At 38.6% G+C, this 71846-nt stretch overlaps 4 protein-coding genes and 1 non-coding gene across 9 annotated transcripts; 1 reads left to right on the forward strand and 4 right to left on the reverse strand.

Annotated features, from left to right (window-relative positions):
• The first annotated feature begins 1297 nt into the window (after positions 1 to 1297).
• On the forward strand, positions 1298 to 14708 carry LOC122669209 (glucan endo-1,3-beta-glucosidase 13-like). 4 transcript variants are annotated; one of them, XM_043865907.1, is made up of 4 exons: positions 1299 to 1490; positions 11877 to 13148; positions 14145 to 14175; positions 14281 to 14708. In XM_043865907.1, the coding sequence occupies exons 1-4, from the start codon at positions 1382 to 1384 to the stop codon at positions 14408 to 14410; spliced, it is 1542 nt and encodes a 513-aa protein (XP_043721842.1). In that variant the 5' UTR covers positions 1299 to 1381; the 3' UTR covers positions 14411 to 14708. The 4 variants fall into 4 exon arrangements, with proteins under 4 accessions (XP_043721845.1, XP_043721842.1, XP_043721843.1 ...); XM_043865908.1 differs by having other exon boundaries at positions 1300 to 1490; positions 14284 to 14708; XM_043865909.1 differs by having other exon boundaries at positions 1300 to 1490; positions 14287 to 14708.
• A 7300-nt stretch (positions 14709 to 22008) lies between these two features.
• Positions 22009 to 25278, reverse strand: LOC122669213 (profilin). The gene is made up of 4 exons (XM_043865914.1): positions 25002 to 25278; positions 23642 to 23779; positions 22413 to 22555; positions 22009 to 22326 (listed from the first exon to the last, which is right to left on the reverse strand). The coding sequence occupies exons 1-3, from the start codon at positions 25128 to 25130 to the stop codon at positions 22421 to 22423; spliced, it is 402 nt and encodes a 133-aa protein (XP_043721849.1). The 5' UTR covers positions 25131 to 25278; the 3' UTR covers positions 22009 to 22326; positions 22413 to 22420.
• A 7668-nt stretch (positions 25279 to 32946) lies between these two features.
• On the reverse strand, positions 32947 to 36536 carry LOC122669211 (profilin-2-like). The gene is made up of 3 exons (XM_043865913.1): positions 36309 to 36536; positions 35257 to 35394; positions 32947 to 33302 (listed from the first exon to the last, which is right to left on the reverse strand). Exons 1-3 carry the CDS (start codon positions 36438 to 36440, stop codon positions 33168 to 33170), a joined length of 405 nt encoding a protein of 134 aa, XP_043721848.1. The 5' UTR covers positions 36441 to 36536; the 3' UTR covers positions 32947 to 33167.
• Positions 36537 to 37996: 1460 nt separating this feature from the next.
• Positions 37997 to 38089, reverse strand: LOC122670203. The gene has a single exon (XR_006334177.1). It is a non-coding gene; the product is annotated as a small nucleolar RNA Z103 (small nucleolar RNA).
• A 7439-nt stretch (positions 38090 to 45528) lies between these two features.
• Positions 45529 to 68771, reverse strand: LOC122669210 (derlin-1). Of its 2 annotated transcripts, none has more exons than XM_043865911.1 (7): positions 68738 to 68771; positions 50191 to 50326; positions 48387 to 48460; positions 48147 to 48240; positions 47845 to 47973; positions 47584 to 47744; positions 45529 to 45953 (listed from the first exon to the last, which is right to left on the reverse strand). In XM_043865911.1, exons 1-7 carry the CDS (start codon positions 68752 to 68754, stop codon positions 45845 to 45847), a joined length of 720 nt encoding a protein of 239 aa, XP_043721846.1. In that variant the 5' UTR covers positions 68755 to 68771; the 3' UTR covers positions 45529 to 45844. The 2 variants fall into 2 exon arrangements, with proteins under 2 accessions (XP_043721846.1, XP_043721847.1); XM_043865912.1 differs by lacking the exon at positions 45529 to 45953 and adding an exon at positions 47166 to 47395 and having other exon boundaries at positions 47529 to 47744.
• Between the last annotated feature and the right edge of the window lie 3075 nt (positions 68772 to 71846).

Here is a 71846-nt window from a genome sequence, read left to right on the forward strand (position 1 = left end):
GCTTGATTTATATATTATTATTATTTTTGGACAAAAATGCCCTTCCATTTGCCAAAACCTAGAAGGGAATCCAATTTATTTTTGATGACCTAAATACCCTATTGATGTGGCAAAATGATCTTGGTCCCTTAAACAAACCATATGACTTCATTACCAAAAAAAAAAAAACAAACCATATGATTTGGAAATGACCTATGTGCCCTTTAGGGTGTTTGAAATCAAAATCATACTACTTAGAAATGATGTATGTGCCCAGTAGGGTGTTTGGAATCAAAGCCCATTCATCCCTGATATGTTGGGACTGATGTGAAAGGACCTAATTACCTCTAGGATGAGCTAAAAATGCGATAACTGTGCATGAGGGAGGGTAGCAAAATGGGGGAATCTACGACTGGTACCGTACCAAATTGTATTCGGTATGGAATGATACGGTTAATTTGGTATGGTACCAGTTCAGTAAATGGTTTTAGTATGGAATTCGAAACAAGCGAAGTTTAAGTTAGACAAAATTGATCCACCCTCCTTCAAGTGATGAAATTAATTACATAAAAGATAAGTCTTTTATAATCTTTTGGTATTTCATATTACTATACCGGCATTACAACAATGTGTACATCATTTTCCCATTAAGGATTCTACAAAAAAAAATAAAATTTCCTATTAAGGATATAAAATAATATATATATATTTTGGAACGCTGTTCTCTGTGCCGCAGTGCAGGCTGCGCCCAGGCACATGGGGGTGAGCGCAATGATCACCCTACCCCTCTGCACAGGCTGCTCATATGCCTGGATGCAGGCTGCGCTACGGCAGAGAGAACATTCTCCCATGTATATTTTTCTCATATAAATGGAGCAGAGACCAGATTGGGTTGGGCCGTTGGGGACCTTGGGGGATTGAGCCTAGTGGGTCTAGAGTGGAGCCAAACATATTAAACAAAGAATATGTTAAATTTAAGGGATTGACATGAGCCGTCATTGTCATTTTAGAGATCTTTCATTTAATTTCTTGACCGTTGTTGTGTAGGTATGGGGTGTAATGGAATGTATTGAACACACCCTGAGTTGAACAGAATTCAGAACAAAACAGAGAACAGACATTGTTGAGCTGCGGAATCGAGGCGCACTCCTCTTAACCCAATTTCATAACTCAATCTTACGTCCGATTCCAATGCTTACGAGTACGACACAACACAGTCCTCTCCTTCGTCCCTTTCTTTGTTCCCTTTCCTCACTCCTCACTCCTCCCTACTACAGACAACACTGTGACTCGGAGGTAATCAATGAAAAGGCCAAGAAAATAACGTTACAATCATAACCCACGTAAGCAAGAAGGTTAAAAAGAAAAAGTGTGAACCAGTAAAAGGTCGAGAAGAAGCTCAATGAGTGAAGGACTGAAAGTGTGGAGGGGAGGAACAATGGCGAGGAGTCCTGACTTTATCTCTGCGATTAATCTCCTGCTACTACTACTACTTCTCCCTTTATTCGCAGGTCAGTGTTGCATTTCAGATCGTCTAAACTCACTTTCTCTCAGTGCATTTCCTTTTAATCTACATTTTCTCTTATCCACCCTCACCCCCATCTCCACCCTCTAAGGAAGAAAAACCCAGATTTTTTGGGTATTTTTTGTTTTTTGGAGCTTCGGTAGTTATTTCGAAGTGGGTTTACCTTCCATATGCCATTTGATATCTTTCTTGGTTTAAATAGCTCATTTCCATTTCAAAAGGGGAAAGGATGTCTCTTTCAGTGACTGTCTTGGAGCTTCTTGGGCTAATTGCGTCTTTTCATTTTTCGTCTCTAACTTGCTTGTCCCTGACGCTTGATTTTTGTGTTTCTGAAAACTACATTTCTGCTGTTCTCTCTCCTATTTAGGTTTTACCTGTCATCTTCTGTGTTCAAAAGTTCTCTTATGCCACACTGCTATTGAAGTTGAAGGATGGATGTCTAGTCTTGGCTGCATTTTGAAAATGTAAAAAGAAAAGTTGGTCTGATTATTCTTAGGTTATTCATCTTTTTTTTTAAAGTCAGTTAAAAGTGTTTTGGCAGAACATGCTTTGGATGCTGAAATTTGTAGGTTTTGTGCATTACTTCTTAAGTTTATAGCTGTAGTGTGTAATGCTAAGAACTCTGCTGGGTGTGACTTTGCATTGGTGCCATCAAATTACTCATTATTTTTGTGTGGGCTTGTTTGTTTTCAGTATTGGAATCATCAGATTGAGTGGTAAGAAACTTGGAATCATACATCTTCGTGCAGGCAGTATTCTTTTTGTTGTCATCACAGTTCTGTATATTTTCTTCTGGTATCTTTGTTGATATGTGTTGGAAAATGTTTTATTAAAAGAAGTTTCAAAATACTTTTGATGGTTTTGAAAATTTTGGTTGTGTGTTTTTCCTCCCACTTGTTTTTGGATTTTGGTGTTGCTTTTGAGAGAAGCTCTTTTTTTGTGAGAAGTTTAGTTTTGGAAGTGGGAGAGGATGTCAAGTGGTTAATAAGTAAGAATGGGAATCTAAGGGTATGGTTCCTTGAAGAGAGGTAACTCTCCTCGACTCCTCCTTCATGTTTGGGGTTGGTCTGGGTTGCTTTTCACAAACACGTGAATGTGTGTGCTAGGCCGGGCCGGGTTGAGGCAGGGCTTTGATATATAAAATATAATTTTTTGCTCTAAGCCAAATTTAAATCCGTTTCTCTTTGACCGATGTCGGATAAGTCATTACTGAGTTCAACAACACTCATACTGGCATCGTTTGGGTTCTACCTGATGTTGACAAGTGGTTGTTTAGTGCCGGACAAAACACACCACATGTCGGTGTGTTTCAAAGACTAAACCGACATGACTTGCTCTCTGTCCGGCGCATAGGCCTTTCTGGCCGAAGTTGGCAGGGAGGTAACCAGCGTCATTTGGTTGTTGACGTTGGCCACACGTGAAGCGGTGTCGGCCAGCTTGCATGTGGTGTCGATAACAGCCATATTTTCTGAAAGTTACCTCTTTTTGTAGAGGTACTTTCAAAGGATTTCTTTTCTTTATAAATAGAAGTCGTCCCTGGGTTTGTGGGTGATATTCTGAAGTGATAAGTTCTCACTACATTCTCTCTCTATTTGTATGAGTTCTCATACATCTACACCTCCATTTTCTCGTTAAACACTTTCTTATGTATTCTCGTTTTACGAGTCTGAGCACAACCCTATAGAACTCGAAGGGGTTTGTAGTAAGGGAGTGCACCACTACTGCTGGAAGCCATTAGGCTGTTGTATCTTGGAGATCAATTTGCATACATCCAGTTGCATTAATTGCGAGTGTCTATGGTCTTAAGGAAAGTGCCCGTTGGTACGCCTCAGTCTTAGTCATCCCAGTTTGATTCATTTGGATATTCTGGAGCAAAGCGCTTTCCTTTAACAGATAAGTTTCATCAATCTCAATAGTCTTCATTAGCATCTTTTAACAACAATATGCTTAAACTTAGTTCATCTAATCTCACCTGACTGCTGCGCTGTGACCGTCCAGACTCCTGGGGTCAGTCCATGCTGAGTGTTATATCCTATTACTTGATTGTTTTGGAGCTGGTGTCTCAAGTCATGTTCAGAATCATACTGCTCATGTTTATTAGTTCAGAATCATAATGCATTTAGCATGTCTAGTTTGTGCCTTAATCTGTCTGCCAATCAACCATAAAGAAAACAGCACAAAACACATGGAAATCAGTATAAAACAGTGTAGAAATACAAGGACCATGTGGCAATTGAGATCTCAAAAAAGATATTGTGTTCATAGAACCTATGTACTCTAAGGCATCTAGTACAATTTGAATGATGGTAAAGCATGATGCTTAAGAACTCACCATAATGTTTGCAGAGATCATTGTTCTGCCAAAATAATATGAGGTACTATTGTTCTACCAAACTGATCATGATCTCTAAAATGTTGACACATATGTTGAATGTCCAAACCTCAGATGAATTGGTGAGAGATCATATGAGGCACAATTAGCCCAAGAAGAATGGGTGATGGGAATAGAATATGTGACTACAATTCCATGCCTTCATCTTATTATTGTATTTTTCTACCCTCAAGGCTCTGTTTGATTTGATTGAAATGCTTGCAAGTAAAATAAAGCAAGGGAAATATTTTACTTCCCATAATCTACTTTACATTTTTAGCACAAAATAGTGGGTATTTCTTTGTTTTATTGTCTTGTTGTGCAAGAGAGAAATGAGATTCGGGATATTTGAGTTAGGGTTTTCTGGGGACAGTTCTTGCTTCAACTTTTGGTGTTCTTGAAATATCTCCGCTTTTACTTTTTCTTCCATTGCATAGTGAATCATCTTCAGCTTTGCCCATGGATGTAGCACATCACATTGGTGTGTGAACCACTTCAAATCTCTGTGTCATCTTTGCATGAATCTGTTTTGTTTCTTCGTGTTTTTTGGTGTTTGCGTTAACATTACCATATCCTAGTTTTATTTGATGGTCAAAATGAAGATTGACCTGTTTTATTTTTCTGGAATTCAAGATGAGGAGAAAAACATCGCTTTTGAAAAACCTTGGATCTATGAGCTTACTTTGTATTGAAAACCTTGGTCTATCCTTTTTTCCTTTTGGGGGCTGGATTCTGAAATATGTACGAGTCAAATCCATATCTTCTTTCCAGTAAAGATATCAAGACACAATTAATTCATTCTATAGTGCCACTTGGGAAGGAAGGGGAATTGGAGAGTATGGAGGATGCAGAACCACGTACTTCTCTTGGTAGAATGTGCACCATGCAAATGCACAAGTTTCTGTTGAGCACAATTGTTGTGCCAAAAATCCTTCAGCTAGCGAGGGGTGGCCAGAATGAGAATAAGACACCCTATTGCCTTGCAGCGACCTAGAGTTCTACTTGCGCCCCGGTATTCTGAGGACTTCTCAAAGATAACAAAACAGAGTGACTTGAAAATGGACTGTAATTGCACTTCAAATCACTCGTAGTGAACAATTTACAGTGCAAATCATAAGGGTGGATAAAGCAAAATAGAAGAAACCTTAGGTTCACACCATCATTGAAAAGGAAAGAAAAACAATAAAGGAAAGTAAAGATAGGTAAATGCAGGTTTTGATATGTGTTTGATTGATCCCTCTTTCTTGCTCTTCCTGCTTATTTTATACGGTAAGGGTAACCATAAGAAACGGTCTCCTTATTCATCGGCCACCATCCCCGCCATGTTCGGGTTAGCACATCATCCAAGTCTTAACTGCTAAAAACTGTCATTGATGCTAACCGTTTGGTCGAGACCCCAACCTTGACCGGAAGGTGCCATGGTGCCTTGGTTAATCCACTTGGTCGAGTCACCCCATGGCCAAGTGCCTCCATTTGGCAGTGAAGGAGTGGAGCGAAATTTGGGTGTAAACAATGCTCCTTACGAGTTGGGAGGTTGATTGAGGGAGCCCTCGGAACTCGTGCCTGCTCCAGTTTTGCTCAAAAATATCTTCTGACGCGCCGCGCCGTAAACTGATGTGATTGAAACTCCTGTAAAAACTCTGGCCTGGACATGCGGCCCAATCGTGATCAGGCGCTCGCGCCCTTTGGGATAGCCTCACCGTTTCCCAAAGCAGTCATCATTCCTTCTTTTGAGTTTCAAAAAGAAACCCTTCTTAAACCCCTCAACGTCTCCAGTTGCGCAACAACCTCTCATCTTCTCCTCTGCCCTTTCGTCTTCTTCTTTGGATCATCACGACTTACGCTCCGATTCTTTGCAACTTGAAGGAAAAGATGAGCCCAAAGGAAGATGCCGGTGGTTCCCAAACTATAGCCGACTGTCTCCAGGAGAGGCGCTGGTTTGTATCCTGCCGTGAATTTGGAGGTACTTATTCCTCGTTCCGGCCACTTTGTTTTAGGTCCAATCTTCGAAGACCTCTCAGCCACTCAATCCATCAGAGACTTCCCATCTCACCTAGCCGACCGTCCTTTGTTTCGACGGGGCATTCCTACCACCTTGAAGTATGAGCCTGCTGTTGTAAAACGACATTGGGCTGGCAGGTACACTGAGTGGAATGACTGGGTGAAAAGGATGTCATCCGTTAAAGAAAAGTCCTGGAGGGAGCTTGGCATTTATGATGCCATTCACATGTCAACCGTCCACTATCCCTACGACGCTGATGTTCTTCACGCCGCTCTCCATTTTTGGTCCCGTTCGACCAACTCCTTTCATTTTAGTTGTGGGATGATGAGCCCTACTTAAGGGTGTCAATTTGGGACCGGAACCAGGAACCGTCCCAATAGTAAATGGGACGGTACTGGTTTCTGATTTTGGTACCAAATGATAAATGGGACGGGATGGTTCTGGGACGGGATTCCCAACGGTACCAGTACCGAAATACCAATTAGGTACCGGATGGTACCGAAACTACTAGTACCGTATAAAAAGAAAGGGTATATAAGATATTTTTTAAAGAAAAAAAAAGGGTATAAGAATTACGACTCATTAGGGTTTCACTAATTGCCTTTTGAATACGAAGAGGAACAACAGGTCAATAGCCGTAGCTTGAACTCTCTCCTCACAGAATTTGCTACAGTGCTACTCCCTCCTCCCTCCTCCCTCCTCCGTCGACCAACTACATCTACCAGGTTCTTCCTTTTTGCACTTCGTACTTTGTACCATACTACCATGTGACATGTGTGATGAATAGAGTTTTGTTTGGGAAAATCAAAGAGGAAACGCAACGGGATTCTTCCATTTTGTAGGACTTCTCTAGATTTAAAAAAATGAGAAGCTTATTACATGTGATCTTAGGGAGTTTAAAGAAGTAAAACTATGATTTCATAATTTAAGTTGCTTTACAAAAAGCAGTAGACAACTTAGATTTCATGATAGTGAAAAAATTCCACAACACTAGTAAACCTGCCTTGTTAGAAAAAATTAAACTTCTTCTCCCTTTTTCTACAGTGCCTAGAACTGTTTAAGACCTGGTACTGTCTCATCCCGTTAGTAATCGGGACTGGGATCTAGGTTTGGTCCCGTTAACTAAATGGGACGGTACTGGGATTGGCACTTTTGGTACCGGTACCGGTACCATCCCTTCCCAAATACCGGGAACTGTCCCAATTGACACCCTCAGCCCTACTCTTCTTGACGTGGGAGCCCTCCTGGGTCTTAAGGCCGCAGGGGAGGAGATCAACGGCAGCTCCGACTGCTCTCGGGTAGACTAGGATTTGAACCTTACCAAAAATGCCAGCTACACCTCTTATCTTTCCCAATATCGGAAACAAAGTGGTTCAGTGAACAAGCAAGAGTATATAGCCTTCTTTCTTGGATCTGTTGTTGCCTTATCTGTACTCGGGCCGACAAGATCACCAAAGCTTACCTCGGTCTTGCGAATACCCTAGCTGCTGATCGACCTGTTAATTTTGCTGCTTTTGTACTTTCTTCCCTGTATCGAGGTTGTAATGACCTTGTAGAGTCTGGTTTTGCTCATGGCGGAGGCCCTTTCTGGGTTCTGCAATTGTGGTTGAGCGCTTACTTTCTTGAGATCAGTCCTTCTCCACTGACTAATGATTTCCCCGCCGTTGGCTTTAAATTGCTTCGCCCACCGGTGGCGCAATCCCTCATAGATTGTTTCACTTTTTTCTTTAATCTCAAGGATATTCATCCTTCAGCTTCTTTTACTCCATTTCACTCTTCCAAAAGTTTACCTGACTGGCTAGGTGAAGGTATTGCTGACCCACTCGAGCATGGAGATCTTTGGGGTCCTTCCTTACATGCCGAGACCTCCACTACTGGGTGTTTCTCTGTAGCACCGAGCCTTACAATCCTCAATTCCTGGCTCGCCAGTTTGGTCTGGTGCAAGCCATTCCAGTCCCTTGCTATTTTTCGATTTCTGATGGTGGACCTGACCGGCACCTCCTAAAAGATTATGACAGTATCGGAGATCTGTCCCTTATGAGTGGCATGGCCCTTTCTGCCTTCCGGCCATGTTACTTTTCTCCTCTGCCTGCCACCACTGAGAGTTTCGATTCCCACCATCCTGTCGAGGGATTGGCTCTGTCCTTGGTGGTGGCAACGCCCTCCTGCTGCGGGACGTCACCCGCTGCCTCAGATAGTCTCAAAAGAGTCTTTGGTCCTGGAGGATCTGTCGCTATAAGTCATTGATCTGACCTACAGTTGCTGGCGTGTTCAGGTCAGGTACTGCCTCCACGGCTTCTTCATTATTGAGATTGACTATGTCGATGTGCTCGTTCTCCGGGTTCTCCATCTCTTGGAATTCATGATTATTGGCTCTCCGGTGGTGGTGTCCCATTGCTCTCCCTTGCAGCATTGGTAGAGGACGCGGCCTTCTTACCCCGTGGTGCCATTCAATACTTGAGGAAGCAAGCTAGTAGATATGTTGGCTAGCGTCGTTCCCACAGACGGCGCCAATCTGTTGCGTCAAGAAATCGCCGGGTGGTTCGTCGGGTGCCGCAACTTGCAAAAGGACATCAGGGACAAGGGAGAACTGGTGTGGTTCTGGCCTGGCACTCTTCGTTGCCTAAGTTAGATCTCTCTCAACAACAAATGAATTACTGGAATTCAAGATCGGTCAATGGGGTAGAATATCTGGGTATTTATAGCTGAATATGACGGTGTGGAGAGTCCAGGAAGTTGGTGGTAGGCTTCCTTGGTAGGAGAGTCCATCACGTAGTAGATCTCCTCTTCTTGGGAGGTAGAGTCCGGGTAGGGAAGGAGTTCCCTTGCAGATAGACATGCGTGCTCCTCAAGTGTTGGACAAGATCCATGAGAGTCATGCATAGATAAGGTGCATTCCTTTGGGATAAGATCCCTTTACCGGTAGGATGATGTAAATCCGGGTGGTGATGCCATTGCCAACTCGTGTAGTGTCCTTGGTCCTTGAGTGACCTACTGGGTCTCTTCCTCTTAAGTCTAGCGGATGAGTCTTGATGTAGCCGAGTCCAGGTTGTCCTCTCTTCATGCCATGCCACGTGGCGGATCGGGATTGGCCCCAAGTATTTATGTTTTATCATCATGTTTACAGTGGCTGTTCAGTGTCTTTTTCTTTTTGTTGGAGTGAAAGGGAGGGATAAGCTTTCTGGCTCAAAACCTCAAATAGATAATTTGTTTTGACCTCCTTTTTAATGTCTCAAAGTCATTCAAAGTCAAATCAATCTGCTGGTGGGCTGAGCATGATTGACTTGACTTTTGTTTATGAGGGGCAGGCTTTCCTCTGTCGAGTTCATCATATGATCCATTTCTTTTGCTATGAACACATATTATTCTTCAATGCAAGCTTACTGAGTGGGGAGTTTTTTTGCAGCAATATCCATCTGAAAATATGTTAACTATGATTCATTTTGTCTTGTTTTTCTCATAGTTTGCTAAACCAGAAATGAGAAAAAGGTCAAGATTTTGATTTTGACTGGGAATTTGACCCTTGTCGAAACTGAAATATACCATCGAAATGGCCAAAAATGGCACCAAAATGTGTACCACCAAATGGTTGAAATGGCGCTGAAATATGATCCATTTCGGTGAGAACCAATACATTAAAGAATCCCTCAATTTGCATGTGATTTCGAAACAGAAATATACCATGATGCGAATATAGCCCATTGTTTCCTACATAAGATGGTCCATCGGATGCAATGCAAACTCATCCGTCAGAAGTAGGTCTGTAAGTGAAACCCGTCTTACCCACCTTATCTGACCCTCATTTGGAGGGTAAAAGCAAGGATTTTATACCATCTTGCGTTAGGGGGGGGGGGAGGGTAAGGGTAGGGAGGGTATGAGTAAGAGGTATCCGACCTTGTATGCTATGCATAATACTTATATGGACAAGGGTTCTCTGAACAGCCAGGGTATCCTACACCTCCTCACAGAATAATTTAAATAATTTTTTTTGAGGAAAGATGAACAAATAAAAAAATTATCTGTGGGGGGGGGGGGGCAGGGGGCATGGGCCCCGGCGGCTCAGAGATATTTTTCCCTACATATATTATACATATGTTTTGTTTAGCTCAGCCTGCATTCTTTTTGGGCAACCCACCCTCAACCCGTTCCTATACCCAACGACTATAGCCATTAGATAAACTGAACACAAAACATTGGCCTACAAGTGATTAGTTGGTGTATTTGGTTGTCATATGGTTGTTTATTAGATTTTGTGCAGGTTATAATCTAATATTTTGTATATATTGGTAGGAAATTAGGTGAATTAGTATTGAATACCTGCCTGACATGTTTCCCATTGAGTAATGGCATTTCTCACCCGTACCATAAAGGGTAAGGGCATGGTTTAAAGTATCGACCGATACAATACGATACGTACCGATACGTCTCCTTTTTTAAAAAAAAAATAAACTGTCTCGAATTGTATCGAAATGTATCAACCGATAAGAGCCAATACGATACGATACGACCGATACGTATCGATACCATCGATAAGCCCAGTAAAGGGTTCTGTGGGTGGTTTAATACGTATCGATATGTATCGATACGTATCGGCCGATATGGCTCGATAATACCGATATGTACCAATACCATCAATACATTCCATAAAAAACCATTTTCACTCACATACTCGATACAACTCCTAATCTAACGAAAAAATGAAGGAAAACTCTCAACCAAGAGGCTAAAATCTTGCATTTAATCTTGGTTTTCACACTTTTAAACTAAAAAACAAATCAAGGAGTGCTAAAACATAATCCTTTGCATTATCCAATACTCTTCATGGCTATAGACGATTACAACATGTAAGAAACCTCATCTTTTATAACAATTTCAATTTAATGCATTTGTTTGGTTATACATTATTCACCATTTTAGTGTTTATGCATGACATCTATTATATATTGCTTATTTATATTGTTTTTTGTTCCAAAAGTGTATTTCCATGTGTATCTTGACCATTTCTACGTGTATTTGTATTGTTCGATATGTATCTCCAAAACGATACGATACGATACGTCTCTTAAAATCACCCGACCGATACGATACCCGATATCGATACTTTAAACCTTGGGTAAAGGTAAAAGGAATTTCTGACCTGCCCATAGGGCATGGGTAAAAGGTCTCTACCGGCTAAGAGGATAAGGGTAAGCTTAAGGCCAATATCTGATCCTACTCTCCCTGTCTGCAGCCCTAGTGAGAAGAGAAACAGAACCAGGACAGAGCTTGAAAGTAGGTATAGATCAGAACAGTATTGACTTCAAAGCATTTTGAAGAAGTGGGCTGTAGAAGCTTCCATTGCATTGGAAAGCAAATGTAGTAAAAGATATATTGCATTCTCTGATGAGGGGTTCTGATACTGAGAAGATCAACTTGTCATCCATCCTGGGTCTAAAAGGTACTACACATGGCAGAATAGGAGGGGAAACCAATGTTGGCCAAGCTGCTAGTAGTCTTTCAATGGATTGGGATAGTAATACATTTTTCCTTCGAAATGAGCATGAGTGAGTAATATTTTTGGCATAGGAGCAAAGCATAGAATTATGTCCACTTGCTAACATGCTTGAATGAGCTCCTAGAGTTGCAATGATGAGTGTTTGAATAATATGTAACATTTTTCTAGTTCCACTTGCTAACATGCTTGAATAAGCTCCTAGAGTTGCAATGGTGAGTGTTTGAATAATATGTAACATTTTTCTAATTTCTCAATTTTGTTGTTGGATGCTAGAACTATTGAAAAAGGGGAGCAAAGAGCTACATTCTTTGTTGTATCTACGATTATTGTTCCTATACCAGAAATTGATCTATCATATCCTCCCCCCACACCCCCCCCCCAAAAAAAAAAGAAAAAGAAAAAGAAAAAAGGAACAGGAAACAAATGAAGATTCCCTGTTTAGTGTAGGGATTTTATGTTTCTTCAATCTTACAAATGACTCTGAACTAGTTGGTTTCTGTGACAGTACTCTGCAGGGGAAGCACAATAGGAATCTGCTATGGGAGAAATGCTGATGACCTACCCACCCCTGATAAAGTGGCCCAACTTGTTCAACTACACAATATTAAATATTTAAGGACCTATGATTCAAATATTCAAGTTCTCAAGGCCTTTGCCAACACTGGAGTGGAGCTCATGATTGGAGTTTCAAATTTAGACTTATTGCCATTCTCCCAGTTCCAATCCAATGTAGATACATGGTTAAAGAACAGCATCATCCCTTATTACCCTGCCACGAAGATTACATACATAACTGTAGGTGCTGAAGTCACTGAAAGCCCTACAAATATTTCTGCCCTTGTTGTACCTGCTATGCACAATGTCCTTGCCGCTCTCAGAAAAGCTGGTCTGCATAAGAAGATTAAAGTTTCCAGTACTCATTCACTTGGGGTCTTATCTAGATCATTCCCTCCATCAGCTGGGGCTTTTAATAGCAGCCTTGCCTTCTTCCTGAAACCTATGCTGGAATTTCTTGCTGAGAATCAGTCCCCATTCATGGTTGACATTTATCCTTACTATGCTTATAGGGACTCTCCAAATAATGTTTCTCTGGATTATGCTCTGTTTGAGTCATCATCAGAAGTTATTGATCCAGACACTGGTTTGATTTACACAAACATGTTTGATGCTCAGATAGATGCTCTCTATTTTGCACTGATGGCACTAAATTTCAAAACGATAAAAATCATGGTTACTGAGACAGGGTGGCCTTCAAAAGGATCAGCTCAGGAGAAAGCTGCAACTCCCGATAATGCCCAGAAATATAACAACAATCTTATTCGCCATGCTATCAATAATACGGGAACTCCAGCAAAGCCTGGAGAGGAGCTTGATGTCTATATATTTTCATTGTTCAATGAGAATAGAAAACCTGGATTGGAATCTGAGAGGAACTGGGGCTTATTTTACCCTGACCAGACAAGCATCTATAACCTGGATTTTACTGGAAGAGGGGCTGTAGACATGACTACGGAGGCAAACATTACAAGCTCTAATGGAACCTGGTGTATTGCTTCATCTACTGCTTCAGAGCTGGACTTGCAGAGTGCTTTAGATTGGGCTTGTGGTGCTGGGAATGTGGATTGCTCGGCTATACAGCCTAGCCAGCCGTGTTATCAGCCTGATACATTACTTTCCCATGCGTCATATGCCTTCAACAGTTATTACCAGCAAAATGGAGCTACTGACATTTCTTGCAGTTTTGGAGGTACAGGGGTGAAAACTAATAAGAACCCAAGTAAGTTTGGTGCAGATCCAACATTTCTTTTGTTACACATATAGTCAAACTAGCCAATTAAGTGCAGATTTTCATTGATATCTTTGATCGGTGTATTTCGCCACAGAGCTATTTTGGCGTGATTAAGACTTGAGGATGCATAACATTGTGTGGAGTGTCTTCCAGCTCCTATTAGTTCATGTAAAGAAAGGACTAGTTACTCGGTTAGCTAGAAGTTGTCCTAATGCTTTGCACAAACTAGCCTCTCTAGAAAACTTCATTAACACTAACTACAATTAGTGATTGATGTCCATCATTCATGAGCAAACCGTACGGTCTGATTCTGAGCCACTCTCTTGTTTTCATTCATGGAAGCTGATCAAATATACTTGATCATGGTAGCAGTATCAGTTTTTTACTGGACTACCTCCTGGCCCTCGGATTTATATGGGCCAAGTCAATCTATTGTCTGACCTTGGGATTCTCACCCTCTGGTGCGTCCTTTTTCTTGTTTGACATTCTTAACTGGAGTCTACTGTTTCTATAGTGTTTTCTTACTGGAAAACGAAATCGTTTTACATGTGGTTGAAATATAGTCTACATTACTCATTCATTGATTGTCAAACCTGGTACAGATTGAAGCTCAATCGATGTGATTTTGAACCTTTTATTGTTTGACATTTTACTGGCTTCTTATGATGTTGTTAACTGTATCTTACTCTTAAGAGGATTATCATATAGCATAAAAGTTGAAAGGAAAGCCATCTATTTTGCATTATTTTTCCTCTAATTATCTTGTAAAATGTTTAGTTCTTTCTTCATCATTTAATTGAACATATTAGGTCTTTGATACCATTGATTCCAGTTGGAGAGGTTTAATGGTGGCCTTGTGCATGTTTGTCTTGTCAAACATTATTATAATTTATTTTACTTGATTGCGTATACAGAACTCCACTTTAATTGGAAACCCTGCCTTGTGTAAGAATCAGCTAACTTGATTTATATGTTTGTGTGCAGGCTATGATAACTGTGTGTACATGACATCTGGGTACGTTACTTGAGATTACTCTGTAATTGTGTTTCTGATGTCACATGCAAGTCTGCTTTCTTTGATTCTTCTGTTCGTAAATGCAATATGGGTTCTGCATTTTTTATGCAGGAAGAATACTAGTGCTGCAAGTAATATGACAGCATCAACCACTTCAGTTTCATCCTCAATTGTGCACAGAGTTTCTGCACGGTTACCTGGTTGCTTGCTTGTAATTATACTCCTGTTTCTATGATTCCTAGAATTGCCTTGAGTGCCTGGGTCTCAGGAATTTGCCGAGGTGCTGCAGACACGCGTGATAGGTATATTTGTATATCTCTGTTGTATTTGTCGATTGTGATCCCTGCCCCCCAATTTTGTAGTACAGAGAACTATCATAGCATGGCATGCATGGTTTTCCATTATTGGGGGATGGGGTTGTTTGTAGATCTGTATGAGCATGCACAGATACTTGTATATGCCACTGCAAACAGCATTTAATGGGCTAAACTTTGGTTATTAACTAGTGTTGTTACAGTGAGCTCTTTGTAACACTTTTGTATTCAGCTGTCTATTTGGAGTATATATTGCATTAAGCGATGTATGCAATGCAATTGAGAATGGTTCTGAGTTATGTTTGCAATACATATTTCCATGGGTAGAGTCAAGGCCTTTGAAATTTTGAACCCTATACCGCCGAAAACCACCCCTTGGAGGGCAAACCTTGTAGCCATAAAGTACTCATTCCCCAATAAAAAAAACACTTTAGTTACGTGTATAGATAGAGAACTCATTAAGATTTGTTCATATCTCCAAATATGCGACCTATTTCAATCATATGACCTATCATTTATTGAACATTTTCACTTCCATATTTAGTCATCAAGAGAGAGAGAGGAGGATGTTAAAATCTCAGAGTCATAGGAAAACCAGAGAGAGATATAAGAGAAGAAAGACCTGTATTTTCGCTCTCGGATTTTTGGAGAGGAGCTGTTAAATTCTTAGTCAGTATTTCATTCTAACTTTCCTCTTCCCCCTACTTTTATTTTGGCTGATTGGTCGGTACAAAGGTCTAACAAACTCATTTCTACCATGCAAATTTAAGAAAACTCTCTTCAGAAAAACATATTGGTCACGCCAATACATGCAACCATGATGAAGGCAAAGTGACTTAGGTGCATGAGATTGGAGATTTGGATGGACAGAAGAATACCAAAATTCAATGGTTTTCAAGAATTTTTCATGGAGGAGATTTTCCATTTTGTTTAATATTCAAACATCAATGGGACTTGGGAGTTCTGTCCCAGTTTGGTTCAGATTTGTGCAGACAGGTATAGTATAAATACCTCATTTGTTAGTGAGGAATGCATGTAGTAGTAGTAGTAGGGATACTAGTAGTTTGGTAGAGGTTGTAACTTTGTCTAATTAAGTGAAGGAGAGAAAGAATACATCCATATGGACCTAGCTCCTGTCAAGCCTTGGCGGGAGCTGGACGGTCCAGCGCTTAAAACCACCCCAAAAACAGGGGGGGGGGGTTGGTCATTTCACGTGTGGGGCCCAGGTGGGATGGTCCAGCGCTTGGTAAGGAGTTGATGATTAAACCCTTCAATTCATTTTACAATGCATTCAACCATTTATTCTTAATGAGTTGAACCAATCTCTTTGTAGCTTGCTCAACTTGGAAGAAATCTGAGGTGCCTTATTTGCCATGAGTCCTTTAAAGTCCCCGGTTCCGAAGGCTCCCCCTCCCCCCCCCCCCCCCCCCTGGGCGTCTTTTTTCCAATACTTCTGGGACATTGTTAATAGGAATTGACAGCTTTTGTTACTGCTTTTTTTTTTTTTTTTCTTCCATACTTGAATCTTCCCTCCATCGGCTAATAAATTTTTACTTTGCCTCATTCTCAAAGTAGATAATCTTGAGATAGCAGAGCTGCTTAGCCCCATTAGCCTATGCAGTGTTTCATCTAAAGTAAATCACAAAACTCATAGCTAATTGGCTTCAACACATCATTCCTGACGTTATCTCATTAGCGTAAATGGTTGTTGTCTTATGAAGACTCATCTCGGATAACATCTATATAGCTCATGAGATCTTCCATTACAAAAAAAAAAAAGAAGAAGAAAATTCTAATGACCCCCAAATCAGATATGAAAAAAGCATATGATCACCTTAAGTGGACTTTTGTAGAACAAATGCGTTTCCATTTAGGCTTTTGTACTAAATGAGTTCAAATGGTGATTAATTGCATTACCTTGGTGAGCTACACAATATCTCTCTTTCTCGTGAAATCCGGCAAGGTGACCGTACCTCCCCAGCTCTTTTTATAGAGTCTAGATCAAGTTCTCGTACACTGTAAATCTAATACGAGGCAGCCCATAAACGGGCTACCTTTCCTCAACCTCTTCTTTCTTCCACCTTTAATGCAACATGTTTCTCTTTCTTTGGCCCTTAATGCAACCTATCTCTCTCCCTCCCCCTCTCCCGCCATTAAATGCATCCCATTCTTGTCTCTTAGGATTTCAATCTTTTCTCTTGGCCGATAGTAATCTAATATTGATACGGTGACAGATATGTTATTACTCTCAGCCAACATTTTGATATCAATACTGATCTAATATGGGTCATCGGCATGATAAAAAAAATTTGATTTGGTGACAGGGCGAATTGGTGCCATGATGGCGATTTAGAGATTTGGTGCCATAGCGGCGATTTAGCGCAATTGTGCGATTTTGCATCATGGTGGTAATTTGGTGATTTAGAGAATTGATATCATAGTGATAATTTGATGCGATGACGACGATTTGACACTATGATGGCGATATGACAATTTAGAGATCTAACGTCTTAGCGGCGATATGATGACGATTGATGATATAGCGATTTGACATTATGGTGATGATATGATGATTTTGATTTGACGTCATAGTGGCGATTAACAGATTTGACGCCATAGAGGCGACTTAGAGATTTGATGCCATAGCGACAATATGATGATTTAGAGATTTGAAATCAAAACAACTATTTGGTGCCACAATAGTGATTTGTTGATATGACGATTTAGCAATATGGCGCCATGATGACAGTACGGCGATTTGAGAATATAACATCACGGTGGTGATTTGGCGATATATGCTATTGTAACAATTCGGCTGGGGATGCTAACGACTCTCCCTTCCAATTTTTTTGATACGCCGATATGGATCAACACTAGTCACAATATCAGTTCGATACCGCACTGTCGATACTGAATCACAATTGGATTTTATTTATTTATTTATTTTAGGGTAAAAATCACTGTTGGATCGATATCATAAAAGTATTGGTATTGTATCAATTTAACTTGAAAATCGAAAGAGAGAGAGAGAGAGAGAGAGAGAGAGAGAGGTATTAAATCGATATTATCTGAATTGATGACAATTAAAATAAAAATAATTTATACAAAAAATAAAAGAAAATATCAGTTTAGATACCGCATTGTCAATACTGAATCGCTATTGGATCAATATCATATAAGTATTGGTATTGTATCAATTTGACATCGAAAATCAAAAGAGAGAGAGAGAGAGAGAGATGTATTAAATCGATGTTATCGATATTATCTAACATAAAACATAATTTATACAAAAAATAAAGAAAATGGATTGCATTAAAGTCATGGAGAGAGAGAGAGAGAGAGAGAGAGAGAGAGGGGAAACCATATGTCAAGTTAACAATGTATGAGAACCTGATCCAGACTCCTTTTTATCCTTTGTTCTTATGTTTTGAGACGTATTTTATATCAAGCTTAAAAGTGTAGGGCTGATTCGGGGTATTTGGGTTAAAAATCGAATAGCTTCAATCTCTCATCTTTTGTTTGTAGATGATTGTTTAATATTTTCTTAAATTAAGCTTAGTGAGATCTCAAAGATAATTTAAATCTTTATTGTCGAACTAATGGTCAAATCATCAACCTAAAGAAATCATCTATAACCTTTAGCCCCAATATTACTCCAAGATCAAGACGGTGGTTCTCTAACATCCTTAAGGTCCCATATGGAGATGACCCCCATAATTATTTGGGTCTACCTACCGACCTCAACATCTCTAAAAGTGCAGAATTCTATAACATAAATGACAAGTCCTTAAAGCGGGTCGAAGGATGGAAGTAACGTACAGTTGCTATCGCCAACTGGAAAGGAAATTCTTCTCAAAACCAAAGCTCTCTCAATGGCCATGTACACTTCAACCCACTTCAAACTTTCTGCAACCCATTATAATAAACTAAACTCTGATGTGACAAACTTCTTTTGGGGTAACAAGGATGAGGCCCAAAACATTCATTGGATAACGTGGAAAAGTATTCGTTGAAAATACAAAGGGGAGACTGGGTTTTAAAGACTCAAGATTTCACAATCAAGCCCTCCTTGTGAAAGTTGTCTTGGAGGGTTTGGAGGGAACCGAAGTCACCATGGGTGAATACTACTGATAAAGTGTGGAAGCTTATTTGGTCATGCAATACTAGGGATCTAAATGGATTGGATTCGGCTCGAATAGTGTTATATCCGCATTCGCATTCTTTTAGCTTTTGGACAGATTTGGATAGTGCTAAACAGATATGGATACGGATCAGATATTTTATCCATTTACATATAAATATAGCTTTTCGGATAGCTATAGCCTATCCGTATCTGCATCCATTTAGCTTTCGGACGGATTCAGATAGTACTAAACGGATACGAACACGGATACAGAAACGGATTTCCACTATTCATTTACACCCCTGTGCAATACCCTCCCCAAAATTAGAAGTTCCATATGGAAAGTTTGTGCGGGTGGGCTTGCAACTAGATCTTCTTTCTATCGTTGTCAGATTCCCATAGACCCTAATGCCCAAGGTGCAGGGCTTCCTCTAAATTGATTGACCACATTTGCTCTCATATCCATTTGCAAGGGCCGTGTGGTTCGGTTGCCACCTCTCTTATGTGGTCTTCTCTAATCAAGACTCTTCAGTGCAACGATGAATCATGGACTGGAACTCTCTATTGGTTCTTGAAAAGGTTTACAATGGTCCTCCTCAGAAGTTCTTCTCCATACTCTCTAAACTTTTGGAAGTCTCATCAACCAAATATTTTTCTGGTACTGCTTGTATCCCTCCCCTTCGAGGCCTAAGGCACAATGGAAACCCTAAATCCCAATAGTTTTCAAACTCAACAGTGATGCGTCTCCAGTTTCTGATAAAGCCACAAGAGGCTTAAGTTTTTTGTTCTGAAAGACCACAGGGGCCAACGCCTTGACAGCTTTGAGGTGGAATCACACAATAAAGAGATCATTGCCTACATTCAAGAATCCAACCGTTCCCCTTCACCAGCTATTCTTCCTATTGTAAACGACATTACCCATTTGAGTACTTATTTTCAGATTGTTTCATTCGCCTACATACATTCCCAAAGAGATTAACAATGTAACTACTCTCAGGCCCCCGAAAGGTTCTATCCCTGACATGTAGGATAGACTAGCCTATTTCCACTCCATGGCTTCAGTAGACTTGTCTCTCTGTCTCTAATCTCATATGTTCTTCACAAGTACTGAAGTTGAAAATCTAAGTTTATACAATTCCTAGGACTAGGCCTCATTTGGCATGATTTCTGTTTCAATTTCGGGGGGTGATTTATATTTTAGAAATTGTTTGGTTGATTTTTTTGTATCTTATTTTAGTAGAATAGTAATCAAGTGGAATAGAAATTCTAAAATAGCTGAGGAGCTATTTCAGAATTTCTATTTCATTTGATTTCACTCTTGCTATTTAATGAGCCCATGATTAATTTGATGGGCAATGTAATAATTTTATACTAAAAATAAAACACTATTCTTCTTCTTCTAATAGTCTCACCATTATTCGAAGAAATTTAGAAAATCTATTCTAAAAAATTGAACTATCGAATGAATTTTTTTTATTCTTGAAATATTTCATATTGAGACAATCGAAATAAATTCAATTTTTTGACTAATAAATCTAGTTGTTGACTATTTCATGAAATCTATCCGAAATTAAAATAGAAATCATACCAAATCTGGCCTAAGCTTGATTCACCCTTGACCAATGCCTTTAATCGGTGTTGGGAGTTCCGTATATAGGTTGTGGGCAACATCGACTTCGTCCTATAGGGGTCAGGTATTAATGATGGTGGCTGATGCTTCATGAAAGAAAAGTTTCCCATAGTTCCTAAGTATTCTGAATTAATAACATAATATTGTTGGAACCAACAAAAATAGGTTTTTTTGCCTGGCAATTACTCAATGGGAATGTTCCAACTGATGATAATCTGATGAAAGTTGGTATTCACCTAGCTTGTAAGGAGCCTTGGAGGGAAACCTCCAATCATATTTTTATTGTTGGGGTCACTGCTAGAAAGGGTTGGGATTTCTTTGGCGGTTTGCTTGACGTTGAGGTGATTCCCACTCAAGTTGTCAAGGGCCGTATTTTTATTTTGGCAGTCTCAAGCAGCAAGATATGGTGTTTGTGAATTCATCACATTAATCATTTCGATCTTTATTTTATGGGACCTTTGGAAGGAGAGGAACAATTGCCGACATGATGAAAGAAAAAGAGTTGTTGCCACTATTATTACCAAGATTACCTTGTGGATTAGGGAGATCCCATACCCAAAGAATTTCACCAACAGATCCCTTGATTTTAAGGACATCTTATCTTGAGGTGTTTTGGCTTACAGCCTCTTGTCACCAAGGCGAAACGCCCTATGCCCATTTATTGGTGCCCCCCTTTTTATTCGATGAAATTAAATGTTGATGGGGTTAGCAAAGGAAACCCAGGTGCTAGTGGTGGGGGTGGAATTATTCGTGATAGGAATGACTTATTAGTTGCAACGTTCTCTAGTTTTTACGGTATTTTGCATAAATACAGTTGCGAAAATGAAGGCTCTTTTAGACAATCTGCAGTTATGTGCTAGCTTGAACCTATATGATTTTGTTGTTAATTCAAATTCTTCCACGATTGTTAGTTGTATTTCTAGACGGTTGTGAAATCTATCGAGGTGCTGGTTTGAGTTCCATGAGGTACTAGCTTTGGTTGATGCTTTAGGAGTAAGTGTTCAGCTTGCCAATCGTAAAAACAACAAAGCAATGGATTTTTTTAGCTAACCTAGCTTGTGTTGTTATGGATAGTTCCTCTTTCCACTATAATCTTTTTGTTCCCCCGCCATTACGAAGGATAATTAGGGAGGATAAGACCGGTCTTCCGATCTTCTTTAGAATGTAATTGGTCTTGGGCTTCTTTTTTTTTTTTCTTGCTGTTTGGTGTAAGAGTGTGACGCTCCTCAGGTTGGGGTAAGATGGGTTAAGTCCCCCCCCCCCCCCCCGGCGTTACAATTGCAAGGGCGTGCCCAATTCCCAAATAATATTCGTACTAAAAAAATAAGGAAAAGTTTTGCATTTGTTTCTTTTCATTCTAAACATTACAACATTTTCCATCTAATCAAACAAGACAGAGCCTTAACTAGATATGAATATGCAAGAAGGGAGGAAGTTGTCTGAGCAAGCGACATAGAAAAGCCCACCCATGAGGTAGGGTCAAATCCCCTTGCATAATACATTGGAGGGTAACAAAGACATTTTTTCTTTTTTCTGGTCTACCCTATCTGCCCAATGGACGAGATATCTAACAACTACCGCGGTGGTAGTGGGGATGGGGAGGAAGGAGGGGGAGAGGGGTGCCTTCTTCTGGCATAAATATACAAGGACATAACAAAGGACATTTCATGTGACCAAGAGAGATGGACACAGAGATACTAGTGTATCCTAACCCCAACCCAACACGCAGGCACGCACACGCCCAGTTTTTGCCAAATCAAAATAACAGACACCAGGCAACAATCACTAGTGAACTGAATTTAGGAACATACACACAGCAGCATAAACATGAGAATAAGGATCAAATCAAATACATCCACCAGTCGAAACCCAAAAAAATCCTTAATAGACAGCTTCCACAGATAGATAGCAAGTCACATTCTCACTCGAAAATCATCTTAATCCCTTCCATTTTTACAGGGAAAATACAGAGCCAGAAACAGCTAAAAATAGGGAAGAGATCATTATCTATCACCTTCCAAGCCTCACATACTTTTGTGCCAACACACAGCTCCATGACCCCAAACTATGTAAATATTATTTCTCTGCAAACATTAAAATGGTAGGTAGGTAGAGGTAAACTCATGAAGTACAAGCTAAAAGAATTGTAGTACATACTGATGATACATACCAAAGCAACTAAAGACCCTGATCAATGAGATAATCACCAAGCCTCTCAACAATCATGTTGCACTGGCCTGGGGTGACTGGTTCATCATAGATTCCAATGATCATAGCCTGACTGGTTTTCTTTACAGTAATACCACCAGAGCCCTGAATTCAAGTTAAAGAAAAAAATGGTCAGAAGTAAACCCTACAACGAAGACAGAAAGCTCCAGTCTAGCAGGAGAACTGACAGTTTGTCATACAGCTATAAGTGTCGGAAATGCAAAATTACAGCAAAATGTGAGATTATTAGTAATTTTCAGTGATCATGTGCAATTGTAATTTTGGAGTACAAAAAGAGATGCTCTAAATTCAAAAATTTGCCGCTAATAAAGACTGCTCTTATATTCGAGCAGGCTAATATCAATCTGGTTTTGTCAACTAATACACATTTTTTTTTATAGTTCAACCAGCAAAGGTTGACCTAATAAGAATTCCTGCGTCAGAAACACATTTGCAGCACCAGGGCATGAAATACCAGGTCTACATCAGATAGATGGTCTCTCCAGTTCCTGGTAGGTCATTTGATGGACAGCACAAAAATAGTGTAGAAGTAGAAATGAAACGTAACCATCCAATCAACACCTTACTTTTAAGACAGCAAATACAACCAAATGGGCCTGAGATACAATCTTTCGAGCTGTGAGCATAAAACTATCAAAGAAAGGCATGTAAAGAGCACAGATTTCAGTCTTTGGCTAATGAAATAGGTGATTCGACATTGTACCGAAACTCCCAACCATCAGTAGAAACCATAATATGGAACGCAATAAATCATCACTCCGAAACAGAATGTTTGATGCCCTGACCATCTCCAACTTCAGGTACAACAGCATAACTGATATGAGCCATGAACTGTACCGATGGCCATGCAAATGCCGCCAATATTACCAACAAAGCTTCCATTTGACCATCCACAACGGAAGCCCTTCATGGGCAATTAGGATGGTCAACATGTATAATTTGTACTTTGACTCATCTCTAGAATTTCTACCACTTGACATCACACGACTCATCATATAACCAATACCAACATGTAATTTGAATATACAGATGGTTACTTGTTGGTGTTTATTGAGTGGTGTATCAATAAGTGCATCTGGGTTTTAGAATAGTGGTGTAAGCATATTTTGATAGTAATCATGTATGTATTAAAAGCCATAAGCTGGACACAGTGAGATGTCAATATATAACCTTCTTCCCTCGAATGACAGCCCCAGCTTCACCTTGAATCACCATATACTTTGTGCCACCAAGGAATAAGCCAGTTGGAGCAAGCGTTCCAGGTTCAGCAAAGTCGTTCATAATGCCAGTAATTTCTTCAGGCTTAAACTGTAACAACATACAAATACAATGTACGAAGGTTCAACAGTTAAAAACAAAAAAACAAGTCACACATAATCCAGTTCTCTGAATTTTTTTGCAACTAATTAAATAACAGTGACTATAAATAACACATACACATCCACTTAGAAATACTCCATGGGTCATACATTTTCCAGTTAAACAGCCGCACTAAACTTAATCACAGGAAGAGGAAAGAACAGAAGAGGGGGGTGGAAACCATGTCAAAGTGAATGCTACTCGTATACTATTAATATTCAATTCCTAACAAACATAACACAAATGCTATGTTTCATTCCAACATGATCAAAAACTCATATGCCTAGGTAAAATTGGACTTCAAAATTCTAAAAGATGAAAAGGAAAGATAGGGGGAAAGGGGAAAATTCATGCAAAGAAAACAGTTTTGAGTCTTGACATAGTGATGTTCATACTCAATTACGGAATTTAGCTCAAAAACTAGATCAAAGACTCAAAACTTCCTGAACCCTCGGAATTTTCAGCAGACCTTACTTTAAACAGACCAATTCAAAACGCAAGGAAACTAGCATGCATAATATTGAGGTCAGAAACAGTAACTTGAGGATCAATACGAAACAACTACACTAGTAGCAAAACCAAATAAAACAACAGCGACACCTATAATAATTAAAAAAAAATAACACCACTACTGTATAAGCATGAGGACAAACAGAGACATTCGCAGCAAATCCAATGGCTAATCATGTTCAAGAAAACAATATATCTTAAGTTAAATTTGGTAAATAAATTATAAAAACATGAAAATGATAAACGATTGAATCCCAAGAATCAAAGTTCTATCAAATTAAGTAAAATTAAAAGAAAAACCCTTATGTAATGCTGCACAATTGGGATAACTAAAAGTCAATCCCGAAGAATAACAGACGAAAATAAGTAATCAAAGCAAAAAGAATACCAGATCGAAAATTTTAACTTCTAATTTGACACAAACGAATCCAATGGCTGCATGGACATCTAAGATCTTATTTCGTACATAAAAAGCTAATTCAGATTGAGAGAAAATAAGCTAAAAAAATTAAACACGTCATGCGAAACGATCTTTGTCCAATATCACTAATAGTTGAAGTTCAAGAAAGAATCAAGCATATACAATAAACCATGAATTAAAAAGAAGAAAAAGCTAATCTTTTTGGATCTAAATCAGAACATAAGGGGAAAATTAGATAACCTGAGGGAAAGCGGGGCTTTGGGCCCAAACGCTGCCGTCGTGACCGATGATCGCAGAGTGAGTGAGATGACTACCAGAACCATCGATGTCGCACATCAGATGGTCATCAACATAAGTTTGCCACGACATCCTCGCTTGATTTCTTGTAAGTTCTTCGAACTACGACGATGTTTCTGTTCTTTGAGAAGAAGAATCGAAGAGAGGAGGAGCTTGTCCTCTGTCGTCTGCGAGAGAGAGGGAGGTAGCGAGCGCGTAAGGCGTGAGGAGAGAGACTAATTGATAGCGTAGGAACACCGAAATGCGAAACACACAATAAATAAACGTAGAAAGTCGGGGAAAGAAATCTAAAGCATCATTCCATCCCTCCAACGTCGTTCTTAACGCGATTGGATAAGTTCCCTTCACGTCCGCGGTCGGCGGTGTCGGTCCTTCTGTCGGCGGTCCGCTGTTCACCCATTATTCAATTACCTTTTTCTCCCTTCTCTTTCACGTAATTATAAAAGTACTTTAGTCAACAAAAATTCGAACCCGAGGCCATCTGGTCAACATACTCAAAACGCATAAATGGTAAGCTTTCTCATGAGAATTTCATTTAGGGGCAATTACTATCACTACATCTATACTTAGTCTATATTTATTAAAACTACCTTATCTGCAACTTCTTTTCTGGAACTATCTTGCTTGAAAACTTCTACATCTCCTTGTATCATCATATTTTTAAATACCCAAATTGCCTTTCCTTTCTACCTGATAACTTGCTAATCTAATTAACCTATCATTCTTCTATTTTTTACTATTTTTGTTATTAAAATAATAAAAAATCAAAGCACTCATCCGCTTCTTCTCTCTCCCGCTATTTACTCCATTCATTTTATTTTGGTTTTTTCTTTAATTTTTTTATTTAATTAATTTTTAATTCAACATTTCATTGTCATCGTTCTTCTTCGAACAGATCATGGTTCTAAGTAATTGGTAATGTATAGATACGTATCGATTTTGCTAATCATCGATTATGATACCGTGCCGATATTGTATCGATAGCACGGTACAGACACAATGAGGGGTGGGGGTTAAATGATAGCCCGGGCCCCCGCCCCTGAGATGCCAGCATGTTTGCTCTTATTGGTTGTCGTGTGCATGTGACCCCTACGCTCCCTCAGAAAGAGTGCTGTCCCTTTATTTATTTATTTTCTCTCTTTCCTCATGTTGATATTGATGTGTCATGAAAGGTTCCTCTTACATTGGCACTGTCATATATGTTTAAAATAAACAAAAAAAGATAAGATTAATCATTTCTTGAACTCTCCAATGGAATGCTTGCAAGCATGGGAAATGTAGTCATACATGACATCTCCTTTACTTTGGCCTATTTTTTATTTATTAAAGTGTTATTTTTTTTTGTAAATAAGGGAGAGGTTCTCCAAGCCATTGATTTTAAGGAGCAAACCAATGAGATGCAATGAAATAATTTGGTAAATAGAAAGACAATGAGATCATTTTATGTGAACAGAGAGATTGAGAAAGGGTGCTAGTGTACCCTCCCTTGGTGGTTTAGAGAATATTTTCCCTTCAATAATTATCCTCGAAAATCAAGGCCAATAGTATCACAAAGTTCACTAAGAGAAGATAAATGACATATTCCTCTCTTGTACTTGGGCTAAGCATATCTAGGTAGTTGGTCCTTTGGGGTTGAAAGAAGAGCTTCTCTCCTCTTCGTCTTTGGAACAATTCTGCACCACTTTCCTTACTCACAGTCGTCTTGATAAACAATCTTTTAAAATGGTATTTTTTATTTTTTTACTATTTCCTGTTATTTTATCTGGGATGTAAGAAACAAGGTTGTTTTGGGTAAAGCCATAACTGATCCTATGAGAACTATTTTAATATCAATCGTTGGATCTCTGATTTAAATATTCATCCTCTCACCCTATTGCCTTATGTTGATCCTATTTCATCATTTATGGATAATCTTAACTCTTGTAATTTATCCTCTCTACCATATTTAAACATTCATGTTTTACCCTGCGCAGGAGTCTTTAAATTAGGTATAGATTCCTAAGCCTAGCTTTTTGCATTTTGTTACAAGGACGATTCAATTTTGTAGCTGTAGGATATTTGTCTTCGCATCATGGGTTGGAGCCGGAGGTGATTTCGATAATCAATGGTTTCAAACAAGCCTCAAAGATGGGCCTCAAGGTGAGAGAGATTTGGGTTTCAAACAAGGCAATGCTGCAATATGTTCCTTAACCTTCCCAGGATGCTTAGTCATGGGTTATTTACCTGCTCTTCTCCAACTTAATTCTCTTGCAAATGATGACATTAATTTTTTGGTCCCTCTCGATAGCTCTATTACTTTTTTCGTAACCAAGATTGCTCATCTAGCACTCCAAGGTCATAAAAGTTTTTGGTATACAAAAGACAATGTAGATATTTCCTTTTTTCTCTAATTAATTTAATTTTCTTTTCATAAAAAAAAAAAAAAAGAGAAGATTAAGAAGAAAAATAAGAGAAAAAGAAGTTGAAAGTTGGACAATACCAAAATCCTCTTCTTGAAGAAATCTGATACAAAACATATTAAAATGGCAGATTGTTAAGAACTTGCATACAATTATCAACCAAATTCAATGAATTTTATAAGGGATTTAAAAATAAATTTATTAGATGGGGAAATGAATACTACCCGGTCGTGCACTAGGCGTAGACCACGCCTAAACACATAACCGTCTTGGGGCGTCTGGGAATTTCTGCCTTTACATGAGGGCAAAGCAATCATTTCCAGACGCCCCAAGGCGGTTATGTGTCTAGGCGTGGTCATCATGCCTAACGCATGATCGGGTAGCGTTCTTTCTCCCTTAGATATTTAAGTTTGAGAAAAGGTTCTCTAATTTGCGTGACAGAGGCTACATCAGTCACAACTATCTCTCTCTCTCTCTCTCTCTCTTTCCCCTTGTTGTCAAACCGTCATGCTCCCCTTTGACCGTTGGGCACTTGGGCTCCCCAAACTACCAGAGAACCCTCTCCCTTAAGTTAATTTATATTCTTAACTTTAAATGACTTCAAATATATTGGAGAAGTACTAAAAAATAAAGTTTTCAAAGTTTTGGGTCTTTTTAATCCTCAAATTAATTTTGGGGAAAGAAGAGCGCTGCTTGGTTGCGTGGCCACTACACCAACGGCTAGGCTAGTGGTAATGCACGCATGAGCATCGATCAGAAGGGGTGAGATGGTCTTTTCGCATGCCCATGTGAGAGGGTGTTGGAGGGCATAACTAAGCAGCATTCTTTCTTCCTTAATTTTGTAACTAAGATTACCAAAGAATGCTATGGTGGATGGCAACACACAGAGACAAAGGCTCGGTGGGCACCAAAATTTACCACATAACAAATTAGGTTGAGCAGAAATTTTTTGTACTGGTAGACCCAAAATTCCTTGTCATATAAGTTTCAACACAGTCGAAGTTGGTTTTGTGACATGTGGCCTACTTATTGAATTTGATACTGAAATTTGACATGTAGCCTATTTAAACTTTTTCTTAAATATCCAACAGTTGGCGTTGTCACATTACTCATCCACATAATTATGTGTGTGAAGTGCCGAACACAATATCTATCCAAAAGAAAAAGACGAAAAAGGTCCTCCATTGTGGGTTTTGGAGTTTTGTAAATTCCATGTAATAATATTATTGTGGTGCCCCCAACTTAAAAGTCATTGTGTATTTTACCCTTTTTGCAAGCAACCTTTCTTGCAATATTGCCTTATAACAAAATTCCACTTAATAAAGATGGAAATTATGTCTTTCATAATCATGTTCTTAATTAAATTATCAAATATTTTGTTTATTTTCCTTATTCAAATTTAAATCAAATATTTCAAAGTCATTGATTAAGTTGTATTTCGATCACTACTAAGATCCCCCCTCCCCTAAAAAAAAGAAAAGAAATAGCTAACTCTATGAAACTTATGGGAGAAAGTTCTTTATCCGGGAGTGTGGCCTACCATGAGTCTATCTCTCTCTTTCCCATGTGAAAAGATATCTCTGCCCCATTGTTTTAAGGAGGAGAGAGATAGACACATGGGAGTGCTGGCGTAGACCACACTCCTATACAGAAAACTGCTTCCTGTAACTTATTTATGGTTATTTCTATTTCCCTTTGAATTTGCCATGGAGGCGGCAATTCAGTGATCTCAGGGTGTGAGCTTATTTACCATGTGGCAGTTTTTGTTATTTTCTAGATCATTGAGCCATGGATTAATTTCAATGGTCAGATTTTTTTTTTTTTTGGGTGAGAATGCTCAGATGTTAATACAAAGCATTGAAAAGTACTTGAAAATAAGTCAAGTTAAAAAAAAAAAAAGGCAACCATTGTAAATATTAACTCATGAGTTTACATAATTGGGATAGGCTACTAAATCTAGCATGTAGCCAACAAGGAAATTTTCTCATGTATTCACCACCGAACAATCAATATGCTCAAATGATCAACAATCCATGTGGTTGAAATAAGTGCTACAATTAAAAGCAATCGACACCCATTTGAGTATAATTGTAAAGGGATTTTCTAATTGACACCCTCTTTTTTTTTGGTAAAAATTGAAACCCTCTTAAAGTGTCAAATAATGTGCAAGACATCGATTAATTTTCATAATGACATGATGATAAGTGATTTTCAAACTTTTGGGTCCTTCTAATTTTCAAATCAATTTTGTATCTAAGATTCTCAAAGAACACTATGGTGGATGGCAACCCACAAACATAAACAGTCAATTGGCACCAAAATCTAACACGTGACAAAAATAGGTGGAGCTGAAATTTTGTAGACAGGAAGACCCAAAATCCCCCTATCATAAAAGTTTCAGTACAATCGAAATTGATCCTGTGACAAACAATTGCATGGGAAAATTTAGGACTAAGTTACCATTATTGAAAAAATAAATGTTTGAATTTGAATCTGGAATTTGACATATAACCTATTTAAACTATTTCTTAAATATCCAACAATCAGAGTAGCAACAATACTATTCCATGTAATTTTGTGTGGATTGTTGGCCATAAAATATCTTATAAAAAAAAGAGACAAAACAGGTCCTCCATTGTGGGATTTCGGAATTTTGTAAATTCCATATAATTGAGCACCTATGTAATCATATTATTCCAGTGCCACCAACTTAAAAGTCATTGAACATTTTACCCTCTTTGTAAGCATACTTTCTTGTATATAAGGGGATGTTGAGGGTTTTCCTCAACATTGCAACACTAGAACTAAACTAGAAACAATTATGGAAAATGAAGGGTAGTCTTGAAGGTTTCTTTATTTCTCTATTGACTGAATACTTGAATCCTCTTACATGGGCACTAGGGCCTCTATTTATACAAGTTTCTCTCCCCAACCCTCTTCCCAGAGATTTGCCAGATGGCTTTCCTTTTTTGTAAGGCGATCGAGTTGTGCTCGGATTAGGAAACTCTTTGAAAGAGCGATCCTCTCCTCGTTTCTAGGGACTCGGAATCTTTTTTTTACACGTGGGTAATGGTTAGCAGTCACCATCTATCAGGGTTCTTTAAGATTGATCTTGTTGACGTGTCTAAACCAGTATAATTGCCACGCACGTGATCTAATCAGTCTTGGCTGAAAACTAGTTTCTTGAAATCCAAATCATTTCACGTGTCATCCTCAGATTGGATAGGTAAGATATGATGTATCACATAATAACATAATAATAAATCATTTTCAAAATATATTTGAAAACTCTTTTTTAACCAATGATGAAGAAATTTTGTTTGTAAGATAAATGATAATCAAAAGAAAGTGTCAAGTTCTAAATACACAAATAGAAGTGTCATTTAGACAATCCCAATTCTAAAATTTAAAGTTTTGTTATAATGCAATCTGTGCCGTACAAAAATTATATTCCTTGCGTACCCACATATTCTTTTTATCCTCCTCCATTTTATAGCTTATCTATCCATATATTCGAATTCCCAATCCATATTATTCCAGGACACATTGATGTTTGAAGGGTTTTTCTCCACCTTTAATTTTCTTAATTTAGAACAGAGCGTATATATGGGTATTTGATTCGATCCTTAGCTTTAGTTTTTTTTTTTTGAAGATGATTGGAGTATTGGACGCAGCATATTTTGACCGGATATTCTCTTTTTAACCTCACTTGATTTGTGAGGACGTGAGATTGTGCTGCTTCAGGGCCACCGATATAAAGGGCAAAAGACGAAAAGTTCATATCCTTCTCAGATTCCAGAAAGTTCCCCACAGAGAACTTCTTCCATAATAAAATAAGGATAAAGTTTTCCTATAATGGCAATCCAGTTCAACACTTGAGATCTATGGCTTCGTTTGGTTCCTAACGGATAGCGGTAGGAGTGGGCTAGGCCTATGTTCAGAAATTTAATAAAATTTAAAACTAGTAGAGCCCAAACCAACGCAGTCCAACAAAAAATTGGGCCCGAAACTGGCTCGAGTTTCCCTCTACCCGCGGATCCTATTCGTTGTAGGGAGGGAGAAGGTGAGAATAGGTATCGGGAGGGAAACTTAATCCTTTATGAGTGGAGGGAAACTTAGTCCTTTTCGTGCTATCAAATTTGTTCATACCACGGATCTTTATCCCCTCAATTTACCTGCCTGTCAATTTCCTCAATTCCATCTAATCGAGGGTGGAAATGATCACCCTATCCCCTGCCCAGATGGAATCCACTTCTCCCTATTAGATGGAATTGAGGAAATTGACGAGCAGGTAAATTGAGGAGATAATTTTCCTCAATGGATCTCTTTAATAAAAGGTAAATTACACTTGGGTATCTACTAATTAAAGAAACTCGTCTCGATACCTGATGTCTGGAGTATACATTTTCATATTGTCATACTTGTTCATACACTTCTTCCAAAAACTCCTCAACCCCACCACCTCTCCCCCCTTCCAATGACGGAATCACGGAAGGAACATTGTTTTTCAGTTAGAGAGGGACAGATTCAAATACCGCCAACACCTAAAATGAGCGGAACACTGCCGACCTCCTCGTTGTGTCCATCTATGGCTGGCTTCCGCCCTTTGCATCACTCACTTCTTTCACTCCTTCCCCCCCCCCCCCCTCCCCCCTCTCTGCTCCCTCATCCAACATCCCATCCACCCTCTACTGCCGGAAAATTATTTTCAACCCCGACCAAGTCTGTATTCCTTACCACATCTCACTCTCCCCCTACTAGTTGAAGGACTGACCTTACTTTTTGATGCCCATTCCAATGGGCTGGGCGTAAAGATTTCCTCCATCCTCTGGTGCATCCTAAAAATATGAATAGAGAAGGTATCTCATATAACATTTAGGAAAAGAGGGTTATCCTAAACATAAAAATTCAAACTTGCGGATTCCACATGTACTTTTACCGATTCTTTCAGTCTAGAAAATGTTACATGTTGAAAAGGTTTCCAATGTTTGTTTCCATTAAAAAACAAATATTAAAATTTCAACATATAAAATTTTACATCAAACAAACGGAACCTTAAAAGGAAATTTAAACCCCAAACCCACCGACCCACCCCCCCCCTCCCACCCCCCGAAAAAAGAAAAATTCAGCCGTGACCTACAAATTAGAGTCATGCTGATTTGGTCTGACTTGGTCATTATTCCTCATGTATTATGCAAGTCAAAACTTAATCAACACTTATGCCCCTCAATCATTTCTCAGAACCTTTGTTTAAGGTCTTTGGATCCTCTCCACTCAGTGGAGAGCACAATGAGGCATCTGACGGCTGGGCTGTGCCGCACACATCCTAACACCATCGGATGTTTCATTGGGCACTCATTAGGCAGGATACTGAAAGGAAGAAATGGCCTCAAAAATATCAAATCCAATGTCCAACTTAATTGTATGCACGATAATAGTTAGGGGGGGGGGGGGGAGGCAGGAAGAAGATTAATACACATATAACCATAAAAAGAACAAACGATCCTAAGATACCAAATAAATGCTTATATGTCCTCACACAGTTATTGTTTGCAATAACTCCACTGCGAATACATGGCTAATCAAGGAAGAAGATGCAAGCACATAATCAATGGAAAAAAGATAAGGCAAAGAGATGCTAAAAATGGGAGGGGAAAATAGACAAAAATTACATTCAATGGGAAAATTAGATCACAGTTGCAACCCAGACCTACAGGCCCTGATCAATGAGGTAGTCTCCCAACCTCTCCACAATCATGTTGCACTGTCCTGGAGCCACAGGCTCCTCATAGACACCAAAAATTAGAGCTTGAGTCGTCTTCTTTATAGTAACTCCCCCAGATCCCTGCAAATAAAGTGCATGGGTCAATATATACGAAGTATTTTCCCCTGAATAGAGTGCTGTTCAGTGTTTCATAAAGAGCAAAACAAACTTAATTTGTGCCTCAAACAAGTGTTGTTCTCCTAAAACGTAGCCCCACAAAAGCTTCCAACAGTGAAGCTTTATTGATGAGTTCCAACAGAAGCACGCACAAGGCTATCTATCAAACACCATGGCCACCTGACTTTTACCTTAAAAAATGGTTGAAAATTGAGTTCTGACTCTCGGTGACCAAATTGAGTCAAATTTCAGGCCTAACTTGGTCTTGATTCAAGGTTACTGTTAACCCAAAAAAAGGGACATGTCTTCACCAAGACAAAACCAAGTTTCTTTGAATCAGACTCGGCCAAAGAAAACTCAAGTTGGAAAGACATTTTTGCCAAATTCATTTATTTATTTAATGTAGTACCTCTTAGTTTTTGGTTTCGAATATTCTAAAATATAATACTAATCTGACAATGAAGTCTCCTATCAGGTTACCAGAAAGAAAACTAAGAACAATATGACTCTTAGAGTTTCTTCTCAAAATTATGTTTTCCATATTTTTACAAATTTAATTTTCTGTAATTTTCCAATATTTCATATGTTTTCATAGCTTTGGCATTCTAAATAAATTTAAATATTTAATAAATGAAAATTTTTTAATGAGCTTGACTGGCTTATTCTAGTCCTGTCCTCTCCTTTTAGGATAGTTCAGCTTAAATAAAAAACTGGCTTGATACTAGACAAGTTATTGTTGTATGGAAGAAAGCAACAGTGAAAGCATCTCTTATGCTTTAAGTCTACCATTTTCAGCATGTGAGCAAGTGGGTGTGCCAGGTCTCACTGCCCATAATATGGGCCTCACGGGGCAGCTGATTTTTGCTTCACTCAATAAAGAACCAAAGATGAGTAGAAGGGAAGCCATCTAGAACTTTGGCATGAGAGAAGGGAAGGGTTGTTGATTAGGACCCAAAAGGTGCAAAATTTACTAACTTCTACAACTGGGATTGCTATTGTTCAACTACAGATAAATAGAAGCAAAAATATCAGGAAATTAAGCACAAACAAAGAGGGAGGGAGTTTGGTGGTTGGCACCTACAAGGTGCACAATTACTAGGTTCAATGACCAGGATGTTGGTTAGTTTATGCATATGGAATTTCTCTCTTATAAGGTACAGCAGAACTAACAAAAAATGTACAAAAACATTCCCAATCATAGGAATGTAGAGGAGAGATAGAACAGTTTTATAAATCCTGCTAGATGATTTCTATCATGGGTTTTAACATATGAAAATTTGACATGAACAGATAAAAAATTCTAACTTATGTTCATACTTAAATTGCCACTAGATACTCAATGAACAAGTTAAAATAACAGCTAGAGATTGAGAATGTGAAATATAAACATTGGTAGCAAAATGTAAACCAATTGAAGCAGTTGACTTCAATAAGAATCTCAGGGTTTTATTTCCTCAAACATAAAAACAAGCACATGTTTACAACCTTGTGTGTCGCATGTAATTAATTAGTAATACAAAGACCATACATGCATAAAAGCCTACGGAAAATAACAGGTGCACCTTACTTTCCCCACAACATAAAAGGGAACACATGTTTACCATCCTGATGTGTTCTGTCAAATGTATTTAATTAGAAATACAAAGACCATGCATCCACATATAATCCTGGGGAAAAATAATATGAGCACAACATTATGGTGAAATGTACAATCTTGAGCTCAGTGTCACAAAATAGGCATTCACATGGAAATAGATCAAAAGCAAGACACACATATGTAGGTCTATAGATATATCAAAGATGAGAAACTAGTTATATTCATGCAAAGATTAAAGAGAATCAACTATTTAAATAATTAATACAAAAGGGGATTTGGGGGAAGAAAAAAAAAGCGAAATATAAATTAGGAGACAATCACCTTCTTTCCACGGATCACAGCTCCAGGTTCTCCTTGGATAACCATGTATTTTACTCCCCCAAGGAATAAGCCAGTAGGAGCAAGGTAGCCGGGTTCATTAAAATCATTCATGATACCTGTGACCTCCTCAGCCTTAAACTGCAAATATTTAACAGAAAAACGATCCAGAGAATACAAACACTTAGTTATTGATACACAAAAAAGTCAAAGCACGTAGGGAGAATCATGTAGAAAGGAAATATTAAGGAGAAAAAAGCCATTAACTATGTCTTTACTATAAACATCAAAGAGTGCTACAATGGTAGTTGGAGTTCACAAATTTAGCACATATTTTCACGTGAAACTGTGGAAACGGTGTGCTCACCGAATTTCCAACCCTAAGAGAGAAATGTAAGACGAGAGTACTAGTCCTATTAGCGCAGGACCTTCAATAAGGAGAGGAATTATATACATTTCCCCCAACAAATTATAGTACTCAGAATCTGAACTCTTTATCAAGAGTTTCAGAGAAAACATAAGTCAAAGCTATTAATACACAAAATCAAAAACTACTCCGACAACAAATCATGGTAATAATGCATGCTACAGAAAGGACTTCAAACAGATCTCCAACAAAATGCAGAAGACAAAATCAACCTCAAACACAGATTTGGATAATCCAGCCAATTAATTCAATCGATTCAATAAGCTCCTTCATTTTCCGAATCATTTTAATGAGAAAAAAAATGGCCAAATCAAATCGAGATTCATAACACACATTGGTCATCGTTCAAGTCAATCAATTGAAAACGTCGATCCGAATTTAAAAAACCTATAGATATACATTTCCACGGAAACGATCGTCAGCAAAGCAAATTTGGAAGAAGTAAATAGAACAATTAAGATGTTTTATTCAATGAGCGAAAATGAATCCAAGATCTAAACCAGATCAAATCAAACCAAACGAAAATGATCCAATCACTTAATACCAAATACAGATATCGCAATCGAAACCACCAGAGCAGATCAAATCAATGAAGTTAAACAATGGAAACAGAGAGAGCGGAATGAACCGGAGGGAATGAAGCGCTCTGAGCCCAAACGCTTCCGTCGTGACCGATGATGGCCGCGGCCTTGAGACAGTGACCGGGCTGGCCATCAATATCGCACATAAGATGTTCGTCGACGTAAGTTTGCCACGACATTGTCTTCTCTGATGGTTTCCCTCTTCCTCTGGATTGGTTTTTTTCTCTGCAAATGTAGTTTCGTTCCTTCTTTCTCTCCTTCTCTCTTTATCTCTCTCTCAATTTGAATAAATAGAAGATTGGAAAGAGATCTCTGAGACGAGGCAAATAGAGAGAAGGAAGAAGAAGCGACGATGATGGACCTTTTCCTCTTGGGCTTCACTCAACCGTCCATTCAATGCGATTGAATAAGTGCCATTCACGTCCGCCTTTATTTAAGGAGGGAAGGAAAGATGCTCGCCTCGTGGTCTAAATTACACACGCTTTTTCATCGGAATTACTAAACTACCCCTTACCGGGACCACTCTGTCCTCCCAAGTTTCATAGGACCGTCCATCAAGTAATAATGCATGATTCTGATTCATAATCTTCTTGGCCCCACAATTCCCCACGACTAAACAGATATCAAGGGTCATGATTTTGCGTCATCCGCTGGGTTAGGAGAATTCCGTCAACCTGCGATTCATATTCGGGGTGAGCCATAGGCCTGCTCGGAAAATTATCTCCTCCAATTTTCTGCCCGGTCCAGTTCCCCAATTCCTCTAATAGGGGGGTGGACCCCACTCCCCCCTTGTTAGAGGAACTAGGGAACTGGGCTGGGCAGGGAACTAGAGGTGATAAAGATCTAGGGTTGCCTTGAAAAGACTGAATAAACCATACATCAGCGGATCATCGTGTGGTTTAAAGAATTTGGAATTGGATCGATGAATCGGTAGATCCAAATCGGACACCAATCCCAATTTTCATCATTTATAATTGTTGCTTCTTGAATTGGAATCGGATTGACTCATTCTTATTCATTTTCTTTATGTACATCGGACCGATTCATGGGCTGATTCTCAACTCTTAAAACGATTTGTATTTTCATCATAAAATAGCAGAATTTTTATTCTGGAACCGATTCAAGTCAATTTTCGACCCGATTCGGATCGAAATCCTCTCTTACTGATTCCATTCCTGATTTCAAGTTTTAAAACCTTGGGATTGGAACCTCGTATCATCACTGATACAATACTCTATTTCCTTGGATCCATAAGCACCGTTAGATTTGAATCTTTTATCTTGAGGCTTAAGCGATCATGTGGTCAGCCCCCCACCCCCACCCCCGCGTCCGTTGGACCGTGGAATTAATGCCAACTCATTAAGTACCAATATTTTAATTTGGACCAAAAAAACTAATGGAAATCACATTATAACAGTTAAGTAGTGATGTCACCATGTCAGTAATTTTGTAAAGTCAATTTTGCTCTTATTTTTTTTTATTAAATTCCTTTTTCTTTCCTTCTTCTCCTTCCTCTTCTCCATTTGCTGTTTTTTCCACTGCCGCCGTTGCCGATGCCACCACCACCACCTCCAGCCCTCCTTCTCTCGCTCCCCTGCAACCCCGCCACCACCCTCTCCAGTCTTCCCCGCCCCACCATATTCTCAGCAATTCAACCTTTCTAAAAGTGGGTTGTAGGTAAGAAAATTTTCAAGGTTCAAAATTCACAGGAAAAAACAGAAAGGTTGGGGAAAGAATGGATCAGACTCTTGGCTTGGATTCTCCGAAGAGAAAAAATAGCTTAGTATCATCAGAGTCGAGAAGTTGGGGAAAGAATCATCACTTCCATCCATTCCATACAAATCTCATTTTGCATCCCAAATTAAAACCCTAATCACGTAAAAAACAGAAATTCAGAAAGAGATAAAATGAGAAGATAAAAAAGAGAAATAGAATTTCTCCGGATCTGCAAGGGCACCTTTGATGCCGTCATTGCACCATCATGAATTCTCTCTCTCTCTCCCTTTCTTCGTTTTTTTCCTTGTGTCCGCTTTAGGGTTTTTTCCCCCAAATACCAACCATGGAATTGGAGCAGATAATTTTCCTGGAATTAGGAGATGGGGACTTTGGAATTGGGAGAAGAAATGGAAATGGAAAATTTCCATTATGGGGGACTTTTGTCTCTTCACTCCCCAGATTCTCATTTCACACAGTTATCTCTAACCATGGATCGATTTGAGAGAATTGAAAGAGAGCTTTAATCTGAAACTTACTCACCTGGTAGAGTGAGTTCAAGCAATTGGAACAACCAGAAAGCTTGTTCCCTCTCCTTTAATCTGGAACTTACTCACCTTATTGCTGCTCAAGCAATCCTTCTCAAGGCGATTCACATTCTCACCACCGAAAAGCTTCTTCTCTTTCGACACCGAGAATGCATCAGGACAGCTCAAGGGTTGGAGCCTTGTACCACAATAGCAATAGACGAGAACGCAAGTCTGAGTATGCAAAAGTATGTAGAGTATGCAGAGTAGAGCCAAGCGGCAAGCACAGGGCAGCAACAGCTTCGTTTCAGCCCTGTGTGTGCATTTGGGTTATTTTCATTGCACCACAAGCGTTGTTGAAGACGAGGAAGAGCTCGTTAGGGAGGTCGAGAGGGCAGCCATGGAGGTTGAATTGTTCGGGGAAGGCTGGGATTGTGGCTGGATGAAATGGAGTTGGGAAGAAAGACCCATTTTCCATTTTCATTTTTTGTCTCTTTGCTCAACTGAGGGTAGTTTAGATATTTTACTCCCACTCAGTTAAATCTCGATTATTTCCGTTAGATTTTGGACCCAAATTGAAATATTGAAACTTAATCAGTTGGCATTAATTTCCCGGTCCAACAGAAGGGGGATTAATTATTAACAGAATCTACCTGGACCCATAGGACCACATTTTGATTGTACGGTAAGGTTGGTGCTAGGGTAGCACAGCAGCAAGTTAGCATCATGTAGAGGCAGAAAGACGGTAGGGGTCCCACGATTCCCTACCGTGGGACCGTCCCACCTCACGGTGGATCTTTTCCGTAGATATCATTTCTCATAACATCACATGGAGCGGGTCCCACCTAAAGTAAGACCCCCTGTCAAAGTGCCAAGCTCTCTACCAAACTATTTTCCCCAAAAAAAAAGGTGCCAACCTCACTTTACGTGGCATCGCAATATCATAATGTATTGTACCGATCTGACCGGCCGATTCAGCCGATCTGATCCCGATTCTTAAAACTCACTGTTTTACCTTGAGTGGGTATAATTATTTCCTCTTCCACCCATTGTACAGTCTGAAATGCTCTTGATACTACTTGTCATGGAGTCTCTCGTCCAATCACAAAATCCATAGATTAAGAGATTCTCTTTTCCCTATAGGTGGAGAGAAACGGGGTCCATATTTATTATATCATATATTCAATATAATTGAAATTTTGTAAACATTTCGAGTTTTAATCAAAACGGAGTTGACCAAGTGGAAAAAAAGTAAAGATTTGAAATCTAATGATAACTATTTTTATTTCTTAAATAAAAATAGATCATTGAAAAAAAACAAAAGAATATACCAACACATGAGAGGGTATATATGATCGACATTGAGTATGAAATCGATATGGACCAATCTAAACCATTTCTTAGATATCCATATAGTTGAAATTATTGCATCACCCTTCCTCGTGACAAAACTTGATGCCAAACTAGAGAATACCTAGGCTTCGGCCTAGAGGTATGGTGTTGCTCATATAATTGAAATTGTTGCACCCCTAGGCCTCTGCTCATGTTGGAACGTGTCCAAACATGTCCTTTACTATTCCTAAAGTCACATCCAAGCACAATGATAGCTATTGGCTGAAGAGATTCCTCTTCACTATAGGTGAAAGAAAACTCGATCCCTCTTTCTATCTTTTTCCCCCTCTTCGGGGTTTTGTTAACCCGATGATTTCTCCCATTGGATGGCCCTCTAAAGATGGTTGTGGCTTGAAAAAATCCAAAATATTTTTTTTCAAACATTTGATGGAATCGTGCTTAACATATTTTTTTTTTGGGGGGTTAAATAGTGGTGAGTGTCTGATTAGTATGTTCATGTCTCAATCAATATCATATTAAAAATCCATAATAGAATGGCTTGCTACCTTAAGGCAAAGAAAAATCTATTTCAAATCAAAATAGAGGGCAAAAGATGCCTTTAGTGTGACTAATAGAAAACGACCCAATTGATTGGAGAGTGAAGAAAAATAATTTCAATCTCATTCTATCTCACATTTTTAATATCAATGTCCATTCAAGACGAAACAAATTAATTTTGAGTTCACATAAAAAAAAAAATATTAATATTGAGAAAATATCTAATTCATATCTTAATGAGATTAATAAATGATAGATAATATAAATGTCATGGTCCGAATATTTGGAACAGGTCAAAATTGAAGCATTGAAACTATCTTCCCGAGTTCATTCTTTTGGATGACATTTCCATTGATCCAATCCATATTAATTAATTAAATCTCTATGTGTATGTAGGTGATGGTGATGATAAGGATTCTCATAGTCCAACATTGTCTCCTCAAATTCTAAAGGAACAACTTCTTATCACCAAGGTGGTGAACCTTAAAGAGGTTGTAACATGTTACTATTGAAGCCTAATCTTAGTCTAATTCAGGAATTAGGGGTGAAATATGGCCGGGTATTTTAAAACCCTAGCCCAACCATTAGTCCTCTTAGCTCAGTCCAAGCCCAACCTGGCCCTGCGATCAGGTTGAGATATCTCAGCTCAGTCTTAACCCAGCCCATCACTGATTGACCCTGATTGGGTCGGACTGGGCCGGGTTGGCCTTGATCAACCCTGATTTTGTCAAAGGTTGGCCTTGATTGACCTTGGTTCTATGCATTAAAAAAAAAAAAGAAGAAACATGATTGACATCATATCTTGAACACATACAACTTTGCTTCAGAATTCTACAGAAAATGAAAGCCTCTCTAATGAGATATTATCTTACAATTTAATCCCAAAACTTAAAATATTAAATACTTTTGTCAAACTTTTGTTCAATAGACAAATACACTCGAAACCAAATTTGTAAAAGATAAAGCATAACTTAACACAGGGCCCGGCTCAGTCCGATGCGGGTCAACCCTGGGTCAGCCTGACCCTAACCCAAAGCCTTAAAATTTCAACCCTAACTTGCCCTCAAGGTTGAAAAATCCAGCCCAGATCCTGTTTGGGCTCAGGGCAGGCTCAAGTTGACAGGGCTAAACTTACACCCCTATCGGAAAGCATTGTACACTTTTCCCCAATATTGATGATCTTGCTCATCGGAGAATGGCCGGGGGAGGGGGAGCCCATAAACAGGTGTTCGTGTGTAATTTTCTACTTTATGGGATTTTTGTGTGTGTCTGATTTTTTTCCAATTTTTTTTTTGCAATCGTTTTCTGATACGCTTTCTTAACGATACATTCTTTAATCACCTATTGTCCTATTTTCAAAAGTTACTTAATGAGTAATTAATGCAAGGGTAAAAAAGGGTTTTCAAAAAATCGAAAGTTATTTAATGCAGTTTTTAATATAGTTTTTATATGAAAAAACATGATTTACCCTCAATTAGAAAAAAAACTGTGTTATAATAAGACAAAAAAATGAAGTTATTATCTTGTTGCAACCAACCTTGGTTTCACCAAGATTTTCCCAATTAAGAAAAAACATTTGGAACGCCCTAAGGTCCAGCACATAGGTGGTAACACCATCCAATTGAGCAAGGACATTTGGAAATTTTTTATATTTTTATTTAGGGAAAAAGATCTCGACTTGGTGGTGTTTTCTACGCCCTCTAAAAGAGCACCATGAGATGATGCCTCTACCCCCGGGTAGATACCTAAGCGTGCTCACCCATTGACCCAGACGCTTGTGTAAGGACCATGCGACTAACTAGAGATCTCTTGCCCATTTATTTACTATAAAGAATAATAAGCTAAGTAATCTCTCCAAAACCAAAAATGAAGTTGACCAATCACAGTAAGTTGCCGGCTAGATAGTTGATTAGGTCCTCCTAACATTTCTCCTTATTTAATATATTATAAAGCCAAGCCAGTTTAATATGTTTTGTTTATATTTTTAAAGTAATTAAAATGTCATAAAGCTTAAAAGCTTTGATTCTACACTCCAACCCTAGAAAAAAGAAGCTTGAATTCTTGTATTGAAATTGCACCCAAAAAAAGCAATTATTGTATTGAAAGAGATTATGTGCAACATCATCATCATTGATACATCTTTCTTTTTCTTCCGTGGAGGCATCATCTTCCACATATGGAATCTATAGTTGACCAATTTGGTTGCACAACATGGAGAATCGTTATCACCTCCAATTCGCTGCCTGTTTCAATTCCCTCCAATTCTTCACATAGGAGCGAAAATGACCACCCTACCCCCTGCCTGAATACACTACCCAAGGTGGGGTAGGGTGGTCATTTCTGCTCCTATGTGAGGAATTAGAGGAATTTGGAGCAGGTAGCAAATTGGAGGTGATAAAAATTCCAACATGGAAGGATAATGTAACAATTACTTACCATTAAATATTTAGAGAATGGTTTGATTAGTCACATCAAATCTTGAATTAAAATTCAATTATTTACCTTCATCTTATTAATATTTATCTTCTCATTCCCTTATTAGGAAGGTCTGTAATTAATGTGTATGACGATTTGATTTAATTCCACACCTTGGCTCATCTTGGCTTCATTAGTTGTGTGTAAATAAAGTCTTAACGATTACGCACACTTATCATCAATAGATTTTTTACATTTTCAATAGTCCCAGATTTTTATAATGTTTTTTTTTGTTTTGTCATCTCGACATAAAATGCACTTCTTTAAAAAGAAAAAATACTTTGATTTGATCTTGATAATTCCTCTAAACACCTTAAAACCAAACTTGAAATGACATATCCAGAGTTCAATGGTCATGCGACGGACCAAGAAGTCTCCTTGATTCAACTCGTTCGTTTCTTGCTTAATGGTCTTACAAACAACATTTAAACTTTGGCAGCAAGTAATCACATATTCGTATCAGAAAAAAGATTAAACCAAAATAAATATCATAATAGGCCATATGGTTGAGTTAGACTGCAAAATTGATCATAAGACCAATACATATAAACATCTACCAATGTGAGAGGAAAAAATAGATCCACAAAACCATGTAGAACACACACAAGATAATTTTTTTTTAAAAAAAAAAAAATTATACTTTCATGTCCCTCTCAGTGAGAGGCAGTCTAGAATGCCCACTCACCCATGGCGAGGGCAGGATAGAAACATGGTTTTAGGAATCGGTATCAAATTAGTTGTATCGATCGATTCATACTGATATCGACTATTTACCATGATTGATACCAATACTTGACCAATACGGATCAGCTGATACAATACAAATACGATTGGAAAAAAACACATTGTTTTGATCTGGAATCAGACCAATATAGTCAATAAGTATCGATATTGATATCAATATCAGTGGTGACCGATACCATGAAATAAATCATTGATAGAACATACATGATAATTAGCAAGAAATAAAATAAAATTACTTTAAACAAAATAGACCTTGTGTGTACCTCAGGGCTGAACATGGATAAATGGAGAAAGATATCCAAAGGGCCATAGGAAAAACTAGTTGGATATAGCACCAACCTAAGGCCCTATTCTCAAACAAAATAGACCTCCCGTGCGCCTCATGGGTGGATTTCATGGAAGCAAGGCAAGGTAACAACCCCTCATGATCCTAGAAGAGCATCGTAGAAGGAAGGCTTGATATGGAAAATAGGTAATTGAAATTAGATTAAATTTTGGACTCACAAATGAGCCCCTTCTCTACCTCATTTCAAGCTTCAACATGCCCACCAGATGACTGTCCAATTCAATGGGTCTCAGATGCTATTATTCAAGATACAAGGCAATGGAATGTTGAGTTCCTTGATGCATGGTGTAGTCCCTTGGACAAAGAGGCAATATTGAAGATCCAATTATCTCTATTACCAGGTGAAAACACACAAGTTTGGGGAGCTTCAAAAAATGGTTGTTTCACGGTAAAGCCAACTTATCACTTGCTTTCTAAGACCAACAATCCAAAGGTAAGAGTAGATCGACCATCGTCCTCTTCTACAAAGAGCTGGAATGCTATTCCAAATGTAGTTTGCAAGTCAATGTGGAATTGCTCTAACCTTCCCAAAATTAAATCATTTCTTTGGAGGGCATGTGTAATCGACCTTGCCATTGGAGAAGGTCTCTTTTGCAGGCAAGCCCTTTGGATCCCCAATGTATATATGCGATGTGGTACTTCCTTGGAAACAGCAGACTATGTCATGTTCCATTGTCCATTTGCCAAGGCCGTATGCGTACACACTGAATTTTGCCACCAAACCTCCCCCCCCCCCCCCAACGATGACGATCGGACGTAGATGATTGACAAAGAATGCCATCGTATTCACAGAAAGAAAAAACGAAGAAGATGAGGAAGAAGGAAAACAATAATAAAATATTCATTTCTTAAGTTAATGGTGGATCCCACTTAGTTGTGGTTTGAAAAATAAAAATAGAACATTACCAAAATAGAAAAAAGAAAATAGAAAACAAAGGGCATACGAGAAAGAAATTGCCGGTGTTGTGTGTGCTACATGTCAATTGTATAATGTTGTAGGACAGTAATTAGTCTCCTCGGCCCATAGGCCCAGGAAAAGATCCGGACTCATCCACAACACCCAAAGATTTGGGATCCTCTCACCCCAATCATTATGATAAAACTCTCAATGAAAAGTCCAAAGAATTGAAGAACAGCTTTGGAAACTTGCAATGATCTACCATGGGCCATGGGAAATGCCAAGCACAAAATATCTGGTTTGTGATCTCGAATAAGATCCTTAATTACAACTTTAGACTTGATTCCATATTTGGTTATTAAATTTCACTTTACTTTTGCAACTAAATCCCTTATATTCAAAATGTAAAATAAAAACATCTAAAAAGTATCAATACAAAAGTTTCTTTTTTATGTTTGAAATTATTAGTACATGAAGGAAAATCTGCCAAGAGTGTCAAGTCAGTATTTGGCCACAGGTTTGCGATTATCTCTGCTCAAATGATACAAAAATTCAAATGAACTCCGAATGATACCAAAATTCAAATGATTCTAAACCCCACACCGACAATTGTAAATTTATTATACAATTGTCCAAAACTGACAAAGAATGAAATCAATGGTGCACGAGGATCATCAATTTGGAAGATGTAATCAAAGTATCTTGACTTGACATTTCAATTTTGTGCATGGCTACAATATGAATGAAAATTTCCCACATTCCCAACACACAACAATTAAAGCATTCACTAATAATGATTGTTCAATGTCATACAGAAGGCAGAAAGAGGGTGCATTATTACCATCCACCATTCAAGAGTGTTCATCTTTCTTCTCCCCCTTCCCGGCAATGAAGGTTTTGTTCATCTTATCAGCAATGTCATTAGGGAAAAGGGAAAAGGTATTAGCAGCTAATGCGTCAAACCAGCCAAAGCAGGAGACAATGGTTCTATCAATTCAGCCGATGACTTCTCCCTCTGAAAGCCACACCAGTTGTCCTATCAGGCTGGGCATTCGTATTCCTCTGAGATCCCAGCCCCCAGCGAGCAACAAGTTTATGCCTATGTAGCTGTAGTTAAGGAATTTCCAGAGAAAGAAACCACTCTAATTAAAATGCCTACCCTGCAGAGAGAGAGCACTCCACAATTTAATGACAAAGAGACTACGCTTGCAATCATAATACACTCTGACCAGAAAATCTAATTCCTATCGGAAGGGTCGACTCTTAGACAAATGCGGATGTTTGGAGAAGACTGTCCAAAGAGATCAGGAGACAGAATAGCTTGACTGGATGATTAGTCTCAATGAATTCACCTTTAGAACAATGGACTCAACACATTAAACATTCACATTTATGCAGAAACCTTTAAAAAGTAAAATGTAAATCCAACAGATCAAATTGGAGTTCTATGACATCAATGAAATGACCCATACAATCCTCTATTATCATGTATGAAAATACTTTCATCAGCAATAACAAAGATAGCATGAACCATAGATTACAAAGGCAGAAAATCCTAGTAATGTAAGACTAGAACCAGAATAGGTCTAATCCCAAGCAGGCTCATATAGAAAATCTCCGAAGTACAAGAAAGAGAGCAATGGGATTCCAAAGAGAACAATGAGACTAAAATTGTATGAGGGAACAATTTCCTTGGTTGAAAGTAACAAATAAAAACCCACAAATTTGTAACCTGTTGAAGCAGTAATGATCTTGACGTGGTTATCTTCAAGAAATTGATGTGACAATTAGTTGAAAGAAATCCCAGCAGCTTGTAGCACTCTTGAGATCAATTTGAACAAAATTAGGGTTTGTATTCAAGAACCGATGGAAGGGCATGGGGAAAGGTGGGGTTGGCTATCTCAACCTGGGCATCTCACCCATCCTGTCTCAGGATTTCAACATTGCATAAACAACTTTTCTATTCATTCAAATTCGTGTACAATGCCGGCCTTCCTTACATATTTATATATAAGACTCAAAAATAGACTTAGACACTAAAAGGGAAAGGTCTAACCCTATCCTTAACTAGGTAACCTAAATTGAATAGGAAAGTGAAATAATAAAGAAAACGGACTCAAAATAGAACTCTAACTAAACTAATGAAGTAAATCCCGTTTTCCTACTCTCTGCCCATATTTTAGGCTCATTAAATTAGCCAATTACAAAATAAACCCATGGGATAAAAGTCCCAATACATATATAACCCAACCCAAAGCTTTTTTCCACTAAAATAAGCCCCAAGTGACTTGTCTACATCACCTAGGTTTGTACTTAAATGGCTTAGATGCAAGCAAAATGGAGTTAGGCACAACATCTTGTAGAAGATCTATTCTAAAATTTGCTATCTGGATGGTAAAACTATAAATTAGATGTTTAGGAACATCCCATCAGCTCAAATTTGGTATTCTCACCTGTGTGCATGGCCATGTGTATGCTGTATGCACATAAGGTGGAGACAGTTGATAAAGCCAATTAGCAAATGCCAGAATCTTACAGGTTCCTACTGTTACCTTGAGCCCTGTCAAGGACTCTGGGTAGTTATCATGCAGGAATCTGGCTAAGGCTGTTGAATGGGGATTAGATATGTAGCCGATTGTCAGCATTATATCAAAACAAATAGAAACAAAGAGAGAAAGAAGGGGAAAGGAAGAGCTTGGGTTATATTGAAAGCAAATGAACAAGGATACACCCACAAGGGAGTCTTCAATATGTTCTTTCCACCGGCAAGTGGATGCAGTACTGTCAAGAAGTAATATAGATGTCCTGCTATGATTCCCAATAGATCTGGTGCGAGAGGAGACCCAAAAATAACATCCAAAGCAAGCATTGTCCAAGGGAGATAAAATGCCTGCAAGCCATTAAATATGGTAATTAATACAGATGCAAAAGCACATTAATCTAACTTCATTCTCTAAGATAACCAGTTCGAAGGAGTATTAGTGAAATGCCTTGAGCGTGACAAGTCCATATATATTGATTTGAGCATTTGGGAACTCCCTACTCCAGACATAGAGAAGCATGAACACCAATGATACCCCCAGAAAATAGGACCTTAACAGGGGAATGGCCGTCAACACCTAAAAGATCCACATTCAGGTAACACAGGAGAAAGAAAATGTCATTTCAGTCCACTGACATACATATTCAACTAAAACTCAGAAGCATATACATATGTCATGAGTATAGTATTTAGCCTTATGAAAGTGTAGAACCATTAAACAGAGAGAATGACGGAACAGGTATTACATACCAGTAATGACAAGCCTCCAAAAACCATCATCCACAAAAAATCTGCTGTACGTCTTTCAAAAGGTCCATTCTCAAGCTGGACCCCATACCTTATTCTGCAACATCAAAAGGATGGATTAACATAGAAGAGTGTCCGGCACATGGAAAATGAAGTTTTTCTTGTTCCAGTTATGCAAGTACTAATCATAACCTTTAGGATGCATAGGACAGTATTTATAGGAAAAAAACTTAGTTTGCTTACATCATTAAGAGGCGAATTCCAAAATTGATAGAGAAATTTCCAAGGAAGAAAAAGTTAGTAAACAGCCTCCACACCTGAGAATTTTCCAAGAAATACAGAAAGTTAATAACCAACATTAGCCGCGATACTAAAAGTGAGGAAAGAAGATGCTGAATTAACATTCAGATACAAAGCTCTGAAACAATGTGAATTATTGTCAAGACACCAAAATTCGTGAAGAGATCCTTATGTATGTCCACATGTGATATTGTTTTCTTTTCTTCTTTTTATTTTGTATTCCTTCAGACATTTTACCGTCAATCCATAAAAGGTATATGTAAGGAAAACAAATGACTAAAGTTTCAGTCAATGAGGTATCCAGAAAGGCAACAAAATTCTTAAGGTATAGAAATTAAAATTTAAAAAAAAAAAATTCTAGAATTGAATCATATTAGGCAGAGTAAGGAGGATAATGATGTGATGGATGTCTGTTAGGAAAATTTTGATTGTTCGACTAAATTTCCATTCTTAAGATCACAAAAGTTGGGTTTTTTTTTTTTTTTTTTTTTTTTTTTTTTTTTTTTTGGGGGGGGGCTTTTAGATGTCACTACGCTTAAGTGACATTTAGCACTCTTATCACATGGACACACACCTGTACCAGCATACTGCCAATTGGCAGGATGTGAAGTGCTAAATATTAGAATGCATAGTGAAGTTTAGATTTCCCAAAAATAATTTGCACAACCATATTCATAAATTTAAATTGTAGTTTATCACCCAAGGTCTATGATGTTTTTCAATGAGAAAACAAGTGTGGTTGATGGAATCCATGGGCACCTAAATGTTTAGGTGAGGATTCTCAAAGAAAACCAGGATCACAGGTTGAACCTGAACCGGGAGATTCTACAACAACATAGCCTTATCCCAGCTAAATGAAGCAATCTGATGGAGCTGTAACCCAGGTCAAAGGACACCATGGGGCAGTGTATTAAGCTCTTAGAATTTGGGTCCAATCCAACAGTTGGATTAGGAATTATGGCACTGACCAGAAAATAGCAACTTCCTCAAAACAGATTTAGAAACCTGTGAAATTAGAAATAGATCTCAGAAATAAGAAACTTAACAAAATATAGACTTCTAAAGAATAGAAACTGAAATAGGAAGTCCTGCAGCAAAGATCAACAATTTAGAAACACTGAATCAGGATTACAAACTCATGATTTAGGGGTTGATTCAAGAGGTTGAGAGCAGCTGGGAAGTAAGAAAATGGTTCAAGGGACTGCAGACAAGCTTCACAGCTGCTCTCACAGATGTGGGAATTATATGTAACACTGGTTGGGCTGCTGGTTTGATGGCTGGCTGGACTGGCCTTTCTTCTCTCTTTCCTCCTCGATCTACATCAGTTGCAGTTTCAAAATTGTGCATCACCACATCAAGTGAAACAACATGCAGTTGTTCAGAAAAGAACACACAATACATGAAGCAAGAATGTCATGCATGATCCATTACGTAAAAAAAGAATGAAAGTGAAGTGCAATGTGATAATTAAAAAGAAAATGTAAATACATGCAGTTATAACACATGAAAGTGATATCAATGAGATAGGAGAAATGCCATGATTGCGTAAAGCATGATCCTTGTATTTACTATAAGGAAAACGTCTAAACTAGCTTAGTAATTTTACAGAGAATATGCAACTGTCAAGAAAAATATAATACAAACATTTAATGTGATTAAAAATTATGAAAGTGAGTCAACATTTATCATGATATTGAAATCATGCTTCAATAAAAATCTCAAGATCTGCCGAGATGAAAATGCAAACCTGAAACCGCAAGAATACTAGACGGTAATCTAGCGCAAAGTACACAGGATTGTATAGTCCTATTTGATACGCTGTAGTAGCCAACAAACACAGGGTCCCATAAGCTTTGGTTATAGGTGGAAGTGAATTATAGAATCTGAAACCAAGCAAAAGAGAAACGTTTGATGGTTATTAGCATTAGCCAACAGAGGGAGCTAAATGTTCAACAAATTCCTATTCACAAAGTTAACAGCAAATAGAATGTACATAGATAAACAGTAGAAGTGCAAACAGCATTAACAGAGTCGGTTTATCAAATCTCAAAATGGAGAAGGAATCAGTGTAGGAAAACCATCACAGTTTAGAAAGATTGCTAGGAAAAATGATATCCTGGCCAACAGACCCACTGGCATGAAGATATTTACGGAAATGATAGTGGCATACACAATCAGTCTTAATATTCTGTAATGTGGAACTCTACCAAAAAAAAAAATGGGGTGGGCGGAGAGTTGAGGCAGATTCATCACCAAAATAGGCTTGTTTTAATAGGAATAAGTCTAGGGTTGGGTTATATACATGTTAGGCCTTTGGTCCACTAGGTTTTTAATGTAATAGCCTAAAACATGGGTAGTAAGAATGCATACGGGATTTCCTTTATGAGGACTTAGTTTCTTATACTAAATTAATTTTTAAGTTGTTTTGGGTTAGTAAAATTGAACCGGTTCTATGTGGTTCAATTTAAGTTACAAGTAATTGTTATTAATTGTTTAGTTGGACTGGATTAGGATTTTATAAGTCCAGTCTTGTTTGGAGTTTGTTTCCTTTATTATTTCACTTTCCTAGTCAGTTTAGGTTACCTTATTAGTTAAGGATTGGGTTAGGCTAGGGATGTCAAGATGAAACCGGAACCGACCGTTTACGATTGAATTGAACCGCACTGCACTGCACAAAAATTATCCGGTTTTGCTTTCATAGGTTTTCTTCCCAGTTCGGTTTTGATTTGCCCCGGAAAACCAACGGTTCAAAACTGAATAGGAACCGGAAAAATATAATAGAAAACCGGTACCTCTCACTCAAATACTAGCCCACGCATCAATTGGGTTAATTAATAAAATAATGATTAATTTAGTAAGCAACAATTCTTGCACCATACTTAAAACATGAAATAAGTAAAATGTTTTGGGGACAAACTATATAATATATATCTACAGATTGAAAATGATGGGTCAAGTTAAAATGGATTGACAAAACCAACTTGCTAATGGAAGATAGTTTGTTTATCATGTGACGGTGGAGAAGAAAAAATAAAAAAACAAGAAACATGAAAGGAAAAGGACAGTTGAAGATGGGATTTTTTTTTTTAAAAAAAAAATAATTCACAAAGGCGTGGGAAACAAGATGAGTGGGGGTGACCAGGAGACAATGGCGAAACACAGGAATATATAGGCTTTGAAAAGCTGCAGTTGTGTTGGTTAACCTTTCCTAAAATCAGCAATACAAACCGCATGTAAATCGGTTGCGAACCGAATAACAAAAACCGAATAAAAACCAGTAAAACCGGACCGAATGCCAAATGATTCTGATTTTGGTTGAATCCTATCCGGTCGGTTTTTATTTGACCTTGTCAAAATGTAAACCGCACTGGAACCAGACCAAATAACTGGAACTAGACCGATTGACACCCTTAGGTTAGGCCTTTCCTTTTTAGTGTAAGAGTCTGTTTTTGAGTCCTCTATATAAGTTTGTAAGGGATGCCAGCATTGTACACGAATTTGATAAACAAAGTTGATGTTGCTGCTGCTGTCTTCTCCATTGAAGATCTCCTTGTGTTTGATCAAGGAACACCCTTGTGTGTGATCAAGGTTTAGGTTCGTGTTTGACCCAATCAAACCACCTAGTGGAGTGAAGTCCGGGTGTTTAATTTCTGTTTGTTCTTACTATTCCATCTTTCTTTCCTTCCATTGATTCAAGCAAGTACTGATCTAATTAATATCCAGCAATTCATCTTCTAGTAACTACTATTCTATTTCTAGTTGAGAATCATATGTAAGGCTTTTTTTGCATGAATTTCAATTGAGAGAATCTAACCATCAGATCACTCTCAATTTTTGAAAAGTTGTTCTTCAACCATAAAGAAGAACTCAATCAGAATTTTGCCCAGATCAGACCTATTGATCTGGACATATATAAAGCTAACTCAAATTCTGATTTCATGATCTGTTTTGATTACTGTTTTCAACCCATATGCAGAATCAATTGACAAGTTCAGCCCCTAAATTCTGATCTCTGAATTCCATGATTAATTACTGTTTGACCCCTATCCTATTGTTACTAGGATTACCCCCTATTTTCCTATTTAACCATTGGATTAAATTCTGATTTTTAGCAAACATTTTCCTATTGATTTGTTAAACTCGATGAGAGTTTGGGATCATTCTAAAACCATCTGATTTTGAGTTATTGATAATTTTCCCAAATCTGGAATTATTTCTGTGAAAAGATCTTATTGGCTACTGTTTGATCATTCAAATTCAGTATTACATTAGAGAGGCTCAACTCACGAAGCATTAACAATACCAATTGTTCTCGGCCACATGAATTCTAATGCCATTCCAATCATTCTAAGCCATTATATGCAGTTAACAAGTATTGATGTCTTTTCTCACCACTCAACACCTCCAATCTCCACCATATCACTCATAGGTGGATTCACTGTTATGTCTTCTTTGCACAGGTCCAAACAATCTCAAATGACTTTCCCTCATCTTGCAACCTATCGACACTATTCCTGAGTTCCTTTGAATGTTATTCTCATTCTGATATCCTTCATAGTCCTTCCAGTCATCCATCTCAATAATGCTATCTTAGCCACAAACAGTCTTACATATATATTTTGTGGGGCAAAGATTAAGCTTCACACATCATATAATTACCCTTTAGCTACTGTCAAATTCATGAATTAAACAAAACTAAAAAAGCACTAATTCTACACCTAAATCCTTTCAAATATTTGCATTGAGGTGTAACAGCCAAGAGTTGAACTCAATATATATATATATAATAATATTCTGATCTATGATTCCTTTTTTTTTTTTTCATGAATGAAATATAGTGTGACACATCATAAAGACTTCTAAATATTCAAAAATCTGTTCGAACTTCCCTTTTCTAGGTTTACCACAGTAAAGACTAAAAAGATAACAGTTATCTTCATAGGACTACAGTTAATAGCACAATTATCATTGCATGTTATGGGAGATCCTAACTCAAATAAATGTCATGAAATGCAACACATCCTGACCATGTCCCCCATTCGTGTTTACATACACAGATGTCTGTACCAACATCTGACAGATCCTGGGATATATATGCACTGGATAATATAGATCTTGTCTCAAACTATCACTGAATATCTGTATGAAGCATATAGGGATTTTAGGACACTAAATTATATACCCTTTTCTCCAAAATAGATCTTTAATTTGCGTATTGCAACATGATATCATCTGCTTATACAATAAGCACCAATATCCGTACATTCCTTCAAAAAACAAGTTATGAATCAAGACTATGATAGATAGAGGCCAATTATGTATACTTTGCCACGAATTGTTATAACATGCTCATTGGGATTGCTTCAGAACATCGTATCTCCAACCTTGAGTTCCAATTACTGCACCGTCTAAAAGGGCAACGACATATAGAAGCCCAAAAGAAAGAAAAAGGGCAACACCTGGTCTTCAACTTTAACCCCAACCCCCCCCCCCAAGGGGGAAAAAAAAAGGAGCAACATGATATACAAGCTTGAAACTAATGATTATAAGTCTCTTCAAAAGGCCACTAAACTGATTTACAGCAAAAGATTTGTGTCTGTTTCTTCAATGACCGACAAAACCACTCTCTATAGTGAAAACAAAGATATAACATGGAGGACTGATGATTTACTGATACAACAGATCCACAAGATCTGCAGGACATCCCAGTGGAATATCTTTAAGTTGCTAAAGTGATCATTGTGTTCACGAGAACTGAGACAACTAATCCAGCAAACCAAAGGTCCAGCTATAATAGGACAAATAATCCAACTGCCCGGTATGGTTGAGTTTCTAACTTCCTATTTTTTAAAGAAAATGAGCTAACTTTCTAAATCAAACACAATAATTTCACGAGTACACCTGGAATATTTTTCAGTGATTAAATTGATCTTTTGCAACCTTGAGGACCAAGTTACCTAATCCATAATGTGCACACACACACATGCACACCCATTGTAGAACTGAAGGATGTAAGATACTCATCATGGAAATAGATGGAGCATCTAAAAATGACTGCACTGCATGGTTAAGTATAAGAAGTGGGAATGCCCCTCTACCGTCCTTTGGGTTGAAGGAGCTAATGCATATCAAGCTATTTAATTACCAAAGAAGAAAAGTGATTGTTGCTACAGGAAAATATATTAAAGAAGAATATATAATAACATATGGACCATAACTAAAACAAACAGAAAGCATAAATTTTACCCAACACAAAATGGAGGGCTACAGAAGCAAACAAAACCAAGCGCTGGCAGGTACATCTCAACTATCTCATGGAAGATCACAAGTGAGGATCTCTATACATACCTGTTGAGATAGGCTAAATTACCCGATAGGGGTAATTTAGTCCTTTAGTTTTATTAGTTTTTATCCTTTATTTTATTTCCTTTTTTCTGTATTGTTTCCCCCTAACCGATCTCTATTTGGGATTCCTAGTTATAATGGGAATTCCTAATAGGAATAGGTAAGGGGGTTAGTTCTATTTTGATTAGGAGTCATTCCTACTTTGATTAGGAGTAAGTTTCATTCCTAATTAGACTAAGAATAAGGTGTAATTCTGTTTACTATAAATAAAGGGGCTGAGTGATCGATTATGATACTCAAGCATTCATATTCAAAGCTGCTTACATGGTATCAGAGCCTCTTCTCATCTGAAGAGCAGCCCCCCACGATTTTTTTTGGTTTTCTTCTCAACTCTCTCGGCTACTGGTTTTCTTCTTCTCCAACTCTCTCGGACTCTCTATCTCATTCAGGGCAGCAACTTTGAGGTGATCCAATGAAGATTTAGCTGCTGCCCTCAATGACACCTCACTGAAACTTCTACAAATTGGTGTGATCAGAATCTGCTGCAGGTTTCATCCAAACCTTGGAGATCGAGCTGCTGCCTTTTACAAGCTGGATTTCTGTGTTCTTTTTGGAGATTGATCCCTGCACTTATTGATCTACACCTTACTCACTTTCAGACTGCAGATTTGAATCCAAACTACATCAGATTCAAACCTGCAATTCCTTTGCATTCAACTATTCCTAAATTTCTTCAAATTTAGGGCTTCTTATTGGCTCATCAGAAGGGGTCAATTTTTGGAGGGTACCTTCTCCACTACAAGGGAACTATTCGATCACAGTTTCAGCCTATTCTGACGGCTGAAATTGCAGCAACTTCAAAACCCATACTTCAGATCTGATTCAGTTTTTGAAGATTTGTTTTTTCAAATTTGTGGATCGGTTTCTACCTGAACTATGGGTGATTCAGAGACAACTATTGCTACTTCTGGAGGGGATGGTCAGACTAGGAATGACTTCCTTCCCTATGCTGCTGCCATTAAGCTTGATGGTACGAATTACTTAATTTGGGCCAGATCATTATCCTTGACTGTGGCTGGTAGGGGAGTCACTGGCCATCTTACCGGCACCACCAAACAACCTGCTGAAGAAAGTGCTGCCCGTACTAAATGGGCTGCCAACGATGCTATGGTGATGTCATTTGTTCTAAATTCAATGACCACTGACCTTTCCAGTCAATATCTCCCCCTTGACACTGCTACTCAGATATGGACCGCTGTCAAGGGAACTTATGGTCGATCAAGAAGTGGTGCTCAAGTTTATGAAATCAGGAAGACACCCCAAAACACTACTCAGAAGGAGATGTCTGTCACTAAATTCTATGCTGCCCTCAAGTGTTTATGGCAGCAATTGGATCATTATACTAGGTTTCAACCTACTACTAGTACTGACATTACTGCCTATCATTCTTATGTTGATCAGTTTCGGGTCTATGATTTCCTGGCTGGACGCAATGATGATTATGACCCTATTCGGATACAAGTCCTTGGTCGGGTTCCTTTCCCCACTTTAGAGGAGACCTTTTCTTATGTTCACAGTGAAGAGACACGAAGGGCTGCCATGATGCTTACTCCCAAAGTTGAGATATCAACTTTACAGACTGCTGGCTTCACCCCTGTTACTTCTTCTGACAGTGTTGCTACTATTACTACCACCAAAGAGCCTGTGAAGTGTGAGCATTGTCACAAACCATATCACACTAAGGCTCAGTGTTGGAAATTACATGGGAAGCCTGCGGATTTTGAGGCCAAACGTGGTCGTGCTAAATCTAAAAACAAAGCCAATCCCACAGAAAGTGTAGCTCCAACTCCCACTGCTGATATCGGTCTCTCCTAGGAAGAACTCCAGGCTCTACGTCGAATGTTGAACACATCTGCTGCCTCTACTACAATCTGTTGCCAATTCAGGTTCCTTCTTTGCCCGTACAGGTATTTCCTTTGCTGGACATTGTGCATCAGTAGTTTCCACTCCATGGATCATCGACTCCGGTGCTACTGATCACATGACAGGTTCTTCCAGCCTTTTTAATACATATTCTCTTGCTTCTGGTAAGGATAAAGTCAAAATTACTGATGGGTCCCTCTCCTCCATCTCAGGGAAAGGATCCATTGGTTGTTCTCCTTCCCTTACCCTGTCATCTGTGTTGCATATTCCCAAATTTACAACTAAAATTCTTTCCATTAGCAGTATCACTAAATCCCTGAATTGTAAAGTGACTTTTTTTCTCACTCACTGTGTTTTTCAAGAACTGGACTCGGGGAAGACGATTGGATCGGGTAAAGTGCATGGCGGATTGTACTTGCTTGATGGCGATCCTACAACTACCCAGGCTTTACCTTTGGCATCTTTCTCTTCTAAATTACATAAATGGCACTCTAGGCTAGGCCATCCTCCTTTAGGTACTTTATCAAATTTATTTCCAGCATTAGTTAAAGACTGTAATAAGGAAGACTTTTTTTGTGAGCCTTATGTTTTGGCTAAACAGACACGCTCAACTTATCCTATTTCTAATAAAAGATCTTCTTCCTTATTTCATATTGTTCATACTGATGTGTGGGGTCCTAGTAGGAAAGCTTCCCTGTCTGGCCATCGATGGTATGTCACTTTTATTGACTGCTATTCTAGGTTCACTTGGGTATACCTTATGCACACAAAAAATGAAGTTTTTTCATGTTTTCAGCACTTTCATCAGTTGGTTAAGACCCAATTTAATGCCACTCTTCAAATTTTGAGGAGTGACAATGGGAAAGAGTATATGGAAGGTCAGTTCCAAAAATACCTTGCTGCCCATGGAATCCTCTGTCAGATCAGCTGTGTCGACACTCCAGCCCAAAATGGTGTGGCTGAGAGAAAAAACCGCCACCTCTTAGAGGTGACTAGGGCTCTTATGTTTGCTCGCAATGTCCCTTCCCTTTATTGGGGGGATGCTATCCTTACTGCAGCCTATTTAATTAATAGGCTGCCCAGTCGGGTTCTTCTTTCCAAAGCCCCTATTGAGCTATTACTTGGCTCTTCTTCCTTTATAGTCCCACCTAAGGTGTTTGGCTACGTCTGTTATGCCAGGGATACTCAATCCCCTGGTAAACTTGACCCACGTAGTCTCCGCTGCATTTTCTTGGGTTACTCTGCTACACAGAAGGGGTACAAATGTTATTACCCTCATCCCACAAGACTATTGTCAGAATGGATGTTGTCTTTCATGAAAGTGTTCCATATTATATGTCCTCACCTCTTCAGGGGGAGAGTGTTGGTGAAGATGTGCTAACTCTTGACTCTCCACCTCCACTTCAGTCTGTTTACCACGAGTCTGAACCAATTCGGCCTGCCTCTAGTACTCCCCCTAAGTCAGGGGGAGACCATCTCTATTCAGGGGGAGCAAACTACCCCAGTCCAAACTCCTGTCCAGAGGACTATTAGTGAATTTCAGAGGAGGATTGATGACAGCACTATGAAGACCTATGGAAGGAAACATAACCAGGTTCAATCAACTGTTGCTCCAGTATCCATCCAATTGCCGAACCCGGATCCAGAACCTGCCTCTCCACCTGGTAATGTTCTTTCTACTGAATTACCTATTGCTTTTCGCAAAGGTGTCAAAACTTGCACTCAGCATCCCATATCTTATGTTGTTTCTTATGATTCCCTTTCCCCATCCTTTCATGCTTTTGTTTTCTCTCTTTCTTCTGTTCGTATTCCTAATACTTGGCAGGAAGCTCTATCAGATGGAAAGTGGAAGGCAGCTATGATGGAAGAAATGGAAGCCTTGAAGAAAAATACCACATGAGAGCTTGTGGTTCTTCCACCTGGGAAGAAGACCGTTGGATGTAAATGGGTGTTTGTGGTGAAACAGAAGGTGGATGGCACTGTGGATAGGTATAAGGCCCAACTCGTTGCTAAGGGGTTCACTCAGACATACGGCATTGATTACCAGGAAACTTTTGCACCTGTTGCAAAGTTGAATACTGTTCGTGTGTTATTATCTTGTGCAGTTAACCTTGGATGGGACTTACAGCACCTAGATGTAAAAAATGCCTTCCTAAATGGAGCACTGGATGAGGAGGTGTATATGGACATTCCCCCAGGGTTCTCTTGTGACAGAAACCAAGGAAAAAGTGTGTAGGTTGAAGCGTGCACTTTATGGGCTGAAGCAATAACCTCGAGCATGGTTTGGCCGGTTCCACAAGGCCATGATTTCTGTGGGCTATAAGCAGAGTAATGCTGATCACACACTCTTCATAAAGAGGGCTGGTGAAAAACTCACTGTTCTTAGTCTACGTTGATGATATAGTGGTTACTGGCAATGATGGTGACGAGATCAGACGATTGAAGACCTTCCTTGGACAAGAATTTGAGATTAAAGATCTAGGAAACTACGATACTTTCTTGGGATTGAAGTAACCAGATCTTCTAAAGGCATTTTTCTCTCCCAGAGGAAGTATGTCCTAGGCTTATTGGCTGAAACCGGGTTGCTAGGCTACCATTGTTCAGATACTCCTATGAACCCTACTGTTCGACTCAAGGAGAAAGAGGGTGAGCTTGTTGATAAAGGTCGGTACCAAAGACTTGTAGGGAAGCTGATTTATCTCTCACACACTCGTCCTGACATTGCTGTCGCCGTGAGTACTGTGAGTTAGTTTATGCATGATCCCTACTCTTCTCATATGGAGGCTGTTCTTCGTATCTTGCACTATTTGAAGTCAGCTCTTGGAAAAGGAATTCTTCTGTCTGCACATGGTCACCTACGAATAGAGGCATATACTGATGCTGATTGGGCTGGTTCTGCGAATCGCAAGTCTATTTCTGGGTATTGCTCCTTTGTAGGTGGAAATCTTATCACATGGCGTAGCAAGAAGCAAAATGTAGTTGCTCGTTCTAGTGCCGAAGCTGAGTTTCAAGCTATGGCACAAGGTATTTGTGAGTTAAGATGGCTTAAAGGTCTGCTACAAGATCTTGGTGTTTCTATTCGTCTTCCTATGATGCTGTACTGCGACAACAAGGCTGCAATTAGCATAGCACACAACCCAGTACAATATGATCGTACCAAGCATGTTGAGGTGGATAGGCATTTCATCAAGGAGAAGTTAGAAGATGGGCTGATTTGTATTCCCTTTGTGACATCTGCTGATCAACTTGCTGATATCTTCACCAAGGGATTGTCTGGGAATTTGTTTCATCCCAATCTAGTCAAGTTGGGCATGATCGACATCTTTGCTCCAACTTGAGGGGGAGTGTTGAGATAGGATAGGGGTAATTTAGTCCTTTAGTTTTATTAGTTTTTGTCCTTTATTTTATTTCTTTTTTTCTGTATTGTTTCCCCCTAACCGATCTCTATTTGGGATTCCTAGTTATAATGGGAATTCCTAGTTATAATGGGAATTCCTAATAGGAATAGGTAAGGGGGTTAGTCCTATTTTGATTAGGAGTCATTCCTACTTTGATTAGGAGTAAGTTTCATTCCTAATTAGACTAGGAATAAGGTGTAATTCTGTTTACTATAAATAAAGGGGCTGGGTGATCGATTATGATACTCAAGCATTCATATTCAAAGCTGCTTGCATACCTCATAAGTATACTTTATTTCTCTTATTAGAGCAACTTTGGTTGAAGTATGTGCAGCATTATTTGATTTTATGAGAGCAACAGCATTCACCATGACAATTGTATTAGTAATAACTATTATTAACTGTATACTGGTAATCAATTGTACAGCAAGGTTCCAATTGATTGTCTTTAAAGCATGGAACTAAATCTTGGTCAAAACTTGCAGTTTCGACAATAAACTCGAAACTGCCGCTGGTTTTGACACGGGAGGATTTTTTTGCCCAAATTACTGCACTGAGTTGCATTCTCTTCAGCATTCAACCCTTCTACACCTTAGACTGTAAGATTGGAGCTTGAAGGTAGGTAATGCCTTTTTCCCCCAAATCTAATTTTAGGTAGACTATACTAGTAGACATGGTAGTTGCGTTTCAATTTTTTATTTGTCAAATAGAATGGCCAGATCTATGACTTCACGGAGTGGGATTTTTTTTTTAGGTTTTTGAATTATTTATTGAATTTTCTGGTTTAAAAATTGAGTTTCCCGCAACAAATTTTTATAAAAAATAAGGGGGTAATATTTGATGGATGGACTTCAAATTAATATATGTTAGACAGCGTTGGCTGATCTAAAGCTTGACAGAGTCGGAATTTTTTGTTGTTTTTAATTTTTGGAATTTTCAAATTAATTGACGAAATTCAAAAAAAATTGAAAATAAATAAGAAAAATATACTGTTTTGGTTTTAAAAAATCAAGAAATGAAAATATGTTTTCAGCCAAAATTGATTAATAATGTGATGTTCTTTAATTAAAAAGAATAGTTTTAATTAGGCAAAAAAATTATAAGACTAGGGGGAAATTTTAGAATAAGATTTGTTGCAGTTTAAGGAGCCTTTTTGATGTCTACATGTTAATAATGTTTGTGTTCTTGTTGCAACAATGTACCAACTAGTTCATAATGGCTGGAGAAAGCGGGGACATTGCATGGAGGCGTGGGATATCCCTTTCGGCTGACAAGAAAAAGTCTTGGCGCAATTACTGTAAGAAAAAAATTGGGAGAGATGGGGCCACTAGACTGAAGTGGCATCTTAAAGGTGGTGACGAAAATGTCACGGGCTGCCTTAGTATTCCAAGTAAGATAAAGAAAGACATGGCGATGATGCTACAGAACGGGATATAGAAAAGGCAAGACAAGAAGGCAATCAGGGAAGACTTTTGAGTATGCATATCTAGAGAGGATGCATGAGTTAGGGAAAAAGGATTATGACAGTGAGGAGCAAGATTGGGATGATGCAGAAACAGCGACAGAGGCTGACAACTGAGGAGAGCAAAGGTAGCGAGCAAAGCATGAGAGATCGTTGTAGATGGCCAGGGCAACTGGTTCATCTAGACATGCTCTAGTAAAGCCAGAGCGGGGGAGGAGGAGGAGGCTGAGACATAGAGAACCAGAAGATGTAGAAAAGTCAGTGGGATGGCTTATTTTATTGAAAATAAGCGTTAGGTTGGGTTATGTATATGTTGGGCTTTTGATCCCATTGGTTTTCTTTGTAATTGGTCAATTTAATGAGCCTAAAATATGGGTAGATAGTAGGAAAATGAGAATTGCTTCATTAGTTTAGTAAAGGTCCTGTTTTGAGTCTGTATTCTTTATTATTTGACTTTCCTAGTCAATTTAGGCTATCTTATTAGTTAAGGTCTCAAGGATTGGGTTAGGCCTTTCCTATTTAGTGTTTAAGTCTATTTTTGAGTTTTCTATATAAGTTTGTAAGGGAGGCCAGCATTGTACACGAATCTGAATGAATAGAAAAGTTGCTTATGCAATGTTGAAATCCTAAGATAGGATAGGTGAGGATGCAGTATCAAGCTTGAAGAAGATCCCTCAAGCTGTTTTGGTTTATATCAGAACTAGACCCAAATCGCAAGGCCAAGAACCAGCCCCAATTAAGCCCAGCCGTGAGGTTATGCTGGCCAGGGTTAGTCCCTGCAATATTATTGCTGGTGGGGCTCATGAAGTCGACTCCAAAGAGCCACCAGACCTGAGTTTAATTTTCTTAAAGTGTCTTTAATATTCCAATGCATCTTTTCATTTTCCTAGGCTTAGTTAATGAGTTGATTTCTTTTCCTAGGTGCTTTAATTAGACTTTTCAGTTTTCAAGTTGGGTCTTTTAAGTTTTCTATGTAGGAGTCCAAAAGTTTGTGTAAGTAATCAATTTTACTTGGTATTAGTTTCTAGGTAGTTTAATGCTTTATTGGAGTTAGCTTCTAGGTGATTAATGCTCGAGTCCGAGAGTCATTTTTATTTCTTTATATACTCATGTAATCCAGAAAGAAAGATTTGAAGAATGAATTGCATATTGGATTTCATTGGAAATCAGCAGGTGTGTTTGATCATCTTCTATCCCTTCCCCTCTCCTCAACATCTTCTCTTTTTTCTCTCCCCCTCTCAATCTCATCTCTTCTCCTCTCTCTCTCACGATACTCTCTCTCGTGCCCCCGTCTCTTCTTCTCTCTTTATCAAGATCAGAATCTGATCTTGAAACCTCGTCTTCTCCCTTTATCCTATCCATAATCTCCCTATAAATTAGATCTGATCTCTCTATTACAGATCTGAACTTTCCGCCTGCGCCAAATTGGTATCAGAGACGAAAGTTCCTACATGTTATTGTTAGCTTAACCTGACAGGGCTGTAACAAATCAGCCTCAACTTGAAGTTCTCCTATGGATGCAGCAAGGCAACATCTCTGTGACTCACTACTTCAATACCAAGAGTGTATGAGTATTCAAATTGAAGAGCTACGTGTTGGTCACGAAGACTTTAGAAGAAGCCTTGAAAAATTCATTGAGAAGGTATTTGAAGTTCTTATGCAAAATGAAGAGGAAGACCTCTCACATGAGCTTACAACTGAAGTTGCCCATGAAGATGAATTGATTGAAGGTCCAATTGAAGATGACAAGTCTTCCACTCAGATTCCAATCCAAGAGAAGTTGTTCGACGACGATCATCAGAAGATCTTGACGATGGATCCCTTCCATGAGCCAATTGACTACGTGCTTCCCGATGGTTACTTTGACAAAAAGCTTCGGATCGAGGTATTTTTACAAGTTGAGTATGGCTTGATCATTGATGTAAATCATGTGGTCTTGATAAAAATGGACGAGTTTTTTCTAACATCGGGGGAATTGATGCACTGTCAAGCTTGAAGAAGATCCCTCATGCTGTTTTGGTTTATATCAGAACTAAACCCAAACTGTAGGGCCAAGAACCAGCCCCAATTAAGCCCAGCAGTGAGGTTAAGCTGGCCAGGGTTGGTCCCTGCAATATTATTGCTGGTGGGGACCATGAAGTCGACTCCAAAGAGCCACCAGACCTGAGTTTAATTTTCTTGAGGTGTCTTTTAATATTCCAACGCATTTTTTCATTTTCCTAAGCTTAGTTAATGAGTTGATTTCTTTTTCTAGGTGCTTTAATTAGACTTTTCAGTTTTCAACTTGGGTCTTTTAAGTTTTCTATGTAGGAGTCCAAAAGTTTGTGTAAGTAATTAATTTTACTTGATATTAGTTTCTAGGTAGTTTAATGATTTATTGAAGTTAGTCCTAGATGATTAATGCTAGAGTCCAAGAGTCATTTTTATTTTCTTTATTTACTCATGTAATCCAACAATGAAAGAAACATTTGAACAATGAATTGAATATTGGATTTCATTGGAAATCAGTAGGTGTGTTTGATCACCTTTTATCCCTTCCCCTCCCCACAACATCTTCTCTTTTTTCTCTCCCCCTCTCAATCTCATCTCTTCTCCTCTCTCATGCCCTCATCTCTTCTTCTCTCTTTATCAAGATCAGAATCTGATCTTGAAACCTCGTCTTCTCCCTTTATCCTATCCCTAATCTCCCTATAAATTAGATTTGATCTCTCTATTATAGATCTGAACCTTCCGCCTGCGTCAGTGAGAGGCCTAAGGTGAGATGCCCATTCCATTCCCCATCCATTCCCCATCCCCTTCCATCGGTTCTTGAATTCAAACCCTAATTTTGTTCAAATCAATCTCAAGAGTGCTACAAGCTGTTGGGATTTCTTTCAACTGATTGTCACATCAATTTCTTGAAGAGTACCACATCAAGATCATTGCTGCTTCAACAGGTTACAAATTTGTGGGTTTTTATTTGTTACTTCAACCAAGGAAATCGTTCCCTCATTTGAGTTCCCATTGTTCTCTTGGTTTTCTCATATGATTTTAGTTCCCATAGTTCTCTTGGTTCCCTCATATAATTTCTTGTTTGCTGGAGGGTTTTCTGTTTTATCTTACCTGGGATTAGACCTATTCAAGTTCTAATCTTACATTATTTGGTATCAGAGCCTACCATGGCCAACCATGGAGACGCTAATTCAGTCATTGCGGGTATGGAAAGCTAACCCCAATGTACAGATTTGTGAGCCTCAGGTCGATGACGACTGGGTTGTCAATGCAGCCCTTGATGGTGACAATGATGATGACCTCTTGGATGATGATACCGAAGAGATCTATGAAGTCAATGTGCTGAATAGAATTTTGATTACAGAAGCAAAAGGTGAGGATTGGCCCCAACATTGTATTTTTTATACTAGTGGACCTTTGACATCACAGATGATCGTGGATAGTGGAAGCTGTGTAAATGATGTATCTCAAGCCTTTGTCATAGGCTGAAAGTTGAAAATAGAGGCTCATCCACAACCTTATAAAATTTCTCTCCTCAATAACACTTTAGAGGTAAATCAACAATGTTCGATACCGCTGAAATTGGGAGAATATAAAGATGTTTGGTGCGACATCATACCCATGGTATTGACCGATGTTTTACTTAGACAACCATGGATGTATGAAAATAATGTGCTGGTGGGAGGTACCAAGAACCAATGTTTCTTTGATTTAATGTGCTGGTGGGAGGTACCAAGAACCAATGTTTCTTTGATTTCAAGGGAAAACCCCATTGGTATTTAATCCACTCAACGTGTCAGCCATGAAACCAATATTGAAGGTTGCCCAAGTCAAGCACCAACAACTGTTGAAGCCTATTCTTGAGAAGTAACCAACATAGGAGGAATGTAAAAGCCTTCAGCAGCAACCAAGTGCAATCACGAGTAAAGGACAGCATGTTGAAAAGTCGTTACTAGTATTACCTTACATGGAGTTCTTGACAGCTAGTGAAAAATCTGCTGAATGATGTAGCACGGAGTTCAAACCAAAGGAGTAGACAGTTGGGATGGGCATGGATGTATCGAGTTTGTCTAACACACTGGAAGCCATGAGTTTGGGTGAGAGTAGAGGATATAGGCATTGACATGCACCCTCCTTCACAAGACAAAGTCCCAGTCCAATGTATCTTCGACAACACCAGTTCGACATTTGGAGGGTATGGTGAGCTATGAGGGTAGCTATGGTGGATATTCTAGTTCATTCCCCAACACTGATTATGGCGGTGGGACATCTTTCATCGACAACATCTTCTCGTATCCTGGCCAACAATTTAGGTCCACTCCACCAAGTTTCAGTCTTGGCCATAATTGTCACAGCGTCTAGGTGACCCAAGGCGTTGGAGAGGTCCAACATCAAGGCCCAAGGCATCAAAGGCTCCTGCCTAGGCGCCCTAGATGCCTTGACAACTATGGTCTTAGTATGCCATTCCCTAGGTTGGGATACTTCTGATATGTTGATGATGGGGCTTATAGGTCGGCAGTCATGGACTATCAGAACAATTAGGCCCAAAACATGTCATTGGATACATATGTGGTACATTCTGAGGAGCAGCTATGATTTATCATACACAACTCGTGGAATGGACCCACCGAGAAACTCCACGTGGAATTAATTGGTGCATATTGTATGCTTGTTTTTCCATTCTAAAGTATGTTTTGATTGTTTTAATAGCTTATTTACATTTACAGTAGCTAAATTATACATCAACTCAATGCATAAATAGGGATAGTACACAATAGCATGTAACCTAGCAAACTTGGTCGAAACTACAAGTCCGATTTTGGATTTTTTTTTTTTGTGAAACTAATTCATGAAATAAGTGTACAACAACAACAAACTCAGCCTTATCCCAACTTAATGGGGTCGGCTATATGGATCCAAACACAACAAAGGAAAACTGAGTTCTAGCAAAAAAGATTTGGGAAAGAGAAGAGAAATGGAAAATGGCAAATGACAAATGAAAGATGCAATATGAAAGATGAAAGATAGTAAGAGGGAAGAAGCCCAACCCAACACGGCAGGAGAAACTCAGCTAAATGGGGTATGCTACATGGATCCTTGCCCTCCAATAGGCCCTATCCAAAGTCATACTTGGTACAAGACCTAGGCTATGCATGTCCTTCCTCACCACTTCTCCTATGGTCATTTTAGGCCTACCCCTAGCTCTTTTAGCTCCTTCAATCGGGATCATATCAGTCCTCCTTACTAGGGCGTCACTAGGCCTCCGATGAATATGACCATACCACCTTAAATGACTCTCTCGAAGCTTGTTACTGATCGGGCGACTCCCATGTCCACTCTAATACATTCATTCCGTACTTTATCCTTCCTAGTTTTTCCACACATCCATCTTAACATCTTCATCTCTGCTACACAAAGCTTATCAATATGACACTTCTTAACTGCCCAGCATTCTACCCAATACATCATAGCTGGTCATACAACAGTTCTATAGAACTTTTCTTTAAGCTTTAAAGGAATACGCCGGTCCCACAACACTCCAGACGCACCTCTCCACTTCATCCATCCCACTTTAATTCTTTGTGAAACATCATTCTCTATGCCACCTTCTTTACTTATGATTGACCCCAGATATCTAAAATAGTCACTTTATGGTATCTTTCTATCCTCAATTCACATCATATCAGTATCCATCATCAATGTAACTAAAATTACACATCACATACTCCGTTTTTGTTCTACTAATCTTAAAGCCTGTTGTTTCCAAGGTTGACCTCCAAAGTTCTAACTTAGAGTTAATCTCTTCTTTTGTCTCATCCACCAAAACGATATCATCAACGAAGAGCATACACCACGTGATCTCATCTTGAATGTTCTTCGTTAGATCATCCATAATAAGCACAAATAATTCATGAAGTGTAAAATGTTAAATATAGGTAGGACAAAAAGGTTAAAAAAAAAAACATTTTCTGGGCATCGAAGCCTTGGTCTTGAGTTTGGCAGAAAAAAATACCAAGTTTTGACCTAGTTTCGTTCGAAACCTGTGAAATCTCGATTGAATTTTTTTTCTATAAAATAGATATTGCCTAAACAAGGCATAAGTTTCTGTGATACGCATAATAGTTGCTGCATGACATTCAAGTTAATCAACTAAAATCTTCATCCATGAATCCTTAGGCGAAGGGTCATATTCCACACTGTGATGGCCATCTTTGGTAGGCGAATTTTTATACCTTCTTGTTTGTCTTATCTATAAAAAGATTTTTGCTAAGATTATAACTATTTGACCAAAACTATCTTCCACCACCATACAAAGAGGAAAGAGAGGGGGGGTGGGGTTGGAGCTGGAGTTGCCTAATTCCTAGTATTGTAGGGCATCTTCTAACTGCCAACTCTCTATGACAAAGTTCCCCGAAGCACAGGCCCAAAAAAGCAAACAAAGAACCCAAAGGTGGTTTCTATACGCTCCACAAATCCATTACCCAACTAACACCATTCTAGTTCAACTTGATTAAATTGATACTCAAAAACAGTCAACCGATAATAAGCAAGAGGAAAAGCGGGAGGATAACACCGAAAACAATTGAAAACAAAAACTACCCTCAGAAAACAACAGACCAATTTGGGCCTTAACCAGGTGTTAATGCAAATACCTCTATGCACATGAGGATGAGTGAATCAGTAAAATATGACATGGAAAACTATAATGCTACTATTGAAGTTTTGAAAGAGGGGATAGACAAGAATACCTTTGTAGGACTACATAATTCAATACGACCAGGAACGTTTCCAACGAGAGGCAGGTCAAAACCTACAGACCCTCGTGGAAATTTAAATTAAAGGCACATAAAGACCATTGTACACCCTCTCAGAGTTCCACGACAAAGATCAAACAAAATAGCTAGGAAGGAATCAATAACATAATAAACACAAAGCTACATTCGCAAATCCATGGCAAACATCAGGAAAGATAAACTGGATTCGAATACAAAATACAGAACGGAGATTCATCTCATTATGTGATATGTTCATTTATGGTTATGAGCTCCGAAGAGCCGTCAGCGAATTTTATTTAAAAAATTTTATCCATAAAGTTCAAGAAATAAATAACAGTAAGAATATGAATCTGCAACAACAACAGGGAGGAAGAAGAATGAGTTGGAGAAGCAAATTACTCTGCAGGAGAAGACATTGAAGAACCAGAAGCCAAACGAATTAACTGAGAAGTCGGGAATCGGGATTTCTCTCTACGCTTCGCTGAGAAGGAAAGAAAAAAAGTTGAAACAACGAGCAGACGCTGTTTAAACCTAGCTTTATAAGCTTTCGGATTCGGACACCTCCCCAGAGGCCCAGAAGGTTCTGTTTCCACCATGGTTCATGATCTAGGTATCGGCTGGATCGGATCGGATCGGCCGATACAGATAGAGATCACTCAAACTCGGGCAAATATGACACTTTTGTCGTTGTTTTCTTATAAAAAAAAAACAAAATTTTTACATTTTCACCCCTGTTCGTACAGCTGGATCCGGATTGGTCTCGGCTGATACCAATCTGATCCGGCCAATCCAATTCAATACCTCAAACCATGGTTTCCACATGCATAAAGGTTGTTATGGGTATGGTGAACTATGAGGGTGGCTATGGTGACTTACTGAGTCGATGCAGTCTTCCACACTTTTGTGTAGAACGGTCCTCCACACTTAAAATGCCAAAATGGGCTAATATCCATATTGGATAGAGAGGTGATTACAAGGATGAAAATCCTCTTCAGTGCTTAATCTTGCGATGCCTTTGCAGTTTTGGTCTGCGAGCTCGACACATGGAAATGTTTCATCCAATAGTGCGAGCTCGAGCAGATGCAAGATTAAGCACTGTAGAGGATTTTTATCCAAATTATATTACCCAGGGTTTAAATCCTCTACTCACACTCTAAGGTGCCAACAGGCCCAACACCGGTCTCACTTACTCCATTTAAAGGTAAAAGAGGGGCATTTATGGAAGCAAAAGAAATAGGTGTGGCACCTGAAGTGCGTACGTGCAAGTGAATGCACGTATAGAGAATCTCAACTTGGTCAAGTATCATATTGAAACCAATTCAGCCCGACCGAGACTATTGAACCAGCCGATTGACACCTATCCACGGGTGAGCTAGGTTACGACCGGCTATGTGAGAAAAAGTAGGTGATTTTATTTATGTTTGACAATATTCATAACACATATGTATAGCCCATTTAATGACCATATGTACCCAAGTGTTCGTCATATTTCATAGGCAATAAGCCCATAACCCAAGCTTATCCGAAATCCCAAGCCTAACATCCTTGCTATTGCTCAAGTTTTATAGTTAGTAAAAATGGGAACGGTAAAAAAACGGAGTATTACGATACGAGTTTTAAACAGTAAAAATTTACAAACGAATGGTCAAATAAAATGGTCAAAAAAATAGAGATTAGTAAAAAACGAAAAAATTGACAGTACGGGTTTTAAACGTTTATATTTCAAAAAAAGGGAACCAAAAAAAGGGCACTATTCTCATATAAATTGAAGAATTTTTATTGAAATACATGCTTCTGATTTCAGTATCCATGCATTGACCTTGAGTTGAAAGTGATATCATGAAAAATGTAGTCCTTTGAGTCATCTTTACGTTGGTGAAAGAATCAGCCCGATCCGAGTTTGGGAGAGAGAGATATGATTACTTAAGTCCAAGTTCTTAAAAAACATCAAAAAAAGGAAAACGTGTTTTAAACACGTTTAAAATGGAAATAGTTGTCGTGTGTAGTTTTTTCCCGTATGTTTGGACAACATACGGCAAAACGTGTTTAAAACAATAAAAAAGAGGAACGCGTTTTTGGTGTAAAATTCCAAGTAAAACTTTTTGCCTTTTCCTTCTACTCTTTGCTTCTTAACTTTTTATGGCAGAAATGGGTTTTCCAATTGTTTCTATATTAACAGTCCTTGACACTCGTTTCAGACACTTCAACCAAGCTAATCTCAACACAATGGAAACAACCTTGAATGCAAGGACGATATTCATCACCTTGTTCCCAAATTTCAATGTTTTGTTGGTAGATGGTAATCAACTATGCTTAATACATTTCTTGTCGATGATAAATTTTCTCTCTGTTTTCGATAATACTTACTCAAGAGATTATCATCGATCTGCAAAGGTCTTCTCCAAATTTGATCTTAAAGCGGGTTTCTGACAACTTCCGAAATCATTAAACTACAATTATGGGTTTATGCAATATCGTTGTTTAGAAAAATCAAGAGCTATGTGAAGCCTTAATGAGGGTTTTCTTATCAAGATAATGCCAACTTAGGTCGGAATCAGCTAAGGGTAAAAGTGTTCCCCGGTGAATAAGGAAAACTAAAGAGAGTATTAAAGAAATTGGCATGGATGTAATTATGGGGGGAAATTAGGGATGATACGTTGGTAGATCATTGATGGCATTTTGGTAATAAGGTGGGGAAATGAAGGTAGGGACAAAATGGTAATTTTATAAATAGGAAAAAATAAAAGAGAAAAAGATGACATTTTGGTAATTAAGGGGTGAAGAAAGTGAGAGAAAAGAGAGAAATCGATGAAGCATCCGGTTAAGGTAAAAATGATGTGGCACCCCCAAATTGCTCGAATACAATCTTTTTACCATAAACTTGAGACAATGACCTCTTTCAATCTGCAAGTCCAATTTTCACGTTCCATGTGTAATTGAAAGGTCTCGAGATGTACTATCCAATGATGTAAGAATTGGGTAAAGATTTGGCCAAGAACAAGCTCAAAAATGGGTCTCTAACACCTACAGCCAGTTAAAAGTGAAATGTACTATTTTATAGGACATGATTTCTAATGATAGAACACACTGGGGTACAAAGTTTGAGGGGCATTTCAATCATTTTCCTAAGGAACACCCTATAAATTCTGGGGTGGTTTCTACAACTTGGAATAACATTTCTAATATATTCACAATTTTATAGTGGTTGGTTTGTAGGAAACTAAGTATTGGTGACTTTATATTGGTTGGTTTGTTGAATGGGGGTGTAACTACTATGGCGAACTTTGAATGTTTTATGAGAATTGAGAGGTATTGTGTGTTTTGTCATAACCATAAAGAGACTGATTGGTATTTATTCATTGTTTGCCCCTGCTCCAAAAGGTTATGGGCAGCAGGTCTATTGGGGCTCGATCATAACACCTACAGGTTTCTTCTCTTTTAGATCTTTTATCTCCTTCTAGTCAAGTTACTAATAAGCATTTATTCCTTGCGGGTTTTTCGATCACTT

The sequence above is a fragment of the Telopea speciosissima genome, chromosome 7 (assembly GCF_018873765.1).
Source record: "Telopea speciosissima isolate NSW1024214 ecotype Mountain lineage chromosome 7, Tspe_v1, whole genome shotgun sequence".
NCBI lineage: Eukaryota > Viridiplantae > Streptophyta > Magnoliopsida > Proteales > Proteaceae > Telopea > Telopea speciosissima.

Excerpts from the sequence above, each read along its gene's own strand:
- LOC122669209 (XM_043865907.1), top strand. The coding sequence starts at position 1,382 with ATGAGTGAAGGACTGAAAGTGTGGAGGGGAGGAACAATGGCGAGGAGT. Across the intron at positions 13,149-14,144 it reads GAAAACTAATAAGAACCCAA|GCTATGATAACTGTGTGTAC; the intron begins GTAAGTTTGGTG and ends GTTTGTGTGCAG. Across the intron at positions 14,176-14,280 it reads TGTGTGTACATGACATCTGG|ATGCAGGAAGAATACTAGTG; the intron begins GTACGTTACTTG and ends TCTGCATTTTTT.
- LOC122669213 (XM_043865914.1), bottom strand. The coding sequence starts at position 25,130 with ATGTCGTGGCAAACTTATGTTGATGACCATCTGATGTGCGACATCGAT. Across the intron at positions 23,780-25,001 it reads AAAGCCCCGCTTTCCCTCAG|TTTAAGCCTGAAGAAATTAC; the intron begins GTTATCTAATTT and ends ATGTTGTTACAG. Across the intron at positions 22,556-23,641 it reads CTGTCATTCGAGGGAAGAAG|GGCTCTGGTGGTATTACTGT; the intron begins GTTATATATTGA and ends ACTTGAATTCAG.
- LOC122669211 (XM_043865913.1), bottom strand. The coding sequence starts at position 36,440 with ATGTCGTGGCAAACTTACGTCGACGAACATCTTATGTGCGATATTGAT. Across the intron at positions 35,395-36,308 it reads AGAGCGCTTCATTCCCTCCG|TTTAAGGCTGAGGAGGTCAC; the intron begins GTTCATTCCGCT and ends AAATATTTGCAG. Across the intron at positions 33,303-35,256 it reads CTGTGATCCGTGGAAAGAAG|GGATCTGGGGGAGTTACTAT; the intron begins GTGATTGTCTCC and ends CTTTATTTGCAG.
- LOC122669210 (XM_043865911.1), bottom strand. Across the intron at positions 47,974-48,146 it reads TTGGAGGCTTGTCATTACTG|GTGTTGACGGCCATTCCCCT; the intron begins GTATGTAATACC and ends TGGATCTTTTAG. Across the intron at positions 47,745-47,844 it reads ATGGACTTGTCACGCTCAAG|GCATTTTATCTCCCTTGGAC; the intron begins GCATTTCACTAA and ends AATGGCTTGCAG.